The 72,089-nt window shown below is 44.7% G+C and overlaps 2 protein-coding genes, 1 long non-coding RNA gene and 1 pseudogene across 3 annotated transcripts; 2 read left to right on the top strand and 2 right to left on the bottom strand.

Annotated features, from left to right (window-relative positions):
- Positions 1-934: 934 nt before the first annotated feature.
- Positions 935-2,450, bottom strand: LOC144712505 (uncharacterized; annotated as a pseudogene).
- A 20,093-nt stretch (positions 2,451-22,543) lies between these two features.
- Positions 22,544-24,368, top strand: LOC144712415 (uncharacterized). Its single transcript, XR_013583792.1, has 2 exons — positions 22,544-23,176; positions 24,037-24,368. It is a non-coding gene; the product is annotated as an uncharacterized LOC144712415 (long non-coding RNA).
- A 774-nt stretch (positions 24,369-25,142) lies between these two features.
- TTG1 (Transducin/WD40 repeat-like superfamily protein) lies at positions 25,143-26,404 on the bottom strand. The gene has a single exon (XM_078586412.1). It carries the CDS (start codon positions 26,272-26,274, stop codon positions 25,252-25,254), a length of 1,023 nt encoding a protein of 340 aa, XP_078442538.1. The 5' UTR covers positions 26,275-26,404; the 3' UTR covers positions 25,143-25,251.
- A 6,217-nt stretch (positions 26,405-32,621) lies between these two features.
- On the top strand, positions 32,622-70,241 carry LOC144712348 (uncharacterized). The gene is made up of 7 exons (XM_078586596.1): positions 32,622-32,992; positions 33,306-33,389; positions 33,521-33,601; positions 69,134-69,265; positions 69,336-69,557; positions 69,795-69,887; positions 69,985-70,241. The coding sequence occupies exons 1-7, from the start codon at positions 32,774-32,776 to the stop codon at positions 70,144-70,146; spliced, it is 993 nt and encodes a 330-aa protein (XP_078442722.1). The 5' UTR covers positions 32,622-32,773; the 3' UTR covers positions 70,147-70,241.
- The last annotated feature ends 1,848 nt before the right edge of the window (positions 70,242-72,089 follow it).

Raw genomic sequence — 72,089 nt, 5'->3', positions numbered from 1 at the left:
TCAAGTTGCGCCGCATCATCCTCCGCACGCGTCTGATTCCCGATGGTATACTCCACCATGAAACCGTTGCTGCCCTCCTCGCCTGATTCTGCACCGTTGCACCAATTCCATTGAGCATTTTCATCGAAGACCACGTCTCGTGTCGCATGGACACGCTTTGTGGTGGGATCATAAACACGATAGGCTTTTGATCTACGCTCGTAGCCGATGAAGATCATCTTGCGGCCGCGGTCCTCGAGTTTCTTGAGATGTGGCGTTGTGTTCCGGACGTAGGCGATGCAACCGAACACCCTCAGATGGTGCACTGCCGGCTTCTTCCCGTGCCACGCCTCGAATGGCGTCATACCATCCACACTCTTTGTTGGGCACCGGTTCAGGATGTATACAGCAGTTGCTATTGCCTCACCCCACAGCCAGTCCGGTAGCCCCTTCGCCTTGAGCATGCTCCTTGCAGTTGCTACCACCGTACCATTTCTGCGCTCGACGACCCCATTCTGTTGCGGGCTGTATGGCGCTGTGAGTTGACGATGAATACCTTCTCTCGTGCAGTACTCCGCAAACTCGTGTGAGGTGAATTCGCCGCCTCGATCGGTACGGAGCGCTCCCATCTTCAGTCCGGACTCGCCTTCCGCCCGAGCCTTGATCTCCTTGATGGCCGCTGCAGCACGGTCCTTTGAAGACATCATGGCCACCCACATGTACCGGCTTCGATCATCCACAAGTAGAAGGAAATACTTGCTGCCATTGGGTGTCGCCGGTGCAAGTGGACCACACAAGTCGCCGTGTACTAGCTCCAGAATGCGCTGCGCGCGGTACTCGCCCTGCTCAGGAAACGTCGACCGCTTTTGTTTGCCAGCGAGACATGCCTCACATAACTGGTCCACCCGACCAACTTCTGGCAACCCACGCACGAGCTCCTCCTGAGCCATCTTCCTCAGGGCAGCCATGTTGACATGGCCAAAGCGCGTGTGCCATCTCGTGCTTCCTCGTCGAGCTTCGTCGCCAAGCACCGCCGAATCAGCTTGACGTGGAGGATGTACAGCCGGTTCTCTCCGCGCATCACCTTTGTTAGGAGCCGTCCACCTGGTTCATGGATCTTCATTGCCCCCTTCTCGATGTCGACTTGATACTCGGCCTCGTCAAGTTGACCGACGCTGATGATGTTAGTCGTCAATCGGGGAATGAAATACACCCCTCCGAAAGACCGGTGCTCGCCATTCTTGCACTGGAACATGACAGTCCCTCGACCTTCGATCTGTGCCACCGAGTCGTCGCCGAAACGTACTAACCCGAGCACTCCCGCATCCAGCTCGGTGAAGGCCATACGGGAACCTGACATGTGGTTCGTGGCACCCGTGTCCAAGACCCACATTTCTTCATCACGTGGTTCCTTGTCTCCAAGATGGGCGAACACCTTCTCTTCCTGCAACTGGATCTGTGTCGGGGCGTGGAGTGGAGTGGAGGTTGGTACCGGAGATGTCGATATGACCGGGGTTGACTCCACAAAAAATAGTGAAGCCCCCTCCTCTTCTTGGACGACGTGGGCCTGCTCCTTCTTGGACTTTGAGCGGCACTCACGAGCCCAGTGGCCCAACTTCCCGCATTTTCTGCACTCATCGTTGGACCGGCCAGAGTTGCCCGACGAACCCTTCTCATTGCCTCGGGCTGGCCCACGCCTACGTCTGCCACGGCGTGCTGAGTTGCTGCTTCCTCTGCCAACATCCTGCTTCTTTTGGCGCGCATTCCACTCCTCCTCCGTCAGGTACAGCTTGCCCTCGTGGTGCATCGACGACGGCGTCTCTTCAAAGGCATCCTCCGCCGCCTTGAGCCGGCCCGTCAGATCCGCAACAGTGAGCGTTGATACGTCAAGCAACGTAGTGATGGCGACCACGATCTGCCTGAAACGTTGGGGGACACTACGAATTATTTTCTCAACCACTTGCATCTCTTTGATTTTGTCGCCGAGAGTGGTGAGAGTCGACGCCATGCTGTTGAGACGAAGCGCGTAGTCCTAAACAGACTCTCCCTCCTTGAAAGTCACCAATTCGAACTGTCGCCGCAAGTTCTGAGCCGACGTCTTCCTCACACGGTCATCACCGATCCGCATGGTTGCGATAGCTTCCCATGCTTCCTTGGCCGTCTCCTTCTCTGCAATCACCGGCCACATCTCCGATGGCACGGCACTTCAGAGCGCGTCGACCACCTGCATTTCTTCATGGGGTTCGGCGCCGCCTTCCTCGATGGCGCTCCAAAGCAGCCGGGCCTTAAGCTTCACCCTCATGAGAAGCGCCCATTCTGAGTAGTTGGTCTTGGTGAGCATCGGAAACCCGGTCCCGGCGCTCACCTCACGAATCACCCTCTGCACGATGCCGTCCTTCCTTCCAGCCATCAGTGCGTGTTGATTGCGCGGTCACGATTCCAGCGGCTACACACTGCCACGATCGACTCCCTGCCCGCAAACCTGGCTCTGATACCACTTGTCAGATACTCATCGGAGAAACGACGTGGTTGGACGTCGCCGGCGAGATCACCTTCAAGCACCAATGACACAAGAAGAAGAAAGGCTCTTGGAACTCAGAAAACATTTCATCAAAAGAACTGATTACATCGTCTTAAATAGAGGAGCAGAAGCGGAAGTTAAAATAACTTCCTTTCCCACGTTCTGCTCGCATGGGTTGACGTGGAGAAATTCCCGCATAACCGTGGAGTTATGCGTCCACGTTTCCACGTGCAAAGGTCACCTTGACATTCTCTCTCTCGCTTGCTTCATCTCTCTTTCGTTTATCTCCCGTCCTCTCTCTCGCTTGTTCTCTCTCTCTCTCGTTTATCCCTTTCCCTCTCTCACTCGCTTGTTCTCTATCGCTCTTGTGCTCTTGTTTCTCCCTTTCTCTCTCTCTCACTCGCTTGTTTTCTATCGCTCTAGTGCTCTCGTTTCTCCCTTTCTCTCTCTCTCACTCGCTTTTTCTCCATCGCTCTAGTGCACTCGTTTCTCCCTTTCTCTCTCTCTCTCACTCGCTCGTTCTTTATCGCTAGTGCTCTCGTTTCTCCCTTTCTCTCTCTCACTCGCTTGTTCTCTATCGCTCTAGTGCTCTCGTTTCTCCCTTTCTCTCTCTCTCACTCGTTTGTTTTCCATCGCTCTAGTGCTCTCGTTTCTCCCTTTCTCTCTATCTCCCTAACTCGCTTGTTCTCTATCACTCTTGTGCTCTCGTTCTCTCTCTCTTTCGCGCTCTTTTTCTCTCCCTCTGGCTCTCTCTCTCTTTCTCTCTCTCTGGGTGTCCCTCTCATTCTCTCCCTCTCGCTTGTTTTCTCTCTCTTCAGTCTCGCTTATTCTCTCTCTCACTCGCCTGTTCTCTCTATCTTCGCTCTCGCTTATTCTCTCTCTCTCCCTCTGGCTCTCTCTCGTGTTTTCTCTTTCTCCCTCTGGATTGTTTTCTCTCTCCCTCTGGCTCTCTCGCTCTCGCTTGTTCTCTCTCTCTCTCCCTCTCCCTCTGGCTCTCTCTCTCGCTTGTTCTCTCTATTAAAACTATCCATGGCTCTTGACTGTGGAAGAAGAGTAGAGAAAGAGGGGAAGAAAGAAAGAAGGAAGAGTAGACACAGACGAAAGACAATGGAAGATCGTTGTTAGAATCCGCAAAGTTTACATTCATCGTTGGTTCGTATTTATATGAAATATGGTTATAACGTATATAGTTAGTTTGTTATAATCGTAGCCGTTATAACGAGTTGTAACTGCTAGTTTATAACAAACAGGAGCCGTTGGATCTTTATGTGGCCTATCTATGTGCGATCCTATCTATGTGTATTCCTATCTATGTGTAATCCTATCTATGTGTAATCCTATCTATGTGTAATCCTATACTAAGTTTGAACTTATATTGAATCCTAAATCTAAATCTCTAGCGAGTATATGGGGTACGTGTTTATTTTTTACTAGCTACTTCTTTATTAAGATTCCTATTGGTCCACATTGTGGTGACTCTGATTCTCTGGGTCCCATTTCGCTGTCGTGGCGTCCAAGTCTCGTTCTGACTTGGCGAGGAAAACTCATTATCACTCTCTCTCTCCCTCCCTCTGTCTCTCTCTCGTTCTCTCTTTTTCTCTCTCTCTCTCTCCCATTTTATCTCTCCGTTTAGCTCTCTTTCTCTCTCGTCCTCTGGCTCTCTCTTGGTCTCTCTGTCGGGCACTCGTTCTCTCCATTTATCTCTTTCGTTTGTTCTCTCTCTTTCTCTCTCGCACGTTCTTTCACATTCTCTCTCTCTCTCTCGTTCTCTCCCTTCTCTCTCTCGCGCAGGTGCTCTCTTCTCTCGCAAGCTCTCTCTCTCTCCCTCTTCTGGTTCTCTCTCTCGTTCTCTATCTTTTCTTATCTCACGTTCTCTCCCGCTCTCTCTCTCTCGCGTGTTCTCTCTCTCTCTCTCTCTCTCTCTCTCTCTCTCTCTCTCTCTCTCTCTCTCTCTCTCTCTCTCTCTCTCTCTCTCTCTCTCTCTCTCTCTCTCTCTCTCTCTCTCTCTCTCTCTCTCTCTCTCTCTCTCTCTCTCTCTCTCTCATTTCATTTGATTTCATTTCATCTATTTATTTTGTTCGATCCGATGTGATCCGAACTGCCAGTTTGAATCGAATCGGATCTCATTAATCGATCCGAAAATTCATCGAGAGATTTTCTTAAGAACAGTAAATAAGAGTGATGTTTAAAAGATGAAAAATCTGAAATTTTGTTTAGTCATTATCTACTTATTCATAAGCATAAAGGATAAGCCTCAAAGTCTGTTGAGATTAACGAATGAAAGAGAAGAGGGTTATAAGAGACTAATGAATAACGAATACAAGTCTGTTGGGACTAACAATAAAGCGTCTTTCATAATTAAACTTTTGGCTAGAATATAAAATTTCTAGTCCACCAGTAATAAAATAATGTGTGTGATTATATGAGTTGGTGATTGTTTTATTTAAATTATTATTTTATTCATTAAGATGACAAAAAAACCATTTAAATTTATTTTATGCACGATTTACACTATCCATGATAATAGAGAGGTTCATGATTATGATTTTAAAGCTATTTAGCTAGGTAAAATAAAATTTTAATAGATCAATTTTATCATCAATTTGACATGGATGTTTTTTTTCTATATTTTAGGAAACTTTTAAGATATATGTGATAACACCCTAAATTCGTTCTTTATTTCAAGCAATTTTGCACAATTTTATACATTTAACGAGATTCAAAGGGTTTGTTATCATATATTTACAAGAAATTAATGTTTTCAAGTGATTTCTGATTTTTTCTTAATTGTCTGTTAATTTTATGAATTTGTAGGGATTTATTTGAGCTTGAAATAATTAGTTTTAAATCAAAATGGTAGGTTTAATATTTAATTCAACGTTAATTAGTATGGGGATGAATTACTAAATTTTATAGAATTTTCTGGAATTTTCTGGAATTTTCTAGATTTTTTAGGATTTTATTAGATTTTTCTGAGATTTATTTAAGTGAGAAATGAATTTTTCTAGAGGAAAAGGATATATTTATAAGGAGAAAACGAGCTTTAAAATAATTTTTACTGTTTTAGGGGCTTTTCATACGTACGAGTTACAATTATATCCCTAAAAACAGCTCTCCGTAGGGGCATAGACACATTATGTAAACGTTGCAGGGATTTAATTAATAATATGCTTGGTATTTTTTGTAATTTCAGTAAAAAATCATAGGAGAGAGAATCCGTAAGGGGCATATTCACAATTACTTTTGGGCGGCATTCAACAACATATTATAAAAGGACTTTTATTCAACAGCATGGAATAAATTGATAATTCCATGCTTTCTAAAGGACTTTTGTGCAAAAAAAGAATTCAAAATGCGCCCGCCAATGAGAGGACGACACATCATGGCGTGTTAAAAAAGAAATGAATAAATAAATGAATTTAAATCCAATGGCTTAAATTGGTTTAAAATTTATTTATTAATAACTTTTGATCCTGAAGTCCAATTGAGATGATTTTTTTATGGATTTGCTCATCTTGATACCCTATGTCTATCATATGTTGGATCATTCAGATCAAGTTATGTTCATAGATAAAAATTAATTACTAAATAGGGTTAAAATGGTAATTTTTACCATGTAACCTAAGTATAAAAGCTAGATTTTGAGAAGGGGAGCTCATTCTTGATGGTGCTCTATCACAATTGCAAGATAGAGAGGAGCTCCAGCTTGGATCAACCTATTTGGTACTTTTTCCTTCTTTGTATTTGAATTGTTGGTGTATTTTGGATGATGTTAGTTTAATTTCTTGATTGTTCTTCTTGATCCTGGTCTGAACTTCTAAATCGTTTGGCTTGAGAGGCATGTACAAGCCCTTACTAGTATTGAGAGGAGAAATTGAGAGATTTACCTAGCTATTCCAAGTGCACAGTAAAAAAAAACTATAAAAAAAACTATAAAAAAAACTTCAATTTCTAGGAGATTAAATTTCCCTTTTTATTATCTAATAGAGTAGTTATTTTTGAATTATCAAGCCTACATAACCAACCAAAAAAAATCAAAATTTTCTCCTCTCAACCTCTCTAATTGACCCATTTGACCTTTTTTTTATTATCAAAGAAGCCAATTTAGAGCCCCATATTATTCTATTCCTCTCATCTCTCCTACATCCCTTTCTAAATTTCTCATTTAATTAGGGTGATTTGATCTTCATTGAAGATAAAATGAACTTTAATTAGTGTCAAATTATTCAATGAGATCATCAATTAAATTAACTTACTAGCTTCCCTTGGACGATACCCTTTACTTATCACTACACATCTTAAGTAGGGTTTTATAAGTTTTATTGTATAAGCCGAAATTGACAACGACAAGGGATTAAAATTTAGTAAAATTTACCCCTATTTTTGGCTTATCAATTTGTAATTAATTTCATCCATAAATTCATTGATCAATTCGGGTATATTATTTAGATCTAAAAAGGTTCTTTTCGCCAATGATTGATTTAAGACTATTTTTGTAACATGTACAAAGTGTGAGGATATTGGAAATGTATACTTTGGAGGAGTTAACTTGATTCTGAAAATGTAAAGCCACAGTCGGGGTACGAATACCTAGTTGAATACTACTTTAGATGGCTTTATTCTATTGCATGTATATCTGTTTCCAAACATGTTTTGATTGTGTTGGTAATTTAAATAAGTTTTTGTATAATTGCATGAACTAATTCAATACAAGAGAGATACTTTCAATAGATCATGTTTTAATGGTCCAATCATCAGTTTTCAATATATGTGTTGGAAGCTAAGAGGGGGGGTGAATTAGCTTTTCTGATTTTATATTATCTAAATACCTTTTAATGATTCCTTGTTTTAACTCTCACCTCCTTTCTATAAGACACCAAGTTTACTTGGTTCCTCGATCCGTTAAGTGATCGAGTCAATCCAAGGTCCCCCTTCGAGTCCAAACTAGGACTCAGGATATCCTTATCAAGGATCCTCCCTTGTAAGGTACCCTCACCCAACTTACAGAGTTGCTGAGGAGTCTTCCGGTGGCACTTCTCGTTCCTTGGTGCACGAGCTTCAACACGAACGCCTTCGGGTAGACCGTCACGAGCACTTCCTAGTACGCCTACTTCTCTCGTCACCGTCACGTCCTTGATGCCACCCACGTCACCTCCTCGCCTTCTGAATCTTCTTCACCTGCTCAGATTAGTAAAAAGGAAAACAATGCCACTCCCCGTGATTGATTCAACAGTCAATCACCGCACTCAATGATGGATGAGTATATGATAATATCACAAGCACAAGAATCAAATCTTCTTTCAATCTCAGATAAAATTACTATCAAAAATCTCTCTCAGATCACAGAAATCAACTTCAAATATTTCTTTCAAAAGATCATTATCAAAATTCCACTATCCTTCACAATACTATATGAAAAATCACCACTAAGACTATGATTGTGAAGGAATCTATCAACCTTTTCACTAAATGAGTGAATGATCAAAATGAAAAACTTCCCTTATGAGTAGAGAAGCACAGCCACACCAATTGCAGGGGAAGAACTTCACAAAGAGGAGCACTTTCTTCACACACAAAGAGCTCAAGAGAGATGGTTTTCAAAGAGGATGCATCAACCCTTGCTTTGAAGGGGTATTTATAGGGGTAGAGGGGTAGATTGTAATTTTCTGAGAATTTCAAAAAAAAACTTCGAGCTCAAAAGGAGCTGTAATTAATTTTTTATGATTTTTCAAAGTTTTATAGAAAGTTTCCTTAATTAAAAAATTAATTATAGTAATTAATGCTAATTAAAGTAGTTAGGTTTAATATAGGAATTTCAAAATTCGGAAAAAATACAATTTTTAGAAATAAGAAATGATTTTGGAAAGTCAACCGTCGGACCCGACCTTTGGAATAAATCGAATTTCCTAATTCGATTTTTCGGGTCCAAAGTACATTATATATAAATAATTTATTTCTACACTAAGAGATGACTTCTGGCGTAGTGGTAAATCGCTTCATTACTGAGGCGGAGGACTTGGGTTCAAATCTCGTTCTCCCCATATATATATATATATATATATATATATATATATATATATATATATATATAATTCAAACTTTAGTAGCGGACCCGACCTCGGATTTAACTGGTTAAATCACTGTCCGTCATACTAAACTAATGGGCTCCGCCCATTTAGGCCTTATTGGGTGAACTAAAATGCCAGAAATTTATTTAGGAGTCAATTTTGCACTATTTAAAATACTTTTAATTGTTTAAAAAATTCAGAAAAATGTTTATATTATTTTTAAAGTATTTAAAAATATTTCTAAGGCTTCTGAAAATAATTTCAACATACGTTAAATATGAAATGACCTTTTAAAATATTTTAAAGTATTAAAATAACATTTTAATACTTTAAAACTATTTTTAGAAACTTTAAAAAACATTTTTCATTCTCCCAAGTACTTTATGATTATTCTAGTTTATTTTATAGTTTTAACACATTTAAAAAACATAATCTTAAAATATTTTAAGCTCTAATTATAAATTAGTTTCTTAATTATAAATTCATGATGTTAATGTAATTTAGTGTACATTAAAACACAAAAACCTCAACAATATGTATAATATAATAATATGATTTAATTGTAGTTTCATTTATGTTCACCATTTATAGTGTTCATAGAATATTCCCACTTTTGAGGATATAAAAGGCCCTCGGTGATCCATTTCTTCACAATATCTTGGTCGTAACTGGTTTTAATATTTTTATCCTCATAACTCTTCAAACCTGCATCAAAAAATAAAATTCTAAATCTTATGGATGTGAGGTGATGTTGTCAACAAACTTGGTATTGAAAGATCTCTATAACCATCTCATAAATTTCTGCATATGAGTAGATTGGATGTTTTCTCTTTGTAGTGTGCTTTTTCACCATGAGAGAATAAGAATAGAGTTTAAAATTTAGGCCTGTGTACATTCAAAACTTGAGATCAAAAAATATATAATTATCATGAACGCAACATTCAAATGTACTTACTATGAGAGTAAAAATAACCCCTTCATTTTGAATTTGCAGCATTGTACCTTTACCATTTACTTTATACACCATAAAAGATAAATCCAATAATTGGATTTCCTCCATGAATATAACATCAAAGCATTCACAAAAATTTTTTTAATATGGAGCCATATTACAAAAATTTATTTTTTATTAACTTATTGAAGATCTTATAAAATAACACATTATTTGATATATTAAATGTCGTGAAGCCCATGTTGCCGATCTGTTTGCCTAGCCAATGGTGTCACATTTATGTAATTTTTCACCATTAACATAGTTCGTAGTTATTTTCATGTCATAAAAATAATGAGGCCTAACTTGATTTTTTTTCCTAGCTATATAAAGTCAGGATATGAGTAAAACTTTCTGACCGGATGTCAGCCCATTAAATAAGGGTTGACTTTACACCATAAATCAAACACATAATAGATATTTTACGAAAATCCAATAAACCTTAACCTTCAATAGTATTTCTAATGCAAGTGAGTATCCCTTCTTTTCCAGGTTGGTCCGTTTAATATTTATGATATATTATGGAAAGTATATCGGTGTTACAGACACCCATTAATTAGAAATAATTTATACTTTGGGAAGAATAGATTATCTAAGATAGTGAAATATGTATTGGACTATCCAACTTCCATTTATTTCCCCATTAACAGTCCATTATGTACCAAAGATCATTAGTCATCAAAATAATTAAATTTTAAAAATAAAAATTACTTTGATTTAATTAATTGAACTCCCATCAAATTATTGTAAACAAACGTACTTAAATCAAAATATGCATAACTATTATTCTCCAATCAACTTACCTCGTTAAATTATATACACTCCGTACATACAAATATTGAGTTTATTGACTGTAATTTCTCATTAAACTACAAATATAATGACATTTTCTATAATATTTTTACAGGAAATGATGGATATTTTCATCATTTTAAATATTTAAATCAATGAAATTGACATATGAATTTATCCTTTTTCATGCACATTAATGAATTCCCATATATATGTAATATAATGTTATATTTTTAGTGTGATTCATTCCAATTAAAGTGGTGGTTAATACTTATTCAATCATGGTGTAATAGTTGTTACAATTTTTATTTTAACCCAAAAGTGACAAACTATATAGTCCAACAATAATAAGTTGCATGAAAATTTTGTCAATATCTTCAGTAGAAAGATAAAAATAAAAATGTGTTACCAAAACCTTATTAATGTAATAACAAATATGTATGTTACTTGTACTTTATTTTTTCATGTGCTTAATTTTCATACAATAGCTTCTCTATGATATTTAAAAAAAAAATTAAATATAGCCCTTACAATTTCAGAGATAATTTGATCTTGTTGAACTTTAGAACCCTGTAAGTTTTTGGATACGCATGACGAATATCTTAAAAAGAAACTGGAAGGCCAAGACAGGGACTTAATTATTATCCTTAAGTGATTTTGTGTCTCAATTCGATAATTGACTATACCATGATGATTAAATAAATTCTAAAAAATTTAGCATGACATTAAAACATGGTAACATGTACAAAAATGAATATTTCATGAAATGAAATAAAAAAATTTCTTAAGATAAAATGAGTTACGCCATTACTTTGAACCTTTATGATTATATCCTAACTTGAAAATATTTGTCAAAAAATGAATTATTTAATGTTGGACGTGAATTATAAACCCAATGTTGATGATTGATAACATGCATTTTTAGTAGCTTAATATGACCATATGTACATGTTTATTAGCATTCAATTAAGCATGTATGCATGTTATCAAAATTAAAATGGTTAAATTCATTTTTAGAATGATATTATGAATTTTCTATGTTTTGAAATATTTTTGAAGATTTTTCTGAGAGCAGATTCAGAAAGAAAACAATTTTTTGAGAGAGAATATGATTTTTTGGAATTTTGCGACATTAAATTGGGAAAGATATGATTAAATATGAATTTTAGAATAGATTTTGGTTTTTTACTTTGCCTATGCAGGTGACGTGGACCAATCAGAAAAAAGGAGCTATTTTTTATCAATAAATGTGTTTCATGGCCCGAGAATAAGATGATTAAAATATTAATATTTCTATCTCCTCCCTCTCTCCTTGAAATAGTCAACAATGACGGACGGGTGACGTGGCAGCACCACCAAGCACAACATGTACACGTGGTGAATACATTTCACATTTCTATTGGTCTAGAAGGGGAAATGGCTTATGTGGCGCCACATCAGCTCCGACAAAAGCTATTAAACAATATATTTAAATAATAAACTATCATTATTCCTTTTTGTCTTTTGTCTTGGGAAACTTGTGGCGCGCGCGACGGGAGTTGTCAATCTGATGACGAGGAGAAATCTCAGCCAATCATTTCATTTGATGCCCAGAAGAGACAAAACCCTAACCGAATGATGTGACGGCGTTGACGAGGACAAGGAAAGAGAAATATTTGAATTAAATTGAAGGCTAGAAATCATCCAACTTCCAAGCTGGATATCTGATGATCCAAAACTCAGATTGAACTGAAATTTAAAGGGCAGCTTCATCTTTTTGTTCTCTATCCTTTCTTATTATTGGATCGATAAATTGAGCCCCCGATCTTTGTAAAAACATCTTTAAGCTCTCTTCCTCCTAGTGAGCCTGATTAAAAGAAAGTGATGTTTTGAAAGTCCACCAAGTGTTTGTTGGTGTCTCAAGTGCTTGGGGAGGTTCAACAGAGAAGTGGGGAGGTTGATCTGCAACAGGAAGACGCCATGATCTTGGCAGAATATTAATATTTCTATCTCCTCCCTCTCTCCTTGAAATAGTCAACAATGACGGACGGGTGACGTGGCAGCACCACCAAGCACAACATGTACACGTGGTGAATACATTTCACATTTCTATTGGTCTAGAAGGGGAAATGGCTTATGTGGCGCCACATCAGCTCCGACAAAAGCTATTAAACAATATATTTAAATAATAAACTATCATTATTCCTTTTTGTCTTTTGTCTTGGGAAACTTGTGGCGCGCGCGACGGGAGTTGTCAATCTGATGACGAGGAGAAATCTCAGCCAATCATTTCATTTGATGCCCAGAAGAGACAAAACCCTAACCGAATGATGTGACGGCGTTGACGAGGACAAGGAAAGAGAAATATTTGAATTAAATTGAAGGCTAGAAATCATCCAACTTCCAAGCTGGATATCTGATGATCCAAAACTCAGATTGAACTGAAATTTAAAGGGCAGCTTCATCTTTTTGTTCTCTATCCTTTCTTATTATTGGATCGATAAATTGAGCCCCCGATCTTTGTAAAAACATCTTTAAGCTCTCTTCCTCCTAGTGAGCCTGATTAAAAGAAAGTGATGTTTTGAAAGTCCACCAAGTGTTTGTTGGTGTCTCAAGTGCTTGGGGAGGTTCAACAGAGAAGTGGGGAGGTTGATCTGCAACAGGAAGACGCCATGATCTTGGCAGAATATTAATATTTCTATCTCCTCCCTCTCTCCTTGAAATAGTCAACAATGACGGACGGGTGACGTGGCAGCACCACCAAGCACAACATGTACACGTGGTGAATACATTTCACATTTCTATTGGTCTAGAAGGGGAAATGGCTTATGTGGCGCCACATCAGCTCCGACAAAAGCTATTAAACAATATATTTAAATAATAAACTATCATTATTCCTTTTTGTCTTTTGTCTTGGGAAACTTGTGGCGCGCGCGACGGGAGTTGTCAATCTGATGACGAGGAGAAATCTCAGCCAATCATTTCATTTGATGCCCAGAAGAGACAAAACCCTAACCGAATGATGTGACGGCGTTGACGAGGACAAGGAAAGAGAAATATTTGAATTAAATTGAAGGCTAGAAATCATCCAACTTCCAAGCTGGATATCTGATGATCCAAAACTCAGATTGAACTGAAATTTAAAGGGCAGCTTCATCTTTTTGTTCTCTATCCTTTCTTATTATTGGATCGATAAATTGAGCCCCCGATCTTTGTAAAAACATCTTTAAGCTCTCTTCCTCCTAGTGAGCCTGATTAAAAGAAAGTGATGTTTTGAAAGTCCACCAAGTGTTTGTTGGTGTCTCAAGTGCTTGGGGAGGTTCAACAGAGAAGTGGGGAGGTTGATCTGCAACAGGAAGACGCCATGATCTTGGCAGAATATAGGGATCTAAGGTTAGCCTTTTGCCTTACATTGAATCATTTTCAACATGCTTAGGTAGCTTATCCATGTTAACCACCTATCACCCTCATCCAGTACCATCCTCAATTCACTCCACCATCGTCCCCTACCCATCCTTACCTTAACCATCATTTCATGTGCTCTCTAAACCGTGATGATCTCGTCACACATCTCTCTCCTTCCTATTTCAACCAACACACATCTCTACGTCTCTCATTTGTACCATCAGTCTACCTCATTCTTTTCATCTTTAACACTTTATCCATTCACGTTTACGCCACCTACCATGCCGTTGTTACAGCCCCATCTTGCTCTCATTTCTCATCCATCTTAATCCCAAACTATTAAAAGCCTAATTCGCCATTTACCATATTATTATCTACTCTCATTGCACATCTTCTCTTCACCCAATTGAGATCTACTTTCCCTAATATTCGTTCCCTATGGAGATGACCCATACTCATCACTAACTAATTAAATTATTTACAAGTATTAGTTATAAATTTTATTGATTAAACTCAAATTCTCAACAACGTAATTTTTACCAAACTTTTGAGTTTATCAATGATCATGCATTACAAAGGTTATTAAATTTTGCATTAGTCAAATGAAAATCTCAATGCTCATATGTCTGAATTAATATATGTAAACTGATTAATTAACATATTTTCAAAAATATTTTAAAATACATGATAATAGAAATGTGTTTATCCTATAATAATTTTTGGTATTAAGTTTGAGTGTCCTTGCGGTTTTTTAAATCAGTTTTTATTATTCTAAAATCTTGGTTTAGTATTTTAATTAATAATATTCTTAATCTCACATTGACATGTTTTAAATTTTTGTATCGTAGCTTAGAATTAAAATAGATGGATGGAAATTGGATAAAATACTAGTAATATCAAATTTCAAATATATAGTAATGATTATTATGACCTTTAAACATAAATTTTAAATATTTTTTATTTGATGTTAAAGAAAAAACCACAAATCATAGTACGCAGAAAACATCAATTATCAATTAATTCATCAATTTATTTCTATGAAAGTTTCAACAAAAATATAATACAGAGAATAAGGTTGTGAACCTTTTTCTCTTTCCTTATTCATCCTGTTTTCTATGAAAAATGTAGGCATAAATGATACTTCAAATACTATAAATATCTTATAATAAATAGTAGATTCTAATGATAAATAGTGAAAATAGTTTCTCCTTAGATACTTTCAATTATGTAATACAATTTTACATTTTGTTTATTTCAGAGATTGACAGTGACTGGATCGAAATTGTGATAGCAACGTTTGAAGAGTCAAAAACAGTATGTAATGAGAGATTAAGTTTTGGTAAAAATATATTTTATAATATTTTTCACATGCATTCATATTTTCTGGGGTTTTATTATTTTTAGGAATTAAAAATTCTAGTAAATGGAGTAAAGCTAGCGAAAAGGATTTTAAACATTCAAATATTTTATTTCTATTGTATGAAACTATTTAACTATTATTTTTTGAGGAAGTTTTTACTAAAAATTCCAAGAAGATGGGAGAAAAAACCACTTAACTCTAGGGACTCGATTGGGGTTAGTCTACAAATCACTAAAATACATTAAAATGGAACTGATAAACATTTTTTACATGAAAGGTCATGGAAGAGAAAATTTTAGCGCTAGATGTGACCTTTTGTATCTTTGAGACTAGGAGGTGACCATTTTTATTTTTTTTATTAAATGCATACTGATGGAGGATCATCCAGTTGATCATGCCCCAACCCGTCGCCAGCCACGTCATGAAGCCCGAGCCGACGTGTAGAATCTACAGTTCCACTACCAAGCTTGAGAAGCGACATCGTCTTATCACGTCGCGTTATGTATCTTTACATTCTTTCTTTCGCCGTCTTTGGATTATCGGGAGGGCCCTCCTGCGTGATTACCGGCCTCCCCTCGTACATGTCTTATTTTAATTATGTTTAAGTGTCATCTTTAGGGGGGAGGAAATCCATGTTGGGCTTCTTCTCCCCCTAAAGATCCCTTTTTAAGGGTAAATCCCAATAGGCCTTCTCCTTAAAAGGGAGCCCAATTGGGCCTCTATAACTGCCACTTCCCCTCTATAAAGAAGAGGGAGGAGTGGACGTGGAGGCCAAGGCTTGTTGAATTGTGAACATCTAGATCTTATTTTCTTATTCGGCAGTTATTTTGTTCCATCGTGATTGTTTCCTAAAGAAGAAGATCGAAAGTTTATTAGGTATTTCTTTTCATTCCTCAAAAGGTTCGGGTGACAAAGGTGTTGCTGTTTGGGATCATTGTGGAACAGCGGCTGTTGAATTGTTTAATTCCCGTCATTGTGGTCCCTCCTCGTTTGATTATTTCAGGAATATCACGTTCCTCATCTTCTCCGAACGGGACGTCTATCCTTTGTCGTTTGCGATTGGAAGACTTGCCGAATGACGCTGTGGGATCGCTGGTTTCCCTTCATCCCTCTCCCGTCCTGTTCTTCGATCGTCCTCTCGTGTTGACTGCCCTCCACAACTATCGATGTAGAAATATCGATTTTGGTTCTGATGATTGGGATCAACAACGTGAATGTCTACGGTGACAGTATTGGCAACCTTGTTCGCTAACTAAGTGGCTTCGGGATTCCTGCCGACAATCGACGATCGTTATCCCGCCAAGATATTTTCCGTTGATCGTTACCTTCTTCCCTCCTGCACCCTGGAAGCGATCCATTCTCTATGGATCTAAGATGTCGATATTCTCATCATTCGGGAAATTGACTGCTCCGTGTCAAGACCTCTTCAACTCACCTGCAGCCAGTTTTCGCCATCGACAACCATACCTCGCCCAAAGGGGTCTCGACAGAACATGGTCCCTCTTCAACCTCTAAAGTTTGCGTTTGACAGATTCTCTAAGGGACAGTCCGAGCTTTTCCCAATTAACAGTTGTAGCACCCTTTATGGTCAACACTCTGAACTGTGGTTGCAACATCCACGGTCACATAGGCCATTCAAAATCTGTGAATCGCGAATACGCTACTCACCTTGGGAAATCCCATTCTGAGTTATGGATTGATCATGTGTGGGCGAAGAAGCAACAGATGTCGTGATTGCTCTAATTCCTCCATTCCGGCCAAGCCAACAGCCTATCAGGAATACACTTCCTCCTCCAACTGTTGAGATGGACGCTTATCAGGAATGAAATCAGCAGGTCATTACTCCCTTCCCCTTTAATTTTACGGCATTGATTGCGTCTTTCAGTACATATTTACGACTGCTCTACTGCCTCGAGAGAGCTTGATACGACATATAGGATAGCAATCTAAATCGAGTTAACAATTCGCTTGTCGGTATCAGATTATTTTCTTCATGGAGGCAGTGAGGACGCTCACAGACGGTGAGCGTTCCCTATTACGTCGGCTTGGGACCCGAACACGCGGATCATCGGAAGCCTTGACCGTGTCATAACCCATCCATTGTTGTGTAATTGAAATCTCGTATCGGATCAACCAGTTCCTATCGTATTTCTTGTTGAATTTTACCAAACATTTGCATCGTTACATTACATTTGCATCGTATCCTTTTTCGACCTTCTTTAGAGAAACACAAACTGCTTTGTGCCGGTTGTCGTTTTACATCACATACTTCCATTAATGCTTAGGCTAAGACTTTGATGGTGTGTATTAGTCATATTAATGTTTTATGGGTGAGTGGAGAGATAATAGAAGATAATTAGGGTGATAGAATTATATATTTCCAAATTCCAACTTACCAATCTCATATTTTATGTCCCATTTAATATTTTTAGTACAAAGATATTTATTTTAATGCAGATATGATTTTCATGATGAATTTTACAAGAGTATGTGAAATGTGAAAATGTGAAAATTAGTTTGTAGAAGAACTCAAATTTAAGAGATTTAAAATGTGAAAATAAGTTTGGAGGTATTCATTTGTGATGTTTATTGATATTGAAATACCTTAGGAGGCATAAGAAAAAAAATAAAACCAATTTCACACAACATTTTCATCCCCATTTAAATACTACTTACTATTAAAATTATTATATGATTTCACCTCAAAGCTTTGTCTGCATGGATGGCTGATTATCTGAGTGTGCACCCCTTATCATGGAAACTTCTAGATGTGATACATGGTCAGAATTTTTAATTTTTTAATGAACATTGGATTAGGTGGTTTACACTGATTATATAGAGTGAGTCAAATACAAATAATTCTACTTTTTTCTGGAGCACTATATGGTGTACTAGCTTCAACAATCATTCAAGATTATGTATTCCTTCTCAGCTTTCCATCTTTTCATAGAAATGTCATATAAAATACAAGTTATAAGTTCTATCCTTCATGCCAAAAATATGGCAATATGAATGATAGTCTTCATTTTTAATTCCATGCATATACTTAAAATGTATAATAAAGAGATATGATGGAAGCTAAGAGGGGGGGTGAATTAGCTTATCTACTTTTAATTTGCCTAAATTACTTTTAAAATTCCTTGGATTGTCGCTCACCTTCTTTCTCTCGAACACAAGATTTACTTGGTTCCTCGATCTGCTAGTGATCGAGTCAATCCAAGGCCCCCCTTCGAGTCCAAATTAGGACTCAAGATAACCTTACTAAGGATCCTCCCTTGTAAGGCACCCTAACCCAACTCACCGAGTTGCCTCTACAAAGGAGTCTTTCGACGGTACGTCACGCCCTTGGGTGCACGAGCTTCACCCCCGAATCGCCTTCGGGTAGACCATCACGAGCTCTTCCTCGTACATCCACTTCCCTCGTCACCGTCACGTCCTTGGTGCCACCAACGTCACCTCCCTGCCTTCTCGATCTTCAACACCTGTTCAGATTAGTGGAAGAAACGATATACCGCTCCCCGCGATTGATCAAAGGTCAATCACCGCTCTCAATGATGTATGAATGATCACACACACTAAGATTCAAAATGTGATATCAAGATCAATTCTGCAAATCCGTCTCAGAAGTACTGTCAAGGTCAACACATCAATTCCTCTTAATCACTTTCAAAAATAATATCAATCCCTTCACTATCCTTCACAAAATCTCATAAAAATCACCACTGACTCAATGATTGTGGAAGAAACTATCACCCTATTCAGTAAATGAATGAGTGATGAAAATGAAAAACTTCCCTTGAGAGTAGAGAAGCACAAGCACACTGATTGCAGGGGAAGAACTTCACAAGAGGGAGCACTTTCTTCTTCAAAGAGGAGCTCAAGAGAGATGGTTTTCAAAGTGGATCAATCAACCCTTGCTCTGAAGGGGTATTTATAGTGCTAGAGGGGTAGATTGTAATTTTCTGAGAATTTCAAAAAAAATTCGAGCTCAAAAAAAGCTGTAATTAATTTTTTATGATTTTTCAAAGCTTTATAGAAAGTTTCCTTAATTAAAAAATTAATAATAGTAATTAGTGCTAATTAAAGTAGTTAGGTTTAATATAGGAATTCCAAAAGTCGGAAAAAATATGATTTTTAGAAATAACAAATGAATTTTGGAAAGTCAACCGGCGGACCCGACCTTTGGAATAAATCGAATTTCCTAATTCGATTTATCGGGTCCAAAGTAACTTAAATATAGAAATTTTATTTCTATATTAAAGTGCACACGTGGCACACTGGTAAAGCGCCGTGTTGCCGGGGCGGAGGTCGCCAGTTCGAATTCCGCCCGCCCCGTTTTTTTTATTTTTTTTTATTTAAATTTTCTACTGTGGACCCGACTGCGGACTTAACTGGTTGAGTCCGCCCGTCGGGTCCGCCACTAAGGCTAATGGGCTCCGCCCATTTAGGCCGTATTGGGCCCTTTATAACCCAAAATACATCCAAAAAAATGATTAAAAAACCATTTCTCATTCAATAAAAATTCTTTTGATTTCTTTATTTTTTGACATTTTAAAATATTTTTTAAAATATAAATCAAAGTTTTAAAGACACTTTAAAACCTAAAACGCCCTTTATATTATTTAAAACATTTTCAGAATACTTAAAAAGCATTTTTAATTATACAGAAGATTGTAACAACTTTTTTTTTTAAAGCATTCAAAAACCTTTAAAAACCTTTAACTTTATAGAACTTATTAATTTATAGAGTCATGATTACTATTGTAATTTAATGTACATTAAAACACAAAAGCCTCAACAAGATAGATTCATGATGATGCACATGAACTTCACGTGAAGTATTTTAACACTAAAGAACACATTAAGTTTTTTAAATACTTCTGTTTTTAACAACCCGACTAACATCTGGGATATCCTATGCAATGCAAGGACATGTTATTTTATATATTTATGTGATGAAGATTGAATTGGCCAAATGGATGAAGACAATGTCATCAAGATTACTACCAGGGATTGAAAGGGTGTACAGGGCAAGTTAATAAATAGGAAGTCCAAAACTTGATAAAAAGAGCACCAAAAAAATGTGAATCTCCAAATTTTCAAATGTTGCAATTAATACCCCACATTTTACGCCGCGTAAAAAGGTGGATCCCATGGACTTAAAAAAGGGCATGGAACATTAAACTTCACCCACAATAAATTTTATTAACATTGTTCCTTTTGCTTTCTGCTAAGCGTTAAACAACCCCCAACCCTCTCTGTAATATTCATTTTAAAGTTAAAACAAATATCAGAATTCGTAGGTGAAAGCTCCACAAAACTGCACTCGTCGTCAATTTTTCATCTCACTTTCCTCCATGGAAAGCTCACATCCCATAGAAATGGCCCATCATCACATCCCATAGAAATGGATCAATTAAATTATCAGAATAACATCTGTATCTACAAACAGCTCCTGAAAAGCATTTCAGTTCAGCTCAACTAAACTATCACAAAAACATCTACATCAACACTAAATATAAACAGCAACACCACAGCATTTTGGCATCGATCAACTCAGCTACAGCAACACCAAATATACGCAGCTACACCAAAGTATTCAGTGCAGATCAACAAAATTAACATCTACAGACACCAAAGCATTTCCCCATAAGTCAATTATACTATCAGAATACCCTGTACAACAACACAAAATATAAAAAGCAAGCAAAACCAAAGCACTTCTGAGTAGATCAACTAAACAATCAGGATAACATCAACAACTACACCCAATATAAACAGCTAGCAAAACCAAATCACTTCGAAGTAGATCAACTAACCTATCAGGATAACCATCAACAGCTACACCCAATATAAACAGCAACCACATAATAAAGCATTTCAGAGCCGAGCAACTAAACTGTCAGAATAACATCAACAGCTACACCCAATATAAACAGCAACCACATAATAAAGCATTTCGGAGCCGAGCAACTAAACTGTCAGAATAACATCAACAGCTACACCCAATATAAACAGCAACCACATACCAAAGCATTTCGGAGCCGAGCAACTAAGCTATCTGAATAACATCAACAGCTACACCCAATGTATACAGCGACACTAACCCAAATAATTTCAAAGAAGATCAACTAAACTATTAGAATAACATCCACAGCTACACCCAATATAAACAGCGACACTAACCCAAATAGTTTCAAAGAAGATCAACTAAACTATTAGAATAGCATCCACAGCTACACCCAATATAAACAGCGACACCAAACCAAATAATTTCAGAGAAGATCAACTAAACTATCAGGACAACCTCAACAGCTACAGCCAATAAAAACAGTGACACCAAACCAAAGTATTTCAAATCAGATCAACTAAACTACCAGAATAACATTAACAGCTACACCCAATATAAACAGAGACACCAAACCAAATAATTTCAGAGCAGATCAACTAAACTATCAGAATAACAGCAACACTACACCCAATATAAATTGCGACGCCAAACCAAAGCATTTCAAAGCAGATCAACTAAACTATCGGAATAACATCAACAGCTACACCCAATATAAACAGCGATACCAAACCAAATAATTTCAGAGCAGATCAACTAAACTATCAGAATAACATCAACAGCTAAACCCAATATAAACAGTGACACCAAACAAAACAATCTCAGAGCAGATCAACTAAACTACCAGGACAAGATCAACAGCTACACCCAATATAAACAGCTACGTCAAACCATTCCTTCTCAGACAAACAAAACTAGAAGAAACACATCTCCAGCTACAGCATTTAAATAAACAGCTAGCTGCACCGAAGATCAACTAAACTACCATCAATTTTTATTTTTAAACGATAAAACTACCATCAAATATAAACACCAGACGAAAAAGGGAAAGGAGCAGAAATAATCGCATCCGAACCTGAGAAGAAGAGAGGGAGAAAGAGAGGATACTAACTAACACCTACATCTGCACCAATTATAAACAGCTAACCCAAAGTATTTCGGCGCAGATCAACAAAACTATCAGAAAGACATTGATAAGAATCACTGGAGGGATAAGTGATAACATGCAAATAGAAGCTTAAATAAATGCTAATTTCATCATATTTTTGGGTTCTTAATGCATAAAACATTAATTTTTAAGCATGTTATCATGATTTTAGGTTAAAACAATAAATTCCATAAATTTCAGGTTAAATAATACTTCTAATAAATATTTAGGTCAAATTTTACATTTTAAATGTTCTTAAAATAAATCTTTAATGAAATTATATGATTAATTGACCTATTTATATAAATAAAAATAAAATAAATAAATAAAATGAGCTTTAGAAAATATTTAAATCATTTTTAGGTAGTAATACATGTTTTTATGATTCATTTTATGTGTTTTTTCCATTTCAAAACGTTTTTTTTATGAAACTGGTCCTTATTGGGCCAGTTTAAGCGCTAACGGGTGTTCAATGTGCAGGTAAATACACCGAAGAGGGCGGCGGCCAATCACAAAGCCCCCTCAGGCTTCGGTGCGTGACACACACGCACGCATGGTCGTGTGTGTCGCGCATTACGCGCGACGTGTCGCGCACCGCACACAGACCCGCAATGACCAATCGCATGCAGCTTAACTCGCTGCGTGCAACGCAGCGAGTTAAGCGCATGCATAGCGCTGAGCAGGTTTTCTCCTGTGCAAAGCGCGCGCACGTAGCGCGCGGCGCACGGAAGAAAACCCGTACACGATACCAGGCAACAAATAAAAAATTGCGTTGTACGCTCTGCGTACAACGCGCGTAAGACGAAAAAAACGTAACGGAATCGGAAGAGCTGTTCTACCGATTCCACGGCGATAAAAGGAGAAAAATCAAAATTTCAATGCGTTCTTGATTTTTAAAGCTCAAGGAAGGATCCCCTAGCCTCGTTGAAGTCTCAAGGATCACCTAAGAAGAGTTTGAAGCTCGATTCGTGGACGAAATTCGCAGATCCGTCGCCGCAAATTTCCGGAATTTCAAGCCAAAATCGGAGGAACATATTCGGCGTTCGTTGCTCGAAGCTCGCCTGGATCGATTCTCTGCTCTTTCTGGTACCTCTAGGTTTATCCGTGTTTGATTTTTGCACCTTACTTCATACTTAGTTTTCTGAAATTTGCACTCAGTTTATGCTCGCCGTCGTTTTTTTATCTGTTCCGATTTTAGTCATTCAGCTCCTGAATTTTAGTTCGGTTTAAAATCATTTAGTATTAATTGCGTATAAAATTTCTAATTCGAACCCTACCTGTTGCTTGAATCGCATAAATCGTGAATTAGATTCACGATTCCGTTCTTCTTGAATAAGCAAATCGTGAATCGTATTCACGATTTGCTGTTTTAGGACATATCTACAATTTAGAATCAAATGGGATAAAATAAAAATAAATAAAAATGCTCTTAATAATAGCATAAGTATTAGTTCTTTTTATTCTTTAAAAATAGTAAAGCACCTGATAAACAAAACGAATTAAAGAAATACACTAAATTAGAGTTAAACCTATTTTAGAAATAGATCTGAAATTCATCAAAAAGAACCAAAAAAATTATATAACCAAAACAATCAAAGACTTTAAATCAAATAAAAAGATAAGGTTAAGTGACTTTTGAATCTCTGTTAATTAATAACAGAGAATTAACAAAATCATTTAATTTCAAAAAAGATATAATTTTAGTTCCTAATTACAAGTATTTGCATTTAAATAAATAGTCAAACATCATTTCATTTAGGTGTCAAATTCTAAAACCCTAATTAGACAGAAATTTGAATATCACCACCGCCTCCCTAGGGTTCGACCCCTTGCGCATTAAGGGACATATAAATTTTAGTGATTAAGTTTGAAAAACCCCTAAATAACGACATATATACGCGCATTTTCGAGCTTATCAATAAGGATCTGACGAAGTCTTGCCAAAGCAAGAGGAGATGCAAGACTGCCTCCGCGCAATGTGATGCTGCACGTGCGACCTTTTTAATAAACATGGGGGTCTCTATGTAAACGAAGGTGACGGCATTCTATAGGGGCATCAAGAAGCAGTTAAGCCAAGAGAGCAGCGACAGGAGATTCTCCACTGACGGAGCTGACGACGTCCGATCCGGCCGCCAGACTCCAGATCTCAGTTAGGACTTCAATTCCTCGTTATTGTTTCTACTATTTAAAATCTTGTATGTGACTTCATCCTTCTACTGGAAGATTGGATCTCCTTATCGGCAACTCATTATATCCAGAGATCTCGCATTTCCGATCTCGTATTTAGTCCATTTCCTATATCTCAAGATCTTGATAGTTAAGATTTCTAAGGTATCTTAACAATTTGGTATTAGAGCCAAAGATCCTCAGAATCTTCCATGGCAAATTACAATTCCAACTTGGAGCAACTCAGTCAAGAACATGGACGAGGGGCAGATGTTCTAGACCGTATGATGAAGCAGATAATAAATCTCAGGTCGAAATCAGAAGGTCAAATTCCAAAACGGGTAACAGATTCTGAATCCGTGAAAAAACCTATTCGAGCAACACACTCAAGATTATAGAAGCAAACAAGATCATTACAAGAAAGGCGTTGTACCATCATTCCGTGGCTCTCGACCGAGAGCTTGGATAGAACGCGTGGAAGGATTCTTCTAAATCCACAATATACCGGATAAAGACAGACATAAAATCTCCTTATCCGAACCTGAGAAGAAGAGAGGGAGAAAGAGAGGATACTAACTAACTCCTACAGCTACACCAATTATAAACATCTAACCAATGTATTTCGGCGCAGATCAACAAAACTATCAGAAACACATCTCTACCTACACCATTTATATAAACAGCTAGCTACACCGAAGATCAACTAAACTACCATCAAATATAAACACCAGACGAAAAAGGGAAAGGAGCAGAAATAATCGCATCCGAACCTGAGAAGAAGAGAGGGAGAAAGAGAGGATACTAACTAACACCTACATCTGCACCAATTATAAACAGCTAACTGAAGCATTTCGGCGCAGATCAACAAAACTATCAGAAACACATCTCTAGCAACACCATTTATATAAACAAGAAGCTACACCGAAGATCAACTAAACTACGATCAAAATATAAACATCAAAAAGAAAGAGAGACAGGATCAGCAAATCTTCAAATCAGAACCTGAGCATCTGGACCTTGTCGGCGAAGGCAATTCCCACCCATTCCGGATGAGCAGGCGACCATTGCAGCTGATTGATCTCCGCCCCGGCCGAGTAACCCAGCCTTGGCTCGACATCCTCCCGACCCACCATCCCCTTTGCGCTCAAATCCCAAACCAGCGCCTGCCCATCGTCCCCGGCGGAGCAGAGCAGCCCCGGGCTGTGCGGCGCCCACGCCACGGCGTTCACGCTCGCCCGGTGCTTCTTCAGCTCGGCCACCGGCGACCCGGGCAAGCGTATATCGAGAACGACGACCCTGTTGCTGTCCAAGAGCAGCGTCGCCATGAACGAGAGGTTCATCTTGTTCCAGGCCAGCCTGAGCAGCGGCGTCTCCGGCCGGCTGCTCTCGTAGATGATGCTGGAGTGCTCCCTGTCCCGCAGATCGAACACCCTCACCGACCCGTCGGCCGAGACGGTGGCGAAGACCCCGGCCTGGCCCCAGGCTATGTCGTAGACCTCCTTGTCGTGCACGATCAGCCTCGTCTCCGCCACGCCCCGCTCCGCGTCCCAGATCGCGCAGGTCCGGTCGATGCTGCACGTCCCGATCCGCCGCGGCTCGGCGTCGTTCCAGTCGAAGGAGGTCAGCGGCGCGGAGAACTCGCTCGATTTGAACGCGCTGCGGAGCTCGATTGACGCGTCGGCGATCTGCCAGAGGCGGAGGAGGTCGCCCGAGGAGGCGAGGAGGGCGGTCGTCTCGTTGGGGATCGGCCGCGGGTGGAACATCAGCTTCGTGGGAGGGTACGGGTGGTCGAAGGAGAGCGCGGGGCTCGATCGGAAGGTCTGCGAGTCGGCGTCGAAGGTGATCAGATCGACGCGGTTGCTCAGATCTTCGATGAAGCTCCCCAGGGCGAGCCTCGGCGAGGAGGAGGAGCTCGGCGAGGAGGAGATCGCCATGGCGTAGACCGGGTGAGGGGATTGGTAGGTGAAGGCGTTTGGGTTTGGGATCGAGAGCGAGGATTCTTGCGGGGAATTCTCCATGGCTGGTGCCCGAGCTTGATCGATGATCGCAGAGGAGATCGCTCTGGTGGGAGATTTCTCCGTGATTTGATGCCGGCTTCCGCCATTTATGATCTTGCTCGTCGGTCAAGGAGGAAGAAGGGCCGGTGGAAACTGAAAAGTTCTAATTTTTATTATGTTTGATTTTGTATATGTTTATGCCCCTTCTGTCAAAGGCATGTGCGTTGGAAATTTATTAAATATTCAGAGTTTTTGCCCCTCTTTTCTCACGTACTGTTGTATGTTTATGTCCCAGATGTTGCTTCTGTCAATGACATATGGAGTGTAAATTCATTAATTATTCTTAGTTTTGTATCCCCCTTTTATTACATACTAGGCACTGTCAGGGGGAGCATAAGATGTTTTTTTATTATGTTTGATGTTGTATGTTTATGTCCCAGATGTTGCTTCTGTTAATGACATATGGAGTGTAAATTCATTAATTATTCCTAGTTTTGTATCCCCCTTTTATTACATACTAGGCATTGTTAGGGGGAGCATAAGATGTTTTTTTTATTATGTTTGATGTTGTATGTTTATGTCCCAGATGTTGCTTCTGTTAATGACATATGGAGTGTAAATTCATTAATTATTCCTAGTTTTGTATCCCCCTTTTATTACATACTAGGCATTGTTAGGGGGAGCATAAGATGTTTTTTTATTATGTTTGATGTTGTATGTTTATGTCCCAGATGTTGCTTCTGTTAATGACATATGGAGTGTAAATTCATTAATTATTCCTAGTTTTGTATCCCCCTTTTATTACATACTAGGCATTGTTAGGGGGAGCATAAGATGTTTTTTTATTATGTTTGATGTTGTATGTTTATGTCCCAGCAGTTGCTTATGTCAAAGGCATGTGGGTTGGAAATTTATTAACTATTCCTAGTTTTTGTCCCCCTCTTTTACATACTAGGCATTATCAGGGGGAGCATAAGATATTTTTTTTAATTATGTTTAATGTTTTATGTTTATGTCCCAGAAGTTGCTTTTGTCAAAGGCATGTGGGTTGGAAATTTATTAACTATTCCTAGTTTTTGTCCCCCTCTTTTACATACTAGGCATTATCAGGGGGAGCATAAGATATTTTTTTAATTATGTTTAATCTTGTATGTTTATGTCTCAGAAGTTGCTTCTGTCAAAGGCATGTGGGTTGGAAATTTATCAAGTATTCCTAGTTTTTCCCCCTTTTCTTACATAATAAGCATTATTAAGGTGAGCATAAGATGTTTTTTTATTATGTTTGATGTTGTATGCATATGTCCCAGAAGTTGCTTTTGTCAAAGGCATGTGGGTTGGAAATTTATTAACTATTGCTTGTTTTTGTCCCCCTCTTCTTACATACTACGCATTATTAGGGGGAGCATAAGATATTCTTTTTAATTATATTTGATCTTTTACGTTTATGTCCCATAAGTTGCTTTTGTCAAAGGCATGTGGGTTGGAAATTTATTAAATATTCCTAGTTTTTTCCCCCTCTTCTTACATACTATGCATTATTAAGGGAAGCATAAGATTTTTTTTTTAGTTGTGTTTGATGTTGTATGTTTATGTCCTAGATGTTGCTTCTATCAATGTTTTTTTGGACTGTAAATTTATTTAATATCCATAGTTTTTGTGTCCACTTTTTCTTACTGAAAGGAGCTTTATATTATTTTTTCAGATGATGTATTTTGATGATCAAATGTTAGTAGCTTCTGCCCAGTTTAAATATTAAACACTCAATATGGGCTCAACTTGAAATCTGACCCATACGATCTCTGTGAATTAATTAAAGATTCTTATCACACTATTTTTACTTTGGAATTGAAAAATGTTCATGAGACATTATATCCATTTCTTTCAAAAGTCACATTTTTCTACATCTACCTAACGTATAAATAATATTATTTGAGATGATAATGAATAGTGTAAAGTCAGCAGTACCAGGCACGTTGGATATTTTTTAAACATGGTCTTATTCGATCACTTTTTGAACTAGGAAAAGTCACATTAATATTTATAAAATGATTTATAGTTTTTATAGGCAAGATACCCATGATGCGAAACTAATGGAGCCAATTTTGAAACAATTAATGCTTCTGATTGTATTTAAATTAACCGGGGCTCCAAGTTATTTCTTGGCTCATATTAGCTGTGAATGTATTTGAATTAGCTGAATTTAAAATATTTCCTTAAAAAATAATGTGGCTCCAAGTTTATAAAATGGAAATATTAATTCTTGGCTCCTTAAATGGAAGCATTCACATGACTGATTCAAAATGGGGAGTAGAACAAGTAGACTAGGAATATGCTATTATATGCATTCTCCAGAGTCACATTAAGATAGTTATTTGACTATATGAGCATAATAATACAATACTGATGGATTCCAAAGGTGACACTGATGTGTATTTTAGACTCTTATGTCTCAATGAAGTAAAAGAAAAAAACATAAAAACAACTTTTGACTAGGGGGTATGAGAACGCAACAACCATGTCATTTACTTCACTGCTAACAATTCAACAAATACATCTTAAGATTGTTGATGTGGTCTAACTTTAAAATCTCTCGAGTGGCCATGGACTATCTTAAGTTAAGAAACCAAAGAAAAATAATCTAAACGAACCTCTTTAGATTTATCTACAAACATAAAATAGTTAGAAGTAATACCAATTAGTAAATGTAAATATTATATTTCAGAGCGAGACTGAGAGAGAAATAGAAGGGAGGGACAAATGAGAGATGACAGTGGGGAGGAGAGAAAATTAGAGATAAATAGAAGAGAGAAAGGGAGATAAAAAGAGAGAAGGATGATTTAAAGAGAGAGAAATAGAAAGAGGAAGGGAATTAGAAAGAGAAATAGAAAAATAGAAAGGAGAGAGAGAAGAGAGAGTAATAGAGAAATAGAAAGAAGCGATAGAAAGAGTGATAAAAAAGAGAGTGAGGAATAGGGAATGACAGCTGTCATTCGTCACCTCACACGTCACGGTGACGGCAACATGACGGATGATGTGACAGTGACAGTGACAAAATTAGGGGCTCGTGACGGTGACGGATGACAAACTGGGCTTGACGGTGACGCAAATGTTGACGGTGGGCCTCAGACGAGTTGACATGACGGGATGGCTGTCACGATCGTGACATATTTTAAAAAACTTTAAAAATGAAACTGACAGGGAGAAAACAAGAGAAATAGAGAGAGACAGAGAGAGCGCAATATTGAAGAAGTGAACCTGATAGAGAGATACGAGAGAGACAGAGAGAGAGAGGAAATGAAACTGAGAGTGATAGACAGAGAGAGAGCGAGACAAAACAAGGGAGAGAAACAGAGAGACAAAGAAAGAGCAAGATTGAAGAAGTGAACCTGATAGAGAGATACGAGAGAGAGAGAGAGGAAATGAAACTGAGAGTGATAGACAAAGAGAAAGCGAGACAAAACAAGGGAGAGAAACAGAGAGACAAAGAAAGAGCAAGATTGAAGAAGCAAAACTGACAGAGAGATACGCGAGAGAGAGACATAAAAAGAGGAAGTGTGAAACTGAGAATGATAGACAAAGAGAGAGATAAACAAGGGAGAGAGGGAGAGAGAAAACAAGGGAGAGAAACAGAGAGAGAGAGAGGGAGAGAGAAAACAAGGGAGAGAAACAGAGAGAGAGAGGGAGAGAGAAAACAAGGGAGAGAAACAGAGAGAGAGAGGGAGAGAGAAAACAAGGGAGAGAAACAGAGTGAGTGAGAGAGAGAAAACAAGGGAGAGAACAGTATTCCTCCCTCAAACATGGCTGTTTTTCCTGTCCTATGTGCCAGTGACGCCGTCCGGTGACGGGGACGTGATGGGACGCTGCAAAGATGGACGCGTGACGCTAACATGATGGATTTTTTCAAAATGCGTGGAAGTGTGATGGGATGATAACATGATGAAACTTTCATCACATCACCCTTCCGTCACAGATCGTCATCCATCTCGTCACGTCCTGGATGTATCATTCCCTATTGAGGAAATATGAAAGAAATAGACAAAGAGAAATGGAGATTAAAAAAAAGAAAGAAAAATAGGGAAAGAGAAAGAGAGAAAAGGATAGAGAGATAGAAAGAGAGAGAAGTAGAAAAGGAGAGACATGAGAGAGGAGAGAGAGAGGAGAGAGCGAAAGAGAAAAAGAAAGGAGAGAGAGAAATAGTGAAAAAAGATAGAAAGAAACATAGAGAGAAAGAGAGAGGGGAGAAAAACAAGGAGGAGAGATATAGAGAGAACGAGAGAGGAGAGAAAAACAAAGGAGGAGAGATATAGAGAGAACGAGAGAGGAGAGAAACAAGGAGGAGAGATAGAGAGAGGAGATATATAGAGGGAAAGAGAGAGAAGAGAAACAAGGAGGAGAGATATAGAGAGGAGATATATAGAGGGAAAGAGAGAGAAGAGAAACAAGGAGGAGAGATATAGAGAGGAGATATATAGAGAGAAAGAGAGAAAAGAGAAACAAGGAGAAGAGATATAGAGAGGAGATATATAGAGAGAAAGAGAGAGGAGAGAAACAAGGATGAGAGATAGAGAGAGGAGATATATAGAGAGAACGAGAAGGAGAGAAACAAGGAGGAGAGATTGAGAGAGGAGATATATAGAGAGAACGAGAATGAGAGAAACAAGGAGGAGAGATAGAGAGAGGAGATATATAGAAAGAAAGAGAGGAGAGAAATGAGGAGGAGAGATAGAGAGAGAAATACAAAGGAGAGAAAGAGAAAGAAAGAGAAAGAGGAGAGGTCAAGAGAGGAAGAGAGAGGAGAGATAGAGAGAGAAACACAGAGGAGTGAAAGAAAGAGGATAGATAGAGAAGAAAAAGGAGAGAAAGAAAGTGAAAGAGAGAGGTAGAAAGAGAGAGAGAAACAAAGATAGAAAGAGATAGAGAGAGGTAGAAAGAGATAGAGAGATATATAGATAGAGATAGAAAGAGAAAGAGGTATAAAGAGAGAGAGAAGTAGAAAGAGAGAGAGATAGAAAGAGAGAGAGATAAAACGAGAGAGATAGAAGAGAGAGATGGAAGGAGAGAGAGATAGTAGGTGTCACACGGTCAAATCCTGAGCTAGGACAATAGCTTGAATCTGACGTGTGTCGGCCTCAGTGCTTGGAGCAGAACACTGAACCGCCTTGATTTCTTGCAACAGAAGTCTCTTACAATAGCTTAAGTTTGCATAGAAGGGGTTAGAGAAAAGGGAGGGGACGCAGCCCCAGAGGGGAACAATCTCATTGCATTCATATCGGAAAGGTTACATCGTAGTCATGAACATTATTACATGGGGGAATACTAGGGTTGATACCGAAGTAATGGGACGAGGCGCCTTGCGCCTTGGGTAGTGTCTCCTTCGCACCTTGAGGTCTGCCGCTCCGCACGCGCCTGCCCCCCAGCCTTGCTGCTACACATGTGCCCTCGGGCTGGGCGATGCGTGCCTGCGGGCGTGACGATCACACACGCCACCAACACCCACGTTGACATCTATCGCGCGCAGAATGCGCGACACCGCCGCATTTGGTGCCTCAAGCCGAGCGCAGTGCGCCCGACGCTACATGCAGGGGCGCCACATCCCCATGCCGTCTCATGGCGGGATGTCTCCCCCCCTGCGCCCCGCACACGCGATGCGCACGATGCCCGCGCGGACGCTGCGCGGCTCCCCCCACAACTAAGCGCGTTGCAACGCGGCACTACCGCCCGGCCTGTGTGTCCCGTGCCCGCGCATGCTCTTGTCAGCCCGCACGCCCAGCACACGCAGGCCTCGTCTGATCCGTCCCGCCTAGGCGCAAAAGGGCACGTGCACCATCCGAAGTGTATCCCCACTAGGAGGGCGATTGACTAAAAGATCAGGTTGGGTATCACCACCCTTAGTGCGTCGTAGCACACTAAATAGGACTCAATCATTAGAGATCGTGGGTCTAATACAAACAAGCCCTCCTAATAAGTACGCAGGCCTCTCGGCAGGGAAGTCGCCTAGTTAGATAGAAAGAGAGAGAGATAGTAGGAGAGAGAGATAGAAAGAGATATAAAGAGAGAGAGATAATAGGAGAGAGAGATAGAAAGAGATATAAAGAGAGAGAGATAGTAGGAGAGATAGATAGATAGAGAGAGATAGGAGAGAGATAGAAAGATAGAGGCAGTAGGAGAGAGAGATAGAAAGCGAGAGAGACAGAAGGAGAGAGAGATACAATGAGAGAGAGAGAGAGTAGGATAGATAGAAAGAGAGAGAGATAGAAGGAGAGAGATAGAAAGATAGAGGCAGTAGGAGAGAGAGATAGAAAGCGAGAGAGACAGAAGGAGAGAGAGACAGAAGGATAGATAGAGAGAGAGAGAGGTAAAAGAGAGAAATAGAGAGGGATAGAGGGAGAGAGTACCGTTTTGTTCAGCTCATCCGAGCTCGTCGTCGTAGGATTTCATCGCTTTCATCAACACGAACGGGAAGCCAGTCCCTTCCGAGAAGCAGCTCCGCGCAGCAGACAACGGACCTCACCTGGTCTCTATGTCTTGCCTCCTCGAGCCTCTTCTGTCTTCCATACGGTGTGCTTCTCCTTCTTCTTCCTCACCCCGGTTGCCCTCCCGTGGAGCTCTCTGCGCCTGTCGAACAGTCTCTTTCTCTTCTCTCCCGAGGAAGAAGGACCTCCGCCGATGGGCGCTACGCGCAGTTTCCGACGGCTCTACCTCTGGAGCTGGAGATTTCAAGAGCCCCAACGAGCCCAAGGTTCGGTTTTTCATCTATTTTTTGTCTTTCTACTCAACTATTATTTGAATGTCATCTGACGTGGAATGGGCATTGCGCGCCTTTCCTATCAGTGATCGATTTTTATTCTCTTTTATAAAATTATTTTGAAGCTTGGCAACCCGGATTCCTGACATATGTTAGTTGGTGATGATCTTGTTGAACCCTACAAGATGTTGAATCCATTAAAACGAGGCTACATTGTTCTTTTAGTTTTTTTACCTCATGCGACGTGCTGAAAATTTAAGGTTCTGGAATTTGGTGCTGGATTTGTAATCGGCGCTCATGTTTGCAGAACAGGAGAGATATTCTTCTGGAGTATGTGAAGAGCATTCAACCGGAATTCATGGAGTTGTTTGTTAAACGAGCCCCGCAGCAGGTTGGCTAGTCATATTGTAAAAACCGTGTTTCAAAGTAGCGTTTGACTAATGTTTTTTTATCCGTTGTTTTTTGATATCATTCATCCAAGGAGGGCTGTTCATTTAATTAGCTTCCATTTTAATTTTTAAGGTTGTTGAAGCAATGCGTCAAACAGTCACGACTATGATTGGAACGCTCCCTCCTCAGTTCTTTGCCGTAACTGTCACTACTGTAAGATTCTGTAATTTTCTACATTTTATTCTCTTCTAATTTTTTTTCCACACTACAGTTGTAGCTTAAAATTCATGAATTTCTTGTCGGGTGTGCTATCAGTTCTCTTTTGGTAGAAGCCATATTACTATTGTAAATACCATACCAGAAAAAATAACTTCATCCCTTTTATTTGATAGAAATGATGTTGCTTCTAAGAACACCATGCCAGAAAATTTCATCTTCAATCTGATACGGTCCCCTACTTGGTGCTCGAGTAATTTGGTCTTTTGTTCTGTATTTTTCAGTAGATTCTGTTAACATTAATTTCATAACTTACATTATCTCTTCCCAAACCAAGCATGAACCTTTCAATTCATTTGGCTCTCACGCTTCATTTTTTAATTTATGGGACTTCCATTTATTTAAATGTAATGAGCCTACCCTCTTTTTTTTTCTGTTCAGATTGAAAGATATCGAAAATTATCTTATCCAGGACCAGACTCTTTTAAAGATAGTAGCCCTCTCAGGTTGGAGGGAAGAAATGAACTGGGATTTTATGAAGCGTTTAGTATGTTAGTGATTTAGCTCTCTTCTCCCTCCTCGCGCGATAGAAGTCACATGACTCTGTCAATGGTATCAGAGCTGGTGCCCACCAACAATCCCTTTCAAAACCCTCATCTTCTAAGGAGGATGCCGAGGCCATCAAGGTCCCTGCAGTGTCTGAGATGGACAAATTCCGTCAGGATTATGCCAAAATTCAGTCAACCATAGTGGCCCTTGACGCATGTCTCATCAGCCTAGATCCAGGCCAGAGCGGCAGCCCACAGTAGGCCCTATAGCAGGGCACACGCTCTGTGGCCTTGCTGGGGGCTCCGGCTCGGAGGGTTATCATCGCCCCTCGCAGCAGAGCGTCCTTCTAGGGCCCCCGGTTGTCTTTTCAAGAAAATGCCTGGGGGCTCTACCACTGACCAAAATGTAAACCTGACTTCCTCATGGATTGGAACAGGCATCACCTGCCACCCATGGGGTGTTCCCCAGGTAATGAGCACATGTGTGAGCCATGTGACACCCCACAGCAGGTCACTGCCCTTTCCCATCAAAGGCAAGCTCGTACGGATCCTCTCAAGATTCAATCAAATATGAGGATTTCTTGAAAAAGAGACACTTCCAATATCTCAAACTATGAAATGTCCTACCCTCAATGTCTTATACCAAAGCAATTCCAAGAATGAGAGCAAGTTTGCTTCAGTGAGAGGAAGAAGTTATTACGCGCAGATTAATGTTCAGTGATAGTATGTAGCGGAAATGGCTTGGTCCTGATATGATCTCCACGGGGAACGTATCATGATGAAAGGGGAAAGAGGTGACCCTGGCGGGATGGACACGCCGAGGGGGACGAAGGCAGCGGAAGAGCGGCAGGTGGGCATCGTCGGAGTGAATGAGGCTTGACAGAGTGGACATCGTCGAGAGAGATAGAGAGGAGCTACCGAGAGGAATTACTAACTTCTAAATTCATATCCTGCCCTCCAACCAGGAGGGCTACCTATTTGAAGGGAGATGCAAGACGGAAGGGAAAGGCGATAATGCCCCCAGTGGGCTTAATAGAGGGAGTAGATCTTAACAGATCCTTGCCCCGGAGCTTGCTGAATCAGCTCCTCGTTGTCAACATTGGAGATCACACTCAGTCAGGTAAGGAATGCCAGATGAGTTTCTTGAGGGATCCCCTCCCTCTTTATTTATGGGAATGTGGGGCCCCCGCAGAATAGGGCCCCTCACATGCCCCTTCCTTAATACATGATCTCCTTGAGTTTCTCTTCGGGAGGTTCGTATCACAAGCAGTGGGCCTCACTCTATGGGTGCTACAGCAGTATGAGAGTGTCAGAAAGGGACCACCACTGACCTGACTCTGGGCCATCCCCCCCTATTCTATGTTGCCTAAGGGGGCATCCCGTTGTTCTTCATGAATCTGACAGTGCAGGGATTCCTCTTTGGTGGCAAGGAGTGCCATGCCACGCAAATTTCGCTAAGCCCAAATAGCTGAATGACACCTGCAAGAAGCCTAGAAAGGAGCAACCCAGCTTGCTGACTTTGGAAACCCCCTGCCAATGCAGTTGTAGGTTTTGGAAACCCCCTCCCTGATCTTCATCATGTGAAGTTGGTGCTTATGTCAAAATGCTACCTGTTGGACTTTGGAGTGCAGAAGAGAGAGGTGGAGGCAGGGCTATAGAGGCCCACTGTACTAGGAGTTAAGAGGATGACTTAAGAATTGCTCTCTTTTTATTTTACTCTATCTGCCTTGAATATGCAGATAAAGGATTTTACTCTTAAACAATAGTCCCTTATAAAATAGTGGCTGACCATGAAGCTGCCAAATGAAGTGCTTCATTTGCCACATTGGAGGTTACGCATGTGTTGGACGTAAGTAAACTATATAATTTTCACATGACATGGCTGTGCCTGCAAACTGGCCATTGCGCATCAGTTGATTCTCCCCCTAAGGTGGTCTAACTTGCTGACATAACGACATTTGCTGATGTGGTCTGCCTTTTGGATCTGGCTCTCCTTGATGATGTGGCATGGGATCCTGGCATGGCACATCTTGCTTATGTGGTCCACCATGATGGTGAGGCTCAATGTTCTGGGGTAGTCCACCGTTCTGACATTCCCTACCACCCTGATGTGGCCCTGTGCTCCTCTGTTGCTGATTTCTTACTATTTGGGCGACAGCCCTCTTTGGCTGTTTAACACCCTGTTCTGTGATACAGTATGTTTCCTCGTATCACAAAAAAGCGGTAATAGGCGTGGTGAGAAACAAGGATAATAACCACAAGGGAATAGACAACCGCTTCTTCGCAACAAAGACCAATTCGTTAAGCCCGAAGGGAGAACGTCGGGAACAGAACAGAGAAGACAGATAACAGAGAAAAAAATGAAAATACTCCGGATGTGGCTGGAGCAGATGAACACCCCCTTTCTTGAGGGCATGCCCTGTTATTTAATATCAACGGCCATATCTAAATTTAGTAGCATTGATAAATGTCGAGTTGGACCACTGATACTCCCTTGGTATCTAATTTCGATTCGAATCAATTGAGTATCGAATATCCAAGAATTATCCAAAAATAGTAATGCCAATGATGAATATAGAGAATTGAGAAATGGATCTTGAAGGCTCCTCTGCAATGGAAGCTCTTTCACGATCCCCGGGCGGCTGCTCCCTCTCCTCGGGCAAAGCTCCTCCCTCTTCTTGGCAGCTGAATCCTCTGCCACTCCTCGACCTCTGGAGAGTCGCTTTGTGCTACAATGATGCCACCATACCTGATCGCCCTTTATTTATAGGGGCGTTGCCAGCGCTCCTTCCCCCTACTCTGCTCTGGTCATTGAGACCGGTCAACGGGCCGTTGACCAGATCTTGTTTTCCTTCTTTTGTATTTCTTATAGTAGAGTCTATCAACCACCTAAACCCTAGGCTCGTATTGGAGGGACGGTAGAGGATGACATAAGGTAGGAATTCCCGGGGTAGAGAGGTGAAACGGGAAGGGCAGGAGAGGAGGCCAAGCAGAGAGGGTAGGGATTGATCGAGGACGAGCTGCCTGGAGATGCGGTGTCAAGAGAGGAAGGAAGAAGATAATGACATCACTCAATAGAGTACATGGCTGGGTATACATATACCCTAGGAGAGAGAGAATGATAAGAGGGCTAATGGGCTTATAGAATAGGGCCCATTAGCCCATAAGGCTGACTATCTCACTAACACCCCATGGATGTCATCCATGCCGAGCTTGGACACTGCACGTTGCAGGAGAGGTCGAGATAGTCCTTTGGTAAGGACATCAGCAGCTTGATTAGCGGATGGAACAAATTCCAAGTCAAAGATGCCCTCGTCCACGCGCTCCTTGAAGAAGTAGCGGTGGAGTTCCATATGCTTGATCCGTCCCTGTTGGCCAGGGTTCTTTGCCAAGGTGATTGCCGACTTGTTGTGGCCGTAGAAGTGGATCGGGCCGGAATACTCCACACGAAGGTCATGGAGAATTCCGTATATCCACTGGCCTTCAGAGGCCCCATCGGCAAGTTCCCGGTATTCGGCTTCAGCACTGGAGCGGGACACTTTGTCCTGCTTGCTGCTCTTCCAGCTGACAAGACTGCCGAAGACAAAAGTGCAGTACCCCGTGGTGGAACGACAGTCCACAACTGAGCCGGCAAAGTCCGCATCAGTGTACACCTTCACGGTCCGCTCCATACTCAGAGGAAAGAACAAGCCCTTCCCGGGGCAGCCCTTTAGGTATGCAAGTACCCGGTTGGCCGCCTGACGATGGATCTCCCGCGGAGAGTGCATGAACTGACAGAGGAGGTTGACGGCGAAACTGATGTCGGGGCGGGTGTGGGTCAAGTACAGGAGTTTCCCCACCACCTGCTGGTACTGATATGCGTTCACCGGTGCTGAGTCCTCCCCCTTACCCAACTTGACGTTAGGGTCGATGGGAGTAGTAACCGGTGCACACTCAGTCATTCCGGTCAAGGCCAGTAGGTCAACGGCATACTTCTGCTGTGACACAAAGATCCCCCGGGGGGAGTAGGCCACCTCAAGGCCGAGGAAGTAGCGAAGAGGCCCGAGGGCCTTGATTTCGAACTCCTTGGCCAACGCAGAGCTGAGGCGGCCGGCCTCTGCAGAATCGGACCCCGTGATGAGGATGTCGTCGACGTACACGGTCAAGATGGAGACACTCGCGGAACTGTGACAGAAGAATAGGGAGGCATCCCCATTGCTCTGAGTGTAGCCCTCGGTCTTCATGACCGAAGAGAACCGACTGAACCACATCCGCGACGACTGTTTCAGTCCATAGAGAGACTTCCGCAGCCGGCAAACGGTGCCCGGAGGGCCAAGGGTATACCCGGGAGGTGGCTGCATGTACACCTCCTCCATCAAGTCACCGTGGAGAAAAGCATTCTTCACATCGAACTGTCGTATCGGCCAGTCGGAATGAGCCGCAAGCGCCAAGAGGAGACATACTGTTTCCATCTTCGCCACAGGAGAGAAGGTCTCGAAGTAGTCCACGCCATACGACTGAGTAAACCCCTGAGCCACAAGTCGAGACATGAGGCGCTCGAGAGTACCATCAGCATGATGCTTCTTGGCATGAATCCACTTGCAATCCACTGCCCTCTTGCCAGGAGGAAGTGGGACGACTTCCCAAGTGTGGTTCTTGAGCAAGGACTGCATCTCCTCATCCATCGCCGCTTTCCAATGAGGAGAAGCAAGAGCATCGGATAGGCGACGAGGGAGGGGATGCGACTCGATGTGAGAAAGAAAGGACCGGTAGGAAGGGCTTAGCCAATCAAAAGAGAGATAGTGAGATAAGGGGTAGAGAGGTGTGCGAGTGCACTGACGAACCCCTTTCCAAAGGGCGATAGGCCATCCCAACTGAGCATCATCATCAGTAGACGAGGGTGACGCATCGTCCGACGGAGAAGCGGAAGCAAAGGAGGGAGAAGAAGATAGCTCCCCGGGGGTAGGGGGAGGCTCCCCGGGGGAAGGTGGTGCACTAGGAGAAGGATACGGTGCACCAAGAGTAGGAGGTAGCTCCCCGGGGTGAGAGATGGACTTCCCGGGTTAGGAGTTGCCCTAGGGGGAGGATACGGTGCACCGGGAGGTGAGACGGTAGGAGGCAAGGGAGAGAAGGTGGCTGGGGACGACGACAGTGGAGGAATGGGTCCCACAAACAGAAAGGGTTCCAAGGAAGGAGTCGAAGACGCCTCAGCCAGCGGAAGGCGTGGCGAGGTAGAATCACCGAAGTAAGACTCATGCTCGGCAAAGGTGACGTTTGCCGAGATGAAAAATCTCCGAGACGGAGGGTGGTAGCAACGGTAACCTTTCTGGAGAGAAGCGTACCCGATGAAGACGCACCGGAGAGCTTGAGCATCGAGCTTCGTGCGAGAGGGAGCCGTATCGTGGACGTACGCCGTGCACCCGAAGATGCGAGGGAGGAGTCCAGTCCGCAGTGAGAGATGGGGGAACGCCGTGGAGAGACGATCCAGTGGGCTGACAAACCCGAGGGGCTGGGAGGGGAGACGGTTTATGAGATGGGTACTCGTTAAGACTGCCTCACCCCAATACGCCCACGGAACAGAATAGTTCAGCAGAAGGGTACGGGCGGTCGACGTGACATACCTGATCCGACGTTCTGCCATACCGTTCTGTTCCGGGGTGGCCACACAAGAGGACTCGTGGAGAATCCCATGGTCAGCAAAGTACGTGGCCAGCTCGGTGTTGACGAAGTCCCGGGCGTTATCGGAGCGGAAGCGCTGAATACCTCGGCCAAACTGAGTACGAACCATGGTGCAGAAGTGACGGACCGTTGGAGCAACCTCAGATTTGGCGGTCAACAAGTAGACCCATGTGTAGCGGGTGGCCTCGTCAACAAAGATCTGAAAGTATCGGTGGCCCTTTAGGCTAGCCTGCGGGGCGGGTCCCCAAACATCACTATGGATGCGAAATAATGGAGTGGAGGAGTGCGAGGTGGACGGAGAGAAAGATGAACGACGGTGCTTTGCCAGTTGACAGGCATCACACACGATAGTCTGAAGGCCCAATCCAGTACACATCGAAGGAAAGAGACGCTGTAAAACTGAAAATGGCGGGTGACCCAGCCGTTGGTGAGCCAACTGGAGACGTCCCATACGCTGCACATCCGCCGGTCGGAGTTGGCGGTGAAGCAGGAAGCACCGAGAGCGTCCCCCATCGTCCAACAACAGCAACCCATTCTCCCGCCTAATCGGTGTAGTCCGACCCACCTTGTCAGACAGAAACATCCCGTCAGGCTGGAGGTGAAAAGAACAGGACAAACTGTCAACCAAACGCTGAGGAGACATAAGGATAGTTCGCAGGGCGGGGACATGAAGAACATTGCTGACCACTCCGAGGCCGTCTACAAAAACTGCCCCAATTCCAGCAACATGCAACCGTCCACCACCGGCTGTAAGAACTGTACGGTCCCCACTATGCCTTTCGTAGGATACAAACCGGTCATTGAACGGGGTCATGTGTTCGGTTGCCCCCGAATCAAGAACCCAGCTCGTATCCGATACGAGAGGCGAGTAAGAAGCCGTACCACAATGCCACTGTTCAGACTGAGGGAGAGAGAATGCACCAAATCCACCAACATGTGCCGTCGACTGAGTCGGAGTCTGCATAGTAGCCACTTGGTCACGGAGACGGGCCAAGTCGGCTTGGAGCTGCTCAAGAGTCGCCGGGCTGGTAGAAGAGATAGAGGAGGAGGCAACCATAGCTTTCCCTTCGGTAGCCTCCTTCTTTTTCCGGTTGTCGTACTGACGCTTCTTGCACCACTTGCGGAGATGTCCAGGCTTGCTGCAGTAAAAGCAAATCAGCCCGGAGGGGGCCGCCTCCGCGGGGGGAGCAGGAGCGGGCGAGGGAGGCCGGGCGAGGAGGGCAGTCAAGTCACGAGCTGTCTCCGAGGAGAGAGTGCCAATGACATGAAAATGACTCTCCTCTTCCTGGAGTTTCTTCACCAAGTCATCAATGGAAGGAAGGCCTTCCTTGCGATGGAGGGCACGGTGCCGAGTGTCGTCATACTCCTTGTTTAGGCCATAAAGAAACCCCAAGAGGCGTAGGCGAAGAGTGTTCTGGAATGACTTGCACGTCGGATCATCCGTCTGCAAGTAGTAGTCCACCTCGTCCCACAGCTTCTTGTGTTCCAGCGCATAGTCCAAGATGGACAGTGCGCCTTGGCGAAAGTTGCTGGCTTTGGCAACGAGCATAAAGAGGCGCCAGTTGTCCCCTTCGCGGCCGCAAAATTTGTTGGCCTGGTCCCAAAAACCCTTCACGGTGGAGCAGCGAGGGAACCTTTCACGGAACGAGGGTGCCAGGGAGGTCGTGTAGAGCCACCCAAGGACGAAGTGTTCCTCGGCTTCCCACGCCGCATAGTGTGGATGGGTCGATGGAAGCGGGGCTTGTGTGCAATGCTTGAACAGTTGGCGAGCCTTGAGAGTAGTTTCGACAAAGTGACGCCACTGTAACAAATTCGGGCCCTGGAGACACGTCGTGTCGGGAACCGCCGGCAGAGAATGATTAACCTTGTGTGACAAGGGTTCTCGTTGAAAGTCTGCATCGGTGAAGCCATCATCTGGGACGGCCGGTTGACGCGTCTGGCCCGTGGAGTAAAGTTCCTCCGACATCAGAGCCGTGGTCTCTACGGAGATGGCTGTTGTGACTGAGGTTGACTGAGGTTGCGGCCCTTGCTGCGGCTGCGGCTGCAAGCTGCGGCTGCGGCGGCGGCTGCGGTTGCTGGCAGTGGCTGCGGCTGCTGCTTCGGCGGCGGCTGCGGCTGCTGGCTGCGGCTGCGGCGGCTGCTTCGGCGGCTGCTGCGGCTTCTGCTGCTGCTTCGGCGGCGGCTAAGGCAGCTGGCTGCAGCTGCGCGCGGCTTCGGCTGGCGCGCGGCTGCGGCTGCGGCTGTGCGAGGCTGTGGCTGGCGCGCGGCTGTGGCTGGCGCGCGGCTGCGGCTGCGGCTGTGCGCGGCTGCAGCTGGCGAGCGGCTGAGGCTGTGCGCGGCTGCGGCTGGCGTACGGTTGCGGCTGCGGCTGTGCGCGGCTGTGGCTGGCGCGTGGCTGCGGCTGCGGCTGTGCGTGGCTGCAGCTGGCGAGCGGCTGCGGCTGCGGCTGTGCGCGGCTGCGGCTGGCACTCGGCTGCGGTTCCGGCTAGGGCTGCGGCTGCGGCTGCGGCTAGGGTTTTGGCTGCGGCTGGTTCTCCGGAAGCTCCGCGGGCTGGCTACAGCTCGCGCTGTGGCTGATCCGTCGGTCACGCTCCGGGTTCGCTAGACAGCGAGAGGGTGATGTCAAACCCTAGATGGAAGAGCTCTGGAGCTCTGATACCATGTCAAGAGAGGAAGGAAGAAGATAATGACATCACTCAATAGAGTACATGGCTGGGTATACATATACCCTAGGAGAGAGAGAATGATAAGAGGGCTAATGGGCTTATAGAATAGGGCCCATTAGCCCATAAGGCTGACTATCTCACTAACATGCGGTGAAGCAGAGACGATCACGGGGACGGGGATCGTGGAGGAAGACGGAGCATGGATATAGAAGAGACGAGGGGGAATGGAAACCAACTATCACTTAAACCTCAACATTCAGTCTGCCCTCCTCAAAGGAGGGCTGTGCTATTTAAAGGAAACATAGAGGGAAAGGAAACATAGAAGATAATATCCCCAATGCATGTGGGGAAACCTATCAATGTCCAATAGGATGAACACCAGAATCAAACTATTCTCATTCACTTAACCCTAATGACACCCATGCTCCCATATATATAGGATGCTATTATGGGCTGAACAATAGTGGGCCTATCATAACAGGCCATCAGTTACTTAAAGGAAACAAGTACAAATAAGGAAAAACACGAATAGGAAATATGGGGGTCTGCAGCTAAGACCCCCCCTCAAGCTGGTGGGTAGATGCTTCTACCTTCCAACTTTGACATATGCTGCTGAAAGGAACCTCCTGGCAATCCCTTAGTGAGAAGGTCCACTACTTGTTAAGTAGTAGGCACATATCGCAGTTGGAATACTTTTCGGATTAATCTTCTCTCGTATGAAATGTCTGTTAATTTCAATGTGCTTTGTTCAATTGTGTTGTACTGGATTGTGGGTTATGTCAATGGTCGACTTGCTATCACAGTATACACTGACTGGTTGTTCTATTTGTAACCAGAGATCATTTAAGATAATTTTCAGCCTGAGTCCTTCACAAATACCCTTTTTTAGTACTCAGCCATGTGATTAAATTTCCCTCAAGGAACGAGCAATATCCAGTGGTTGATCTACGATCAGTCAGTGAACTATCATAATCTGAGTCTGTATAAACTTCCAGGTTGATTCCACCATGTTTCTTGAACATTAGCCCATGTCCTGATTGGTTGTTCTATTTGTAACTGGAGATCATCTAAGATAATTTTCAGCCAGAGTCCTTCAAAAATACCTTTTTTTAGTGCTTGGTACTCAGCCTCTGCACTCGATAACGCCACAACCGACTGTTTCTTATTTCTCTGTGTGATTAAATTTCCCCCAAGGAACGAGCAATATTCAGTGGTTGATCTACGATCAATCAGTGAACTGCCATAATCTGAGTCGGTATAAACTTCCAGGTTGATTCCACCATGTTTCTTGAACATTAGCCCATGTCCTGCTGTACCCTTTAAGTATGACAGTACTCAATTTGCTGCCTGCCAATGAGGTTCTCTCGGACTCTGCATAAACTGGCTCAAAAGTCCAACGACAAATGCAATGTCCGGGCTTGTATGATTCAAGTAGATAAGTTTTCCAATTAATCTCTGATACATCTCTTTATTTACTGGAGTTGAGTCTTCACAGTTGCCTAGCTTCAGATTTGCTTCAAGTGGAGTTGCACATGGTTTAAAATCACTCATTCCGGTTTCTTCCAATAAGTCAATAATATACTTCGGCTGATAAATAAAAATGGCATCCTTTGAGTATGCAACCTCGATACCCAAAAAATATCTTAACTGTCCTCCCAGAGATTTGACTTCAAATAGTTTGGATAGTCGATTGCCCAATGCCTCTGTCTCTTCCTCATCATCACCAGTAATTGGGGATTGCTTCACAAATAGAGTGTGATCACCATTTCATTGCATGTAAACCATACTCTTCAATGATTGAGAGAACTTCCCGAACCATACTCGGGAGGACTGCTTGAGCCCATGTAAGGTTTTTCTTAACTTGCAAACTTTAGATTCAGCCACTTGAGAATAATAGCCTGGAGGGATCTGTATATAAATTTCTTCTTCCAAATCCCCATGTAGGAATGCATATTTGACATCATATTGATGCACACCCAAGGGATGCTGCCACTGCAATCGATACACACCCAGTATTCTACTTTGCCACTGGCGCGAAAGTCTCCTCATAGTCAATTCCATAGCATTGTGTATACCAAAATGTCAAGATGGAAGTGGTGTGGAAGAGGGGCCAAGATGGTGAGACGTGAACATCAAGTGGAATTGATTCAGCCATTTTCAGAAGCGGAGGTTAAGGTTACAATTAAGGGGCTGAATGGGGAGGGAGCTCCAGGACCAGATGGCATCCCAGTATTTTTTTGCAGCGAATGCTGGGATATGGTTGGTATGGAGGTGATGGCCACAATTGCTGAATTTCGCGAAGGTTGAGGAAGCATGGAGAAGATCAATAGATCACATCTTTTTCTCCTGCCAAAATGTCAAGGGGTATATAGAATTGACGATTTTTGACCCATCTCTTTGTCAAACTCAATCTATTTGATTATTGCTAAGGTGCTAGCAAACAGATTGAGGGCCAGGATAGGAGAGTTGGTTGGACCTAGTCAGTCAGCCTTCATCCCTAGTAGACTACTGGTGGACAGTGCAGTAACTGCTGGGGAAATTTGATACGAACCAAATTAGGCAATGTAAAAGGAGAAGACTGAGAGGAAGCAATATATAGCAAGGCTTCCAAGTTCTGGCAGGTTCTTTGAAGTTAAATAAGGAGGGAGGCACCCTCAAGCGGGGGGGAAGAAGTTGGAAGATTTTGGCAGCAGAGGAGATTCTCCAAAGCTGATGAGTGAGGCTGATTCGGCCAAACTCTGGAGGGCGACCACCTGATCCAGCTTCGCCGGAGTCGTTTATTTCTATTTTCTTGGTTCTTGTTGAGTCAGTTGGTCTTCGGGGTTTTCCCCTGTGATTTCATCGTCTCCTCTGTCGGGACCGAGTTGTCGGAACTATAAAGGAGTCATCCTCCTGTTTTGTTTTTGAATATTATGAGCGGGTTATTCATATAAATTTTGCTTACGGTGGTGATACAAAGGAGGGGAACATATCAAAATTCTAGCAGCATGGAAGAGAAATGGAACCAAAGGGTTCATGTGGAAAGTCGATTTTGCCAAGACATATTGTAAACCCTAGAGGGTCTGGGGGAGAAGAGAGGTTGAAGGAGAATAGAATGTAATGACATAATGAATGAGAGTTACAAGAGGGGTATATATACCCTTAAGAGATAGAATAGAGAATAGGGAATAGGGCTAATGGGCTTATAGAACAGGGCCCATTAGCCCATAGAGGACATGTCTCACTAACAGCCCCCCGCAAGCGAAGAGTGGATATCGTCCATACCGAGCTTGGATACTGCACGCTGCAAGAGAGGCCTGGATAGGCCCTTGGTAAGCACATCAGCAGCTTGATCAGAGGAAGCAACAAAATCAAGGTCAAAGATGCCCTCGTCAACCCGCTCCTTGAAGAAGTAGCGGTCACGTTCCATGTGCTTGATCTTTCCTGCTGGCCCGGATTCTGGCCAGTGCAATTGCCGACTTGTTGTCACAGAAGAAGTGAATCGGGCCGCATACTCAACCCGTAGGTCATGGAGTATCCCATAGATCCACTGAGCCTCCGAGGCCCCATCAGCAAGCGCCGGTACTCGGCCGCACTAGAGCGGGACACTTTGTCCTGCTTGCTGCTTTTCCAACTAACCAGGCTGCCGAAGACGAAGGTGCAGTACCCGGTCGTGGAGCGATAATCAACAAGGGACCCCCCGAAGTCTGCATCGGTGTAGACCTTCACCGTCCGGTCCGAGCTGCAAGGAAAGAGTACACCCTTCCCTGGACAGCCCTTCAGATACGCAAGTACCCGAGTGACCGCCTGGCGATGAATGGCATGTGGATCATGCATGAACTGGCTCAGGAGGTTGACGGCGAAGCTGATGTCGGGCCGAGTGTGCGTCAAGTAGATCAATTTTCCCACAATCTGCTGGTACTCATAGTGATCCACTGGAGGCGAGTCCTCCCCCTTCCCTAATTTTACGTTAGGGTCGAGGGGAGTGCTGGCTGGCGCACACTCCGTCATGCCGGTCAAAGTCAACAAGTCCATGCAGTACTTCTGCTGGGAGACGAAGATACCCCAAGGGGAGTAAGCAACTTCAAGGCCAAGGAAGTACCGAAGTTGGCCCAAGGCCTTGATCTCGAACTCCTTAGCCAAAGCGGCAGCAAGACGTGTAGTTTCGACCATATCAGACCCCGTCAGCAGCATATCATCCACATAGACAGCAAGAATGGAGACACCACCGGACGAATGCCGGAAAAACAGGGTGGCATCCCCATTACTCTGGGTGTATCCCTCAGCCTTCATGACAGAGGCGAAGCGACCGAACCACATCCGTGGGGACTGTTTCAGTCCATAGATAGACTTACGCAGTCGACAGACGGTGCCCGGCGGGCCGAGAGGATAGCCCGGAGGCTGCTGCATGTAGACCTCCTCAGTCAGATCCCCGTGCAGGAAGGCGTTCTTCACATCGAACTGTCGAATTACCCACTGTAAGTGAGCCGCCAATGCCAAGAGAAGACGGATAGTCTCCATCTTCGCCACCGGAGAAAAGGTCTCGAAGTAGTCGACGCCATAAGCTTGGGTGAACCCCCGAGCCACAAGTCGAGATCTGTGACGCTCGAGTGTCCCATCTGCATGGTGCTTCTTAGCGTGGACCCACTTGCACCCCACCGCCTTCTTTCCAGGAGGAAGAGGGACGATATCCCAGGTACGATTCTTGAGCAAGGACTGCATCTCCTCGTCCATCGCCGCTTTCCAATGAGGAGAAGCGATAGCATCGGTGATGCGGCGAGGGATGGGATCCGATTCGATGCGGGAAAGAAACAGCCGTAGGGGTACTCAGCCGTGCGAGAGATACATAATGAGACATGGGATAAAGGGTAGTGCGGGTGCACTTGCGAACCCCTTTGCGAAGGGCGATGGGCCAGCCAAGATGATCATCGTTGCCATCGGAGGAAGGAGGTCCATCGCCGGAAGAAGAGGGAGCGGAAGCATGAGTAGGAGGAAAATCAGGAGAACAGTCATGAAAAGAATCTCGGGAGTCGGCAATGACTACGAGAGGAGAGGAAGTGTCAACCATCGGAGAGGAAGAGGCCTCAGGAGGAGACCAAGAGGGAGCGACATCGAAGTCGGGAATAGGAGGTGCTGGAAGAACCTCAAGAATTGACGAAGAGGGGACTGGAGGGTCAAAGGAAGATAGATCATGAGACGATGACACGGTCGGAGCAGTGGGCTCATGGACGGAACCGGTTCCAAGTGGGGAACCAAGGATCCTCATCCAACGGAAGGCGGGGTGAGGAAGAATAATCTCCAAAGTAGGGCTCGTGACTCGGCAAAGGTAACATTCGCCGAACGAAGAACCGCCTGGAAGGCGGATGATAGCACCGTACCCTTTTTGGAGAGTCGAGTACCACAAACACACACCGTAGAGCTTTAGCATCCAGCTTCACAAGGTCGGTGAAGTATCGTGGACGACGCCGTGCATCCGAATACCCGTGGAAGAAGGCCGGTCTTCAAGGGAACCCCCGGGAACGCCGCACCGAGACGGTCAAGAGGCGTAGCAAAGTCGAGGGATTGGGACGGGAGGCGATTGATGAGATGGGTGCTCGTCAAAATCACCTCACCCCAATATGTCCACGGAACCGTATAATTCTCCAAGAGTGTCCGAGCGGTCGAGGTCACATAGCCGATCCGCCTTTCTGCCATACCGTTCTGCTCCGGTGTAGCAACACATGAGGACTCATGCAAGATCCCTCTTTCCGCAAAGAACGACGAGGTCGGCATTGAAGAAGTCACGGGCATTGTCCGACCGGAAGCGCTGAATGCCACGGCCAAACTGGGTCTGGATCATGGCACAAAAATGTCGGACAGACCCTGACACATCGGACCTGGCCCGAAGTAGATACGTCCACGTGCACCGGGTGGCCTCGTCAACAAAAATCAGAAAGTACCGATGACCCTGCAGGCTCGGTTTGGGGGCCGGTCCCCAGACATCGCTGTGAATGCGGAGTGGCGTCGAGGTATGAGACTGAGATGAGGGAAAAGACGACCGGCGGTGTTTAGCCAACTGACAAGCCTCACACACAATAGTCTTCGGGTCCAAACCCACAAACAAAGTCGGAAACAAGCGCTTTAAAATAGCAAATGACGGATGCCCGAGGCGCTGATGCGTCAGATGTAGTCGACCCCTCCGCTGCTCATCGGCCGGCCGAAGACTGGGCTGCACCCGGAAGCACTGCGAGGTCCCCCCATTGTCCAGCAGCAGCAACCCGTGCTCGCATCTAATCGGTGTAGTTCTCCCCACCTTGTTAGACAGAGACATTCCGTCAGGTGTCAGGTGAAAAGAACAAGACACAGAATCAACAAGACGCTGAGGGGACATCAAAATGGCTCGCAGCAACGGAACATGCAGAACCCCTTGAACCACTCCCGGACCATCGATGTAGACTGCCCCAATACCCGCCACGGAAGACGCCCACCACCCGCAGTAAGAACAGTGCGGCCCCACCATGTCGCCAGACGAGACAAACCGGTGGTTGAAGGGGGTCATATGTTCCGTTGCCCCAGTCAATTACCCAAGTCGTATCCGCAACCAGGGAGCCGTAAAGGCGGTATGACCACAGTACCACTCCGTAGTGGGTAGGGTAGAGCACGCACCAAAGAAAGACGAGGAGGGCACCGAGGTGGATGTCTGAAGAGCAGAGAGCTGGGACGTGAGCCGAGCAAGCTCGGCCTGCACACGGTCAAACTGTTCTGCCGTAACATGCTGAGAAGCGCCGGAAGTAGACTGAGCAAGCAAAGCCGACTCTTTCTTCTTCTTCTTCTTCTGTTCAGCGAAGTACTTCTTCCGACAGCGGGATTCCACATGACCAATCTTGCTGCAGTAGGAACAGACCGGGGCAGCGCCTTCCTGGGTCGATGCAGGGGTGGAGGAGGGCCGAGAGAGGAGGGCCGTCGAGTCCCGTGGATCCTCGGAAGCTTGACGGCCAAACTTCAGGATATGACTCTCCTCTTCTTGAAGCTCTTTCACCAGCTCAGAAATGGTGGGCAGACCCTCCGTGCGGTACATGGCAGCGCGTCGGATGTGCTCATATTCTCGATTCAGCCCCCTGATGAAGCCCAGCAAGCAAAGACGTAGCGTATGTTGATACATTAGGCTGGAGGTGTCCGGAGGGAGGTAGTGATCAACCTCATCCCAGATGCGTTTGTGGGCCAGGGCATACTCCATAATGGACATGGATCCCTGGCGGAGGGAATATGCCTGGTCCACTAAGTCAAGGAGACGCCAATTGTCCCCATCTTTGCCGAAAAGAGGTTTGCTTGATCCCAAAACCCTTGACCGTGGCCTGGTGAGGAAATGTGTCCGCAAACTCCGGAGTAAGGGTGTGAAGACGAAGCCAATTTAAGATAAAGTGCTCCTCCGCATCCCAGGCAGCATAGTGAGGGTGGGAGGTCGAAAGAGCTGGAGCCGTGCAATGCTTGAAGAGTTGTCGAGCTCTCAGCGTAGACTCAACGAAGCGGCTCCATTTCAGAACATTGGGCCCGGAAAGACGCCCCGCGTCGGGTGGATGCGGTAGGGGATTAACCACTTTATGGGAAAGCGGTTTTTCGAGGAAGTCGGCGTCAGAGAATTCGTCGGCCGTGACGGTGGCAGCAGACTTGTCATCAGCCATGGCTTGGACAGACGGCTTCGACACACAGCAGACGGCTCACTGGGCAGTCGACGACACCAGATCTTCACCAGATCTTCAGCAGAGCCGTGCAATGCTCGGGATGTCGCGGTTCCACCTGCGCGGTCAGGTGGCGGGGGTCGAGGGGACAGCGCCCCCCGCGGGGTTCAGGGCGGAGCCCCGAAACCTAGACGAAATCGGAGAAGCCGCGCCACGAAATCTAGACGAAATCGCAGAAGCAGAGTGTTAGTCTGTGCGCTGCGGGCGGCGCGGACGGCGGCCGGCGGCCGGCGGGCTGCTATCTGGGCAAACGGCGGCCTGCGGGCGTAATGCACAGCAGATGGGTGCACAGCAGAGGTCGGACGGCTGGCCGCGCGGACTGCTGGCTGTGGGCGGACGGTTGCGCGGACGGCTGCCTGCGGGCGGACGGTTGCGCGGACGGCTGCCTGCGGGCGGACGGCGTCGCGAACGGCTGGCCGCGCGAACTGCTGTCTGCGGGCGGACGGCTGGGCGGACGGGCCGTCAGGGCGGATGTCCGCGCGACTGTTGCCTGCGGGCGGACGGCTGCGCGGAAGTTGCGGCGCACGGACTGCTGTCTGCGGGCGGACGGCCGCGCGGACTGTTGCCTGCGGGCGGACGGCCGCGCGGAAGCTGCGGCGCGCGGACTGCTGTCTGCGGGCGGACGGCAAGGGGGCGCGGCCAACAGCAGCTGCGCGCGGCGACAAGGGGCGGCGCGCGCGGCTTCCTGACGGCGGCGCGTGCGGCTAGGGCTGCACACGCGGCTAGGGCTGCGCGGACTGCTACCTGCGGGCGGCGGTCTGTGTGCGGCTAGGGCTGCACACAGGCTGGATGGCGAACACGACTAGATTCGTGTACCTGGAGGATGATGTCAAGTCCTCCACTAGGATCAAGAGCTTGAGCTCTGATACTGTCAAGGGAGAAGAAGAAGAATACTCGTTGATAATGAGCAAGTTACAAGAAGAGGGTATATATACCCTAGAATAGTTAAGGGATAAGTGGGGTTAGTGGGCCTTATAGAACAGGGACCCACTGACCCTATGACGTCACACTAACAGCGCCTCGCAAGTGAGGTGTGGATATCATCCATGCCGAGCTTGGAGACTGCACGGACAAGTAGGGGGTTGGACAGTCCCTTGGTGAGTACGTCGGCGGCCTGGTCGGATGAAGCAACAAAATCGAGGTCGAAGATCCCCTCGTCCATCCGCTCCTTGAAGAAGTAGCGGTCGCGTTCCATGTGCTTGATTCGACCCTGTTGATCGGGATTCTTCGCCAGGGCAATGGTAGACTTGTTGTCACAGAAGAAGTGGATTGGGGCGGCATACTCAACGCGTAACTCGTGGAGTATCCCATATATCCACTGGCCTTCCGAGGCCCCATCGGCAAGAGCGCGGTACTCGGCTTCCGCACTGGAGCGGGATACTTTGTCTTGTTTGCGGCTCTTCCAAGTGACAAGACTGCCGAAGATAAAAGTGCAGTACCCTGTCGTGGATCGGTAGTCGGTCACCGACCCAGCGAAATCAGCATCGGTGTAGACTTTGACGGTCTTGTCGGAGCTGCAAGGAAACAACAAGTTTTTCCGGACAGCCCTTCAGGTACGCAAGGACCCGATGGGCTGCCTGTCGATGGATCTCATGTGGCTCATGCATAAACTGGCTGAGAAGATTCACGTTAAACTGATGTCTGGCCTCGTATGAGTGAGGTACAAGAGCTTCCCCACCAACTGCTGATACTGGCGATGATTCACCGGGGGTGAGTCCTCCCCTTTGCCCAATTTGACGTTTGGGTCAATAGGAGTACTCACCGGTGCACAGTCAACCATGCCTGTGAGCTTCAGCAAGTCAACGGCATACTTCTGCTGGGATACAAAGATATCTCGAGACGAGTACGCCACCTCCAGTCCAAGAAAGTACCTCAAGGGTCCAAGGGCCTTGATCTCGAACTCGGCAGCAAGAGCAGCAGAAAGGCGGGATGCCTCCTAAACATCTGACCCGGTGATCAACATATCATCGACGTATACCGAGAGAATCGCAATCCCTCCAGGTCCATGGTGGAAGAAGAGAGTCGCATCACCATTACTTTGAATATACCCTTGAGCACGCATGACGGAGGAGAATCGTCCGAACCACATCCGGGGAGACTGCTTCAGTCCGTAGAGAGACTTTCGCAGGAGACAAGCTGTCCCCGGTGGGCCCGGATACCCAGGAGGGTGTCGCATATAGACTTCCTCAGTCAAATCCCCATGCAGAAAGGCATTCTTGACATCGAATTGCCGAATAACCCACTGGAAGTGGGCCGCCAGTGCAAGCAACAGTCGAACGGTGTCCATCTTGGCCACCGGAGAGAATGTCTCGAAATAATCAACACCGTAGGACTGCGTGAATCCCCACGCTACAAGCCGAGACTTGAGACGCTCAAGAGTGCCATCCGCATGATGCTTCTTGGCGTGGATCCACTTGCAGCTCACGGTTTGCTTGCCTGGTGGTAGGGGCACGACATCCCAAGTACAATTTTTGAGCAAGGCATGCATCTCTTCGTCCATCGCCGCCTTCCAACGAGGAGAAGCGATAGCGTCAGCAAGGCAGCGTGGTACGGGATCCGAATCGATGCGGGAGAGAAACAGCTGGTAGGGAGTACTCAGCCGTTCGAAAGACAGATAGTGCGCAAGAGGATAGAGGGGAGTGCTGGTGCACTTGCGAACCCCTTTTCGGATAGCAATGGGCAGATCAGCATCGCGTGCCGCCAGATAAGGAGAAGGAGATGGATCACCCGACAGAGGAGCGGAAGCAGGAGAGGGTGATCCATCAAGCAGGATAGACTCATCAGGGGATGAGAAGAAGTGGACTGTGAAGTCGATGAGGATGGCATGAGAGGTCCGAGAAGGGTCCACGGTAGGCGCCACCGAAGGACTCTCCGACGGAGGAGCAGGAAGTTCAAGTGAAGGTGGAACAGGAGGAGGAGATAAGTTAGGAACTGTGGGTTCCTCAGACGTAAAAGGAATTATCTCCAAGTGGGGAGACAAAGGATCCTCACCAAGCGTAGGGCCAGGTGAAGAGGAGGTGGCTCCAAAAAAGGGTCGGAACTCCGCGAACGTAACATTCGCGGAGACAAAGAATCGTCGAGAGGACGGGTGGTAGCAACGATACCCTTTTTGGAGCGAAGAATAGCCCACGAAGACACATTTTAGTGCCTTGGCGTCGAGCTTCGTCAAGCCCGGTGTGGTGTCGTGGACGTATGCGGTGCATCCAAAGACTCGTGGAAGAAGGTCCGTGCGAAGTTTCACGTCCGGGAAGGTCGCTTCCACCCGATCAATAGGAATGCCGAACTCGATGCTCGATGATGGAAGGCGATTGACGAGGTGAGATGCCGTAAGTGTCGCCTCACTCCAATAGCTCCATGGTACATTATAATTCAGCAACAAGGTGCGAGCCGTCGATGTCACATAGCCAAGCCGTCGTTCAGCAATCCCGTTCTGCTCCGGAGTAGCAACACAGGACGACTCGTGAAGAATGCCCTGAGAGGCAAAGAACGAATCCAGTTCGATGTTAAAGAAATCTCGAGCGTTGTCGGAGCGGAAACGCTGAATTTGACGACCAAACTGCGTCTTAATCATCGCAACAAACTGCTGAACAGTCGCCGCAACAGCCGATTTCGCCACAAGAAGGTAAGTCCAGGTATACCGAGTGGCCTCATCCACGAAAATCAGAAACCACCGGTGTCCCTTGAGGCCGGCTTGTGGAGCAGGTCCCCACACATCACTATGAATCCGATATAGTGGGGCTGTCGTGTGAGAGGTGGATGGAGAGAAAGAAGCACGGCGATGCTTCGCCAACTGACAACTGTCACAAACAAACGTCTTCGGGTCCAACCCCTTACACAAATCCGGAAACAAACGCTGTAGAATAAGGAAGGGCGGGTGTCCCAGCCGCTGATGGGCAAGTTGGAGGCGACCACGTCTCTGCTCCGCAGCATCACTCGGGCTCCGCTGTATCATCAGACACGAACTGCCCCCACCGTCCAGCAGCAGCAAGTCTCGGTCCCGTCTAATCGTAATAGTCCTCCCCACCTTGTCAGACAAGAACATCCCATCAGGCTGAAGGTGAAAGGAGCAATAAAGTGAATCAACAAGACGCTGAGGAGACATAAGCACAGCACGAAGGGATGGCACATGCAGAACATTCGTGACCACACCGAGGCCGTCCACATGGATTGCCCCAATACCGCGACCAAGTCTGCCTCCACCCGTGTAAGGACTGACCGACCCCAGCATGCTTCGTAGGACACGAATCTGTGATTGAACGGAGTCATATGCTCGGTAGCTCCCAGTCAATCACCCAGGTGGTATCCGACAGAAGTGGCGGTGAGAGCGGACGTTCCACAATACCAATCACCAGATGAAGGAGACGATGACCCACCGAAATTGCCGAAGGAAGCCGTGGACTGGGACTGCATGGCTGACACCATGGCGGTGAGACGGGCTACCTCTGCCGTCAGCTGGTCGACAGAAGTAGACCCAGAAGTAGACCCAGAAGTAGAGGTCTCGGCAATGAGAGCCTTGTCCTTTGCTTCCTTAGGTTCTCTTTTCTTTGGCGGGCCCCGGGACTCGCGATTGAGGCGCTTGAAACAGTTGGGCTTGATATGCCCAAACTTCCCACAGTAATCACACTTTGGAAGTACCTTCTCCGGTCCCGGTCCAGTGGGAGTCGAAGACGGGCGGGTGAGAAGGGCAGAGGAGTCCGATATGGGATCCACGGGAGTGGACTGCCGAAACTGAGAATGGCTTTCCGCTTCAGTGAGTTCCTGGACAAGTGAGTCGAAGTCTGGAAGGCCTTCGGCGCGCTTCAGGGCCTGACTACTGATGGCATCATACACAGGATTCAGGCCAGCCAAGAATCCCATGAGACGGAGCCGTACGGTAACACGTCGATCTGCATTGTCCGTCCCTTCACCGGGGGCATAATAGTCAATATCATCCCATTTGTCCCTGTGAGCCATAGCATAGTCGGCGATAGACATAGTTCCCTGAACAATCTTGCTCAAGGAAGTCGAGATCCGGAAGAGACGCCAATTGTTCTGGTCGGAACCCCCAAATGAACGTGCTTGGTCCCAAAAAGCTTTGACGGTTAGGCGGTTCCGGAATTTGGAGTAAATCTCCGGATGTAGGGTTTGATTGAGAAGCCAACCGCGGATGAAATGCTCCTCGGCCTGCCATGCAGAGAAGTACGGGCTCGTCTTCGGTACAGGTGGATGCGTGCAATGCTTGAAGAGGAGACGAGCCTGCAGAGTGGTCTCAACAAATGTCATCCAGTGTAGGATGTTCGGGCCACGAAGGCGCTGACTGTCCACCGGGACGGGAAGTGGCGTGCCGATTTTGCTTGAGGGAAGCTTGTCCGCAAAGTCCGCCTCTGTGTAGGTAAGGTCAGCGGGCAAATTCTCGACGTTCGAGGCAGTCGGTTTGAGTTCTGCCATCACTGGTTACACGGACGGTGCACAAGCAGCAGAAACGGCGTCGGAGGACAGAAGAAACGGCGCCGGATGACGGATGACGAATTCAGCCTCGGGATGACGTTTAGAACCGTCCGGTTGACGGTTAAGTCGTCCGGATGACGTTCAGACCCGTCCGGTTGACGGTGACGCCGTCCGGATGACGGTCTGACCCGTCCGGTTGACGTCGCGGAGGCTGGTCCGTCCGCGACGGTTTCTCCCATCCGCGACCCCTCCGGCGGCCTGTTAGGGTCGATTTCCGGCGGTTTTCCGGCGGATTTCCGGCCGGAAAAACAGATCGAAGATGAATATGGCAGAACGAAGATGAAAAAACCGCAAATCAACCGCTGGAAAACCGACGAAGAGTGTCCGAAGACAATCCGACGAATGTCCGACGAATGTCCGACGGCAGCGGACGGCAGCGGACGGCGGCACTTGGAAACAACGTGGAAGAAGAAACACTGTGGAAACAACGTGTTCCACAGGGACCAAATCGAGTAAGAGCCTATGGCTCTGATACCATGTCAAGGGAGAAGAAGAAGAATACTCGTTGATAATGAGCAAGTTACAAGAAGAGGGTATATATACCCTAGAATAGTTAAGGGATAAGTGGGGTTAGTGGGCCTTATAGAACAGGGACCCACTAACCCTATGACGTCACACTAACAGATACCATGTAAACCCTAGAGGGTCTGGGGGAGAAGAGAGGTTGAAGGAGAATAGAATGTAATGACATAATGAATGAGAGTTACAAGAGGGGTATATATACCCTTAAGAGATAGAATAGAGAATAGGGAATAGGGCTAATGGGCTTATAGAACAGGGCCCATTAGCCCATAGAGGACATGTCTCACTAACACATATGATTCACTAGACTGGGATTTTCTATGGGCCTCCATGAAGAGGAGGGGGTTCCCTAAGGAGTGGATAGAATGGGTGAAGAGATGCATCACATCACGTTCCTGCACGGTATTGGTAAACTGACGACCTGAAGGAGGCCGAATCCAGCCACAAAGGGGAGTGAGACAAGGCTGTCCATTGGCTCCGCTATTGTTTGTTCTGGCAATGGATGCACTTGCAGTTTGCACCGATCAGGCATGCACAAAGGGTTTGCTGCAAGGATATCATCTGTCGGCACAACAAAATGGAATCCTCTTGCTCCAATATGCGGATGACACCACATTCTTCATTGAAGGTTCTACGAGGGAAGCGAGAAATTTATCCATAATCATTGATCTTTTTGCAGATTTCTCGGGACTTCAAATCAACAGGACCAAATCAGTCTTGTTGTGCAATGGGCTCTCAACAGATGAGGAGGCACAGTGTGCAGAGATACTGAGCACACCAATTGGGAGACTCCCAATGAGATATTTGGGCCTACCACTGACGAAGGGGAGGCTGACGAAAGCAGATTGGCAACCGGTTATTGAGAAAATGGAACATCAGCTAGAAGGATGGCAGGCAAAGGTGTTATTGTGAGGAGGCCGATTGGTGCTGCTGATGTCGGTATTATCATCCATCCAATTTTCTACCTCAGTTTTCAGGATGCCAACAGGAATCGGGAAGAGAATAGAAGGCATGATGAGACACTTCTTATGGAAAGGAGTGGAACCGGAACAAAGCAGAGGAGTTGCGATGGTGGCATGGGATAAAGTATGCCGGCCCATCAAAGCTGGAGGTCTGGGGTTCCTACATTTGCAGAGTATGAACATGGCACTATTAACCAAATGGGTGGAGAGAATTATGAATCTAAGAGGGGATCTTATCATAGAAATACTCCAGGACATCTATGGAAGAGGACTGAATTTGGTCAGAAAGACAGAGGCGTACCATGGAGCATCGCTTTTTCGGCAAGGGCTCAGAAAGATCTTCCCAAGAGTACAAGGTTTTTTTTCTGCCAAGTTAGGCGACGGAGCAACTTTTCAATACTGGAAAGATGCATGGTCACCACGAGGCAGCTTGAGCGTGATTTTCCCTCGATTGTATGCCCTTGCACACGATCATAATGCCCAGGTTCGAGACTGTTGGGATGGAATGTGGAACCCAATCATCCAGGGGGCTTTATCTGACCAGCATGTTCTTGAGTTCATGGATATGCAACAGTCCCTCATCCAACTACGACCAAACGAAGGAGAAGTAGACAGCTGGACATGGACAAATGGCTCCTTCTCGGTCCAGAAGGCTTATGAGAAGATTCGGGAGGGGCAAGAGGAAGACACGTCAGTAATCAGAGCGTGCAGATTCATATGGAGACAGAAAGTCCCACTGGAGGTGAGGTTTTTTGGATGGCTGTTGGCTAGGAGAAGATTATATCCAGATACATCGTCACAATGCACTCTATGCTTGAATGGCGAGGAAGACTGCAACCATCTCTTCTTTGAGTGTTCCTTTGCTCGCACGGTCGGGGCCATCCAGATATTTTCAAGGATAAAGGTGTCATCAGAAAGGGCGTTCTGGGAATCGATACATAATTATAAAGACAGAGGAAACGGGGAAGGTGTTCGAGCCTTAACGGTTCTATGGGCCATTTGGTTGCACAGAAACGAGGTGCTGTTCAGGGGGAGAACGACCTCTACAGATAGAGCTATACAAGAAGTGGAAGGTTTTAAGGCCGCATGGCTCTGGAGAACGACAAGAGACTTTGATTGATCAGAATGTAAACGATGGGACCGTGAGGTCCTGATGGGAAGTTCACCGACGAGTTGGGTGTTCATCCCTTTTATATCTAAAAAAAAAGCATTGTGTATACCCTTGGGCCACCAACCTGGCATTATACCTTTCTATTGTCACATCAGCTCTGTACTTTACAGTGTATACCCATCGACACCCAACTGGATGTTTGGCCTGGGGAAGATCAACGATCTCCCAGGTTCCACTCTTAATCAGTGCCTTCATCTCAACATTCATAGCCTCTCTCCACTTGTCATCAGCCAACGCTTCATTCACGGATTTAGGAATATCAGTAGTGGTTAACCTGGTCAGAAATGTTTGAAACCCTGAGGGTAAATGCTCATATGTTACAAGGTGAGAAAGAGGATACTTTGGTCTTCGGGTGGATGCTCTTTTTCCTTTCCGTAATGCAATAGGCCATCTAGAATCATTATTTGCTTGATATTTCAACTTGAGATTCTTCAAGTTGAGCTGTAACTTTCTCTTTAGGCTCATCTCTTCTAACTTCTTCTGTTAATGGCTCATCTTCAATTGTTTTTCCAATTGGCTCATAATCAACGAGTGTCCCACACTGTTTTCCATTTTTCACCTGGTGTCGATTTTCCGGCGCACATTCACCATTAATAGGTATAGACACACCATATACTCCTTCATCTTCAAATATACTCTCTCTATTAGATAATTGAACTGTCTTCTGTCTCATCTTTGAAGAACTGTTCTTTTTCATGAAATGTCTCATCGGCAGATGTGAACATTTTCTTTGACTTGGGACCTGATACTGTAATATTGTATCAATGAAATAGTTGAACGAATTAACCAAATGCCTCAATGTTCCACGGGGATATTGTTCGATAAGGGAATGCAGATAACAAGATCTTAACGTCCTCCACTCCGCCAGCTAGGCTCCTTCCGTGATCAGATCTGGACGGCTCTGCTCCTTGGTGAAGCTCCTTCCTCGATCAAGATTGGGACAACCTATTGCCTTGATGAAGCTCTCGCTTGGATCAAGATCTGACTCCGACTCCTTCGTCTCCCTCCAGATCGACAGGCCGAACCCTGCTCCTCTGGCCTCCTTCTGTGGTATAACCGTCAAACCTGAATTCCAAGAAAACAATAATTCCCCTACATGGTCTCCTCGACCTTTATTTATAGGGACACAACCCACTCCTGTCTTGGTTGATATTTTTGGTCAACGGTGGCTGTTGACTCTTATTCTTTCTTATGTATTTCCTTGAATAGAACTTAGCAGGATCATAACCCTTGTATCCCTTCTTCCCTTGTGAGTATCTCACAAACACACATTTAATTGCTCTTGGACTGAGTTTGAGAGGAAATAATCTTGAGATGATATCCACTGGGCTCTCATAGTTTAATATTCTTGATGGCATGCGATTGATTAGGTGAACTGCGGTAAGTACTGTTTCTCCCCATAAATACTTGGGCACATTCTGATGATGAAGAAGTGTCCTGGCTGTATTAACCACATGTCCTATCTTCCTTTCTGCGACTCCGTTCTGCTTTAGAGTATTGACACTAGATGACTCTGGCACAATTCTATTCACCAGGAAATATGAGGCCAACTTCTCACTAAGCATTGTCAGACCGGAAGCTTTTAACAGAAACATTGAATTGATTATTGGCCCTGGCACAGAAATCTTGTATCACACTTGTCACTTCTGATTTGTGTTTAAGCAAGTGCACCCAGGTTAACCTGGTACAATCATCTACCAGAATGAGAAACCACCATGCACCAGTGAGTGAAGTCGTGGGTGCTGGTCCCCACACATCTCTATGGACAGGCACAAAGGGAACTCTACTTCTTTCCCCATTCCCATTATACGAGGCTCTCTTATGTTTTGCACATCGACATGATTCACAAGTTAACTCTGAGATATCAAGATCCTTCGCATATGAAGGAAATATTAGTTTCATCAACCCAACAGCTGGATGTCCCAAACGATAATGTGAAATTTTAAACTCTTCATTTGCTTGTCATGGCTTTCCACGCGATTGAGCATTCACCATCATTCCCGCCTTTGCTTGATCCTTCACGTAGATTTGGCCATTCCTCTCCTTAAAGAGTGAAATCTTCAAGTTCCTTGCCTTATCATATGCAAAACAACCAGCACAATTGATAGTTAGTGATCATTTGACATCTTGCACTAGACGCTGAGGAGACATTAACTGCTCCTTTAGATTATGCACATGTAAAACATTTTTAAAGACTCCCGAGGTTTCTATAGTTACATTACCAATACCAGTCACAGGCAAGACTTCACCCCTAGCAGTAAAAACCTTTCTGCCCCCTTCATACGGAGTATAAGAGTGGAACTTTGATCGATATGGTGTCATATGATCAGTAGCTCCAGAGTCCAAAATCCAGTCCAAGTAAATATGGCCATCAGTATATATATGCTTACCAGGCTGGCAGCAGGATTCAGCCATGGATGTAGAACTAACTAGCGCTTTCAACTTCTCTAGTTCTTCTCTGAGAATATTAACTTCGTCCTTGTCTCGCTTGAATTCAACACTGGCACCACTGGATCCTCCTGAGCTGGATTCACATGTCTCCCTTTCGCCTTGATGATCCTCCTGAGCTGACACAGAGTGAGCCTGAGTCCTTGGAGGCCAACCGTGTAAGTCCCAACAGTTCTCCTTCGTATGACCTCTTCTCTTGCAATAATACCACACTACATTGTTTCGATAGCCTTTTCCTTGATATGACTTCTCATTGAGATTTGAATCATAGTTTCCTCGAGTGTTGGTTTGAACTGCACCACTCACACTCTGCACCACTCAGTCATATACTTGTGCTCCTTTGACTTCACCATCAACCCAGCTCCATTCTCCTCCTCAGAGGCTCCTGGGACTATTTGTTGTCGATGGCTCTCCTCCTCCAGCACAATATTAATTGTCTGTTCATGATCAGGTAATCTCTCCCAATTGAGGTTTGACCCCTCAGTGCCTCATACTCAGTATTTAACCCCATCAGGAATTTGAACATCTGGTCGCGAAAAGTGTATTCCCACTCATCTGGATTCAGGATTGGTCTGTATTAGTCCAATTCCAACCAGATAAATTGAAACTCATTCACATACTCTGTTACTGTTCTGTCTCCTTGTTGGACGCTCCATGCCTTCACAACCAGATCGTATGTCCTCCATAAGGTACTCCTTTTCAGAGCTGTCTTCCGAACATAATCTCAGATTTGTTAAGCAGTCTTCAAGAACGACATCTTCAGGAGCACATCTTTAGTCATGCTCCATAGCAGAAAAAGGAGGACGTTGGCATCGTCCCGCTTCCACACTTTGTATGTTGGGTCGTCAAGATTGACTTCAGTGATCAAATTATCACCCAGCTCCCTGCCAAGAAGTGTAAGCTCAACTATCTGTCCCCACCTGTTGAAGTTGCAGCTATTATATTGAATGGTTCGGCAATCGGGGGTATTACGGATGATACCGTGTAAGAGGTAAGGCCACTGTCTCCTTCTACACTGTGTGATGAACCCACCATGCTGGATGATGCCATTTCAAATTGTGTCGACAATAACTCAGTTGCCCACTACAGGACAATCTCCTTCTGATGGACTAGATTGTCCTCTGACTTACATACATCAATACTTTCTTTGACATGCACTTGAATGGATGGTCAACACAGCCGTCACCTAGACAGCACTAACCAACGACCACTGACCAAAGGCCACTGATCACGGATGATGGCATCTATGCTTGTTGACAACATCCCCTTGGCAACGACAGCGGCACACGACGCTCCACACCGCTTAAGCTCCACCACGCTTAAGCTCCAAGACCACTGACCAAGGACGACGACTAACAGCGCTTCGGCTTCACGACTCTTCAGCCACACACATCGTCACACGACGCTCTACGAGGTTACACCGCAAGCTCCAACAAGATGAACACCCACTGCTCCAAGAGTCAAGATCAAAGCTCTCATACCATGTCGAGTTGGACCACCTAAACCCTAGATGTCCAATCGGATGAACACCAGAATCAAACTATTCTCATTCATGTAACCCTAATGACACCCACACACCCATATATATAGGATGCTAATATGGGCTGTACAATAGTGGGCCTATCATAACAGGCCATCAGTTACTTAAAGGAAACAAGTGCAAATAAGGAAAAACACGAATAGGAAATATAGGGGTCTGCAGCTTACACTAAACGAGCCTTCCCTCTGCCATTTCCGTGTATATTTCCTATTGTGGCTCGTATCAGTACTTCCCGCAGGAACAACAAATTATCCCCAATTTGGAATGAAGGAAATTGTAATTCCATAGCTGATACATCTTCCCATGTCGCTTCGAAGTTTGGTAGATTTTTCCATTTCACCAGAACCTGCATTCAATCTTGGTTAAATCGATAAGAGAGTATGGCCTCCGGGTAAACTGCCATTCCCAATCATGAGAGACGTTAGTAGGGAAAGGAAAAACGGATTAATCTTCTCCTACAGCTTTGCGTACTTGGGAAATGTGAAAAAAAGGATGTGTTTGTGTGGATTCGGGTAATTCCAACTTGTATTCTATGGGTCCCATTCTTCCCAAGATAGTATAGGGTCCAAAGTATTTCGGTGCTAGTTTTCCTGAGGTTTGTTTTGCCAGAGTTTTCATGTGATATGGTCTAATTTTTACATAGACCTTGTCTCCTACTTCATATTTGCAATCTTCCCTGTGTTGATCTGCCTTTTGCTTCATCATGTTCTTTGACTTAGCCAGATGCATGTTTAACTGTTGAAGGATAGTATCTCATTCTGCTAGCTGTTGATCCAAGGAATCTATCGGGGACGAAGGCGAGCCATAACGTGATAATTGGGGGGATCCCTGTCGTATAATGCCTTAAAAAGGGCCATCTGAATGGACGAGCGGAACAAACTACTGTAACTATATTCGGCCCACGGGAGCCATTTCACCCACTGTTTTGGGCATTCTGAGGCAAAGCATTGATATGATCCTGAGTTGGGACCGGATCTAACATTGCTGTAACGGTTCTATTTTGTTAACCATGGAGATTTAATAGAACACAATGTCTTCAATTCAGGAGAGATAGTTGGGAATAAAGAGGGAGAGGGAGGGAGAGAGAGATTCCTGGGAGAGATGGAAAGAACGGGAATGGTGAATGGATGACGAAGGATCGCCAGATGAAGGAGGGCGTCGCACGATAGAGACTGGCGATGTCCACCTGCAGGCACGAAGAGGATGAGGGTCGCGGTCTGAAGAAGAGAAGAGGTGGAAGAGGGAGACTCACAGTGATAATTTTTCCTGCCCTCTACTCTCAAGAGAGAGGGCTTAAATTGGATCGTCAATGGGCTGGACCAAGGTTTCTGGGCCGGACAGCTGCCATGGCTTCTTCTGAACATATATGCGTTCACAGATCATATCACTACTCCCCCTAATTTGACCAGCTTGTCCTCAAGCTGGAAGTCAGGGAATTGATCTCGGTGCGTTGCGGCCAATGCCCACGTGGCTTCGGAGGACGGAAGACCCCTCCAGTGGGTGAGAACCTGCCAGCATTTGGCAGAGGGATGAAAGGCGGAGATCTTTTCTGGTACCACTTGCCAAACTTGGTCGGTGGTGAGGTGGACTGGGAGCGGTTGGGGCGGAACGGTAACGGGAGCGGCACACTTGAGTTGCGACATGTGGAAGACTGGGTGGATGCGGGCGTCCGGTGGAAGAGCGAGCTTGTAGGCCACTGCACCCATTCACTGGGTAATTGCATGCAGACCAAAATGGCGAGGAGAGAGCTTCTCGAAAGGGCGGACTGCCAGTGACTGCATGCGGTAAGGCCGTAGCTTGAGGTAGACCTGGTCACCCACAGCAGATTCTACAGGACAACGATGCTTATCACCCACAGCATGGTCGAGGTGTTAGCGAAGAAGGTCAAGGTGGGCATCACGGTCGCGAAGGAGCTTGTTAACGTCATCAACCGGAGATGAGGCCGGGCCGTAACGAAGGAGAGTGGGGGTGGACGCCCCTATAAAGCCTGGACTGAAGAGTAGGGCTCCATCGTGCCCCCGTATATAGGGGCACGATGGCCCTTACTAAGGGCAGAGGAGCCCTAGGTAAGGGCCCAAGTGCCCTTACCAAGGGGGGGTTCTTATACATAGGACCCCCACTTTAACACAAAATACTAATATGTTTGACACATTCGACGACCCGAAATGCGACAACACTAAAACATGGCATGACACATAACGAACACAAACACGACACGACGAACATGAACACGCGAACACGATAAAATGACAAATAGAATGAGCACGTGCCGACGAAAATCAAAACATTCGAATGTGCGGACGTGCTTTCACCCCGGTTATTTGAACCTGGGTTGTCTTCACCTTCGCCTTGGCGCCCTGGTCGGGTTGGACGCGAGCTGGCGGGGCTGTTGATGACGATGATGGCGGCACCAAAGACGTCTCTGATGGAGTGGACTGGTGCGCTCCATCAGTATCAGGTTTTGCTTTATCAACAGTCCTTGCATGTAGATCGGGACATTTAAGCAGATTCCCGTTCATATCTGAACCACTCCATTTGCCAATAAGACGTCAAAAGGTTATCTCGTAAAGATGGAATTCCCAGTATGGTCACTAATGTCTAATCAATGAAATTATGAGTTGCTCTGCCGTCGATAAGGATGCGAGCCTGATGTCCTTTGATGTTTCCCCAGAGTTTGACCAAACCGTTGGGGCCGGAAAATTCAGAAAAATGGAACTAAATCTGTGCTGTAAACGCCGGCCCAACATTTAAAGGATCTTCATCAGTCTGCATATAGTCTTTCTCTTCTTCTGGGGATTGATCATCCTGGTCCCTGTCTAATACCATGATCAAATTTAAGTCCTTGCAGCGGTGTCCCGGAGCAAAATGGTCATTGCAATAGAAACATAGTCCCTTGTCCTTCTGTTGTTGGAACTCCGCTTCTGTCAGCCTGATGTTACGACACTTATTCATCCCTTCTGTAGGAAGCTGACGTGGCTGTTGTATCAGTGGCCCTTGGCTGGTGATAGGTCCCCTAGTTATATTTTGGGCCCGGCTAAAAGAAGCCATATTCAGAAAAGGAGTTGCATTCGGCTTGCAAGGATTTGTCCATAATTTCTCTAAGCCCAAATGTTTTCGACTTGAGGACTTCTCGTCGAATTTCTGCCTGTAAGCCACGTAAATATGCAGTCTCCTTGACTTTGCGAGCCACATTTGGCATTTGCGCAATCAATTTTTCAAATGCTGCATGGAATTCGGCAACAAAGCCTGTTTGCTTGATCCCGAAGAACGCTTGATATAACCCAGTTGAAGAAATGCTCTACTGACCACAAAATTTTTCCTTAAAGTCGTCCCAATCTCTATATCCCACCTCTTGCTCCGAGTAATAAAACCAATCCAGCGCTGACTCTTCGAGATGCAGGGCCACCAGATGCAGTTTTTCGTGATCTGGTAAGGGATGCAATCTGAAGAACCGGTCTGCTTGCTTTATCCACCCTTCTGCATTATCACCCAGAAATAGAGGCGAATCACCTCTTTGGAATCGAGAATCATTGGCAATCCTCTGTTCTGGCGGTCTTTCTTCGGGGGGTTAAGGCTGAGGTGGTGCATTAAGAGCTCCGCCAGGGACTCTTTTGTTCATATTTTGAACTTTATTGAGTTGTACTGACAAAGCCGCTACCTGCTCCATTAGATGCTCCATAACATTGGTGGTTCTTCTTTGGAATTCCAGATTGGACTGATCTTCCCTCGGATCTTTGCTCCATCCTGCAGCTTGGCCAAGGAAATCCGGTGGCTCTGATACCACTGATACAGTATGCTTCCTCGTATCACAAAAAGTGGTAATAGGCATGGTGAGAAACTAGGGTAGTAACCACAAGGGAATAGACAACCTCTTCTTCTCAACAAAAGACCATTTCGTTAATTTCTTACTATTTGGGCTCTGCTGTGGCCCTCTTTGGCTGTTAAACACCCTGTTCTGACACTACGCCACTGATGTGATGCACCACGGCCCTGCTTGGAATTTCTATGGTGCTTTTGTGGTCAGTGTTGCTGTCAACTCAGCTATCAAACTCTGCTTCAAGCCTCAGTCATGCAGCAGTTGAACTCGAAAGTCAATTTTTGGTCTGCTCTGAGGTCTTAGTCGCAGTTGATGTTGTGGTTCATGCCATGGTTCATTTGTGTTCCACTGCGCATTTAATGCTGCAGTTCTTCCAGGTTCTAAGCTATTGCAAGATGGTAGTCCTAGCATCCAAGCAGCTGTAAAATGCAGGCACAACAAGGACAAAGTTACTGCAGTTGCCCTTCTTAAATGATGGCAGTAAAGATGATACAATCCCCATCATATCTAGAGTATTTTCCTCAACGCCTACAAGGGGCATTTTGATCATTTCCTATCACATGTTTTTCCCTTTAAAAAGGGCAGGCCTTTTGGAAGTAATATCACATAGTGGTTCTCTTGTCTCTCTCTGTGTGTGACGCCCCATCCTGCTTTAGTTCCTCCACTGAACAATGTTCATTCCACCAAGCCTGCTCTTCTCCTCTAGCTGATGTTCATCCCAGCATTCCCTCCCTCCTATGACGATTCATTCCTGCATCTTCTCCCGCCATTCAGGTCCCTTCCCAGATAAGAACTCCCAGGCTCTTATCAAAAGATATCTCCTCAATGTGGGAAGCAGGCTTAGGTTAATGTGGCAACCAGTGGAAATGGCTGCCACTGCCTGGAGTTTTTCAATGTGACTGTCTTGATTTGTGCCCTGCCTCAAATCTTGAATGCAGGAACAACTGTATAATTTTTGGATCTCTGTATAATTCAAAAGGAACAACTGTATAATTCAAAAATGAACAACTGTATAGTTTTTTTTGCAGCGAATCTTGAATGTTGATGCCTGAGTATGTTCCCCACACCTTGTTGTCTTGACTGTAAGTGCCTCCGAGGGTGCATAGAAACCTTAAGTTATTGAATGCAACCACTTTGATGTGTGCTCACTGACCCAAAATCTTCAATTCTGCTGCTCCTTGAGATAGTGACACCACCTCACGTACCTCAATGCTGTGGTTATAGTCTTGACATGCACCCACACTCCATGTGCAATGTGTGTACTTATCCATGATGTGCCTGCACTTCTGTCACGGCTTGCATAGAAGTCTCTTTAGGATAGAAAACTGACCATATTCTCCCTGTGGCCTGAAGCTCCCAAACCTTGCATATCAAGTTCAAACCTGTAGCAGAAATGCATGCTTACCTGGCCTTTTTGAGGCTGGTGCGACCTCATGATCTGCTGATATCCAAACATTTTTCTGCGGCTTTAATGCAGCTTGATGGATGACATATCTAGGTCCAGCTGCACCTTGGCTGCTTCACTTCTGGAGTCTTTGGATCTCTGGGGCTCCAAAAAGTTGCAATCTTTTGGCGGGCTTGAGAAAGTTTCAGATGACATAGCCCTGCCGCTTATGCAGCTGCCAAAAGATGATGCGGCCACCATCTTTGTCCTGGACATCACCGCTCCAATAGCTGGTTCTCACTGCTCGTTCCCTGTTTATCGTGCACAGTTATTTGTGCTTGATAGATATCTCCACGCTGCTGTGCAGCATTTAAAAACATGGTATCAGAGAATATCCTCTGAAAACAGTCAACGAGGACCATTATTAACCAATGTCAAGCAATAGAAGCAGTTCATGTAAAGATCATCAAATAAATAGAACGGAAAATCAGAATATGGAGATATGATAGGAGTTCTTGATGGAGCGCTCCTCCTGGTTCAGCAGGCTTGTCCTGCTTCCCCATCCTCAATGGCTGTGCAACCATCTTTCTTGAAGTCTTTCCCGGTGAAGAGCATATCCCGCATCCCCTTTTTTTAGTCATTCAAAGGGGTTCTCCCTCCAGTCAACGCATTCGCCTAACCGTAGTTGACCACTACTCTTCTGTTCCTTCTTGGGTACTGTCTTCAGTAAAATGTATCGAAGGTCAGGCTTTAGGACATCTACACCGACGGTTTTCCTGAAAGTAAATCTTTTGGTCTCATGTTCTGTATGAACACCTGCTGGTGGCGGCAAACTGGTGCAGGCCTGAGTGATGGAAGCTCCTCTGCAAGCAGAAGCTGCGCAAGGAGTTCGTTCCTGTAACTCCCACCAATCAAAGAAAAACAAAATCCATAATTGTCAATTTCTCTTGTTATTCCACTCTGATACGAGTCCGGTCGTGGTTGTTGAGAAATTGCTATATCAGTAGACAATGTTTATCTTGGGAAGAAGAGACATCAAAATAGAGGGATCCTTGAGCAGAGAGATGATTGAGTGAAGAGTGAGAGAGATCTAATCCTGGGAATCATGAACGGGAAAAATAGAGTGGAAGCTAGGCCACATCGGGCAGGCATCTCCTCTGGATCTGGAGCACCTCTGGACCAGCCACTTGCCTCCACAAATTCATTTGAGATTCTTCTTGAATGCCTTACTGGGGAAAGGTGTTATTAATAGTCTGCTTTCTGGACAAAAGCCCCATCCAGAGGGCCTCTTTTGTCACACGTGCTTCCTTCCTGAGGCACTTCTTACTCTTTCTTAAGTAGTGTCTTGGGAGGTTCGTATCTTCTAGAAGAGGGAACAAAGATGCAAGCATTTCCTCAGGTCGTATGATGGAGCTTCACAAATTCTTGAGTAAATAGACAAGAGCGGGCCGTTCAAGAAAGAAAGATATACTCCAAATGACCCACATTCCTTCTTTCTCTATGCAGGGTGACTTCAAAACGACCCTAAAATTATCCAAAATCTCGTCCGCGTCCTCTTTTTAAAATATTTTGGTTTGTTCTTATGGATAATGTTTACATAAATTCATGACCTGTATTTTCTTTTGTAAGGTTGCAGAAAATCTCGCACAGTTGATGTTCAGTGTCATGATGACGGGGTACATGTTCAAGAACGCCGAGTACCGGTTAGAGTTACAGCAGAGCTTGGAGCAGGTTGCTCTTCTGGAATCCGATGAGAGAAAGGTGACCTTGCCCCACCACTATTTCTATGACGATTTCCCAGCTATGTTAAGATTAAATGCAATACATTCAGGATAACGAAGCCGATTATGCGCCCGGAACACAAAAAAAATTAAAAGGAGAAGTCATCCGATGGAACAAAATCTCTGGGCCTGAAACACTAGATGCGACCAAATACATAGAATTGCTTGAAGTGGAGATCGAGGACCTGAAACGTCAGTTGGCCAGGAAATCCACCACTGGCCAGAATGAGCTGTTAGAATATCTCAAGTCTCTAGAACCTCAGAATTTAAAGGTAATTCTTTCGTTCAAGGCAGCAAAGAAAATCAATCAATTTCTATTTGGATTGAAAAACATGTTAAACTGAGAGTAAGAGGGTACCCGTTCTCTGTATCTACCACAGAATGATTCACATTGTTGTTTCTGAACAGTAAAAAAAAGATGGAAATTCCTTTTTATATGAAAAGCTACATCATCTCAAATATTTCTCAAGATCAGGAAGAAATAAAGACCCATTCTGTTTCCCATGCAGGAACTGACTAGCAGTGCAGGAGAGGACGCAGTGCTGGCAATGAACACATTCATTAAACGCCTTCTCGCGGTTTCAGACCCTGCGCAAATGAAGGTGTCAAGCTTCATTGCCTCATTCTTCGTGGGAATAAAACGATTTAGTTGTTGGTTGGTTGTGTTATTAAGGATTGGGCCAATGTTTCTTTTTGCAGACAAATGCAACAGAGACAAGTGCTCCAGAGCTTGCAAAACTGCTGTTTTGGTTGATGGTCGTCGGCTATGGCATTCGCAATATTGAAGTTCGCTTTGACATGGATAGAGTTCTGGGTGCTCCTCCCAAGTTGGCCGAGCTCCCTCCTGGAGAAACCATCTGAGATTTTGGTAGAAACTTAGTTTCAAGGCTCATTTATGAAGTTAAACCGTTGTCACTGTGAGTGTTCTCCAATTTATTCAATAACTTTGATCTCTACTTAGGCAGGCCCTGAATAAAAAGAATAAAAAATATCAGAAATGCTCCTCATTGCGGGTTTAATTAATCTTAAATCAAGACTTGCAAACACTGAAATGAACCAAAGAAATGAATCTTAAAACATGCCACCAATGCTTTGCGAGAATTTTTCTACATTTTGCTCAATAGGATTAAACCATTAATCGATTAGCATTAAACATATGTTTCGGCAGTAATAAGTCATTCAGTACTAAACTTACTAACCTGAGAATAACAACAGTAAAATATCTACTTCGAATCAGAAAACAACGGAACCCCGAATGAATCTTGAGGAACCTTTAGTTGTGTGGTGGTATTTGGTAATAGCTAATGATGATTCAATCTAATCGGTCAATGGTTTAATGCTATTAACCAAAATGTAGGTCAGTCGAGTAGTGCAATTCTTGTGACCGGTGCTTAAAAGATTGAACCACATTTTAAAAAAATAAAAAATGTTCACTCCCTTCCTCTCCAGTGTCTCTCTTTTGTGTTTGCTCTTTTCTCCTCTCTCTCTCTCTCTCGATCATTCCTTTCTTACTTGCTCTTCTCTTCCTCTCTCGCTCTCCATTATTCTTCTCCTGCTCACTCACTGCCTTGCTCTTTTCTCTCTCACTCTCTCGATTGATCTTTCTTCTCTCTCTTGCTCACTCTACTCTCCGGTTGGCTTCAACCCTGTCAGCTACTTCACCACTGTTGCTGCTACCTTTCAGCTAAGCTTCACAGCCTACTGCTGAAAATAACAACACACAGCTATACCTGTACAGAGTAAGGACAACAGAGAACAAGAGGAAGAGAGCAGAAAAAAACACTTGGGCTCTGCTTCATGCAGACCCATCCATAGAGTTCGTTTGAGAGAGGTATATCGTCGTGTTTAATGCAAAACATCTAGAATATTCTCCTTCTACGTGTACTGTCCTAGATACTTCCACAGCAGGTACTACATCAACATATCCCTCACTCTCTTTCTCGCACCTCTCCCTAATAGCTTTCTTTTGCTCGCTTCTCTCGCTCTCGCTCTCGCTTTCTTTCACATCAACATCTCTCTCTCGCTTCACTCGCTCTTGCTTTCTCTCTGTAGCTTGCTCCTCTCTCTCTTTGTTTCCTCTCTCACTAGCTCTCTCTCTCCCTCTCCCTCTCTCTCGATCACTCTTCACTCTCTCTCTCTTTTCTCTTCTCTTTTTTTTTCTCGATCGCTCTTCACTCTCTCTCTCTCTGTCTCTCTTATCTCTCTTTTTCTCTCGATCACTCTTCACTCTCTCTCTCTCTGTCTCTCTTATCTCTCTTTTTCTCTCGATCACTCTTCACTCTCTCTCTCTCTGTCTCTCTTATCTCTCTTTTTCTCTCGATCACTCTTCACTCTCTCTCTTATCCTCTTTTTCTCTCGATCACTCTTCACTCTCTCTCTCTCTCTCATTTCTCTTTTTCTCTCGATCACTCTTCACTCTCTCTCTCTCTGTCTCTCTTATCTCTCTTTTTCTCTCGATCACTCTTCACTCTCTCTCTCTCTCTCTGTCTCTCTTATCTCTCTTTTTCTCTCGATCACTCTTCACTCTCTCTCTCTCTCTGTCTCTCTTATCTCTCTTTTTCTCTCGATCACTCTTCACTCTCTCTCTTATCCTCTTTTTCTCTCGATCACTCTTCACTCTCTCTCTCTCTCTCTGTCTCTCTTATCTCTCTTTTTCTCTCGATCACTCTTCACTCTCTCTCTTATCTCTCTTTTTCTCTCGATCACTCTTCACTCTCTCTCTTATCCTCTTTTTCTCTCGTTCTCTCTTCCCTCTCTCTCTCTCTGTCTCTCTTATCTCTCTTTTTCTCTCGATCACTCTTCAC

The sequence above is a fragment of the Wolffia australiana genome, chromosome 14, assembly GCF_029677425.1.
Source record: "Wolffia australiana isolate 7733 chromosome 14, ASM2967742v1".
Classification (NCBI taxonomy): domain Eukaryota; kingdom Viridiplantae; phylum Streptophyta; class Magnoliopsida; order Alismatales; family Araceae; genus Wolffia; species Wolffia australiana.
Note: the sequence above shows the minus strand (reverse complement) of the source record. Positions and strands in the feature narration are given on the sequence as shown.

Coding starts and splice junctions, on each gene's coding strand:
- TTG1 (XM_078586412.1), bottom strand. CDS start 26,274: ATGGAGAATTCCCCGCAAGAATCCTCGCTCTCGATCCCAAACCCAAAC.
- LOC144712348 (XM_078586596.1), top strand. CDS start 32,774: ATGTCTTGCCTCCTCGAGCCTCTTCTGTCTTCCATACGGTGTGCTTCT. Junction 33,602..69,133: donor TTGCCGTAACTGTCACTACT/GTAAGATTCTGT, acceptor TTCTTTTGTAAG/GTTGCAGAAAATCTCGCACA. Junction 69,888..69,984: donor CAGACCCTGCGCAAATGAAG/GTGTCAAGCTTC, acceptor TTCTTTTTGCAG/ACAAATGCAACAGAGACAAG.